The sequence below is a fragment of the Xenopus laevis genome, chromosome 8L (genome assembly GCF_017654675.1).
Source record: "Xenopus laevis strain J_2021 chromosome 8L, Xenopus_laevis_v10.1, whole genome shotgun sequence".
In the NCBI taxonomy this organism is placed as follows: Eukaryota; Metazoa; Chordata; class Amphibia; order Anura; family Pipidae; genus Xenopus; species Xenopus laevis.
In genome coordinates, this window is record NC_054385.1 from 14,008,851 (window position 1) to 14,075,227 (window position 66,377).

At 44.4% G+C, this 66,377-nt stretch overlaps 2 long non-coding RNA genes and 1 other non-coding gene across 3 annotated transcripts in view; all 3 read right to left on the reverse strand.

Annotated features, from left to right (window-relative positions):
- The window catches only part of LOC121396880, a 17,172-nt gene extending 14,011 nt beyond the window's left edge, over positions 1-3,161 (reverse strand). Inside the window, exons 1-2 of the long non-coding RNA XR_005963239.1 lie at positions 2,874-3,161; positions 401-499 (exon numbers count right to left, since the gene is read on the reverse strand). This is a non-coding gene — a long non-coding RNA (uncharacterized LOC121396880). The remainder of the gene's footprint in view (positions 1-400; positions 500-2,873) is intronic.
- Positions 3,162-30,627: 27,466 nt separating this feature from the next.
- Positions 30,628-42,711, reverse strand: LOC121396879. The gene is made up of 3 exons (XR_005963238.1): positions 42,552-42,711; positions 42,084-42,182; positions 30,628-31,383 (listed from the first exon to the last, which is right to left on the reverse strand). It is a non-coding gene; the product is annotated as an uncharacterized LOC121396879 (long non-coding RNA).
- A 17,092-nt stretch (positions 42,712-59,803) lies between these two features.
- On the reverse strand, positions 59,804-59,886 carry LOC121397452. Its single transcript, XR_005963677.1, has one exon. It is a non-coding gene; the product is annotated as a small nucleolar RNA SNORD62 (small nucleolar RNA).
- Between the last annotated feature and the right edge of the window lie 6,491 nt (positions 59,887-66,377).

The following is a 66,377-nucleotide window of genomic DNA, read 5'->3' on the forward strand; positions in this document are numbered from 1 at the left end:
AAGTCTAGTAATAAAAAGAAGTGGTAACATTAAAGGTGTAGCTTTACAGAGCATTTGTTTTTTAGATGGGGTGAGCAATCCCCATTTGAAAGCTGGAAAGAGTAAGAAGAAGAAGGTAAATCATTCAAAAACTCTAAAAAGGAAAAAAATGAAGTCCAATTGAAAAGTTGCTTAGAATTAGCCATTCTGTAACATACTAAAAGTTAACTTGAAGATGAAGCGCCCCTTTAAATGTACAGCCAAATGGTTAGCGATTGATTGAGTGATGCTTAACCAAGTGGTACCCACCAATGATTTTACTCGTCTGTTAAAGTCTGCCTCTGTGTATTGGCATTGCTGTATAAAAGGAGAGGAGTGTTACACAGGGCAGGATGATCAATGAATGAGCAGTTTGACTCACTGGCTCTGGAGAGAGCTGTGCCGGGTTATCAGGATCTCATTCTTTTTTCCTTTCCTCCCGTTGGTGCTGGAGTGGTCGCCTTCTGTCATACTCCTTCATCTGTGGAGAAAATGGGACAGAGTTACACCATGCTTAGCTATGGATAAAGGGGAAGCAAACCAGAGTGTGAGCTCATATGGTTATCTCCCATAATTCCACAGTCTCTAAGTCGTATAAAAGTCAGTTTGAGGGTTATTGAAGTTTTGTTGCTTTTGTATCTCTGTCTACTTAAAGAGAATCTGTCATCAGTTGAGAAGGAAACATATTGCAGAAGTGGCAAATGATTAGGTGCTGGGTTACATGAGTAACTAAGTGCTTCAGTGAGTGCTTCACAACAGACCCTGCAGCTTTCACTGTGAGCAGAAAAACCTCTGTATCTATGTGTCTCTCTCACTGACAGGGGGCACAGGGGGTACAAGTGTACTGAACTTTTCAAAAGAGCCGGGACCCCCTTTACAGCGCCGAAGCCGTGCCGCCTCCTTCTGAAGTCACGAACAGCCGAAATGTAGAAGTGCTGAAAAGCCGAAGTCCCAAAGCAGCGAAAAGACCCGAAGTCACGAAAACACCCGAAATTGAAGTCCTGAAGAGGCGAAAAGACCCAAAGTCACTAAAGGAGGCAAAATTGAAAATGTTGTTGTACGGGGCCCCGTGATTTCTAATAGCGGCCCCGGCTGCTAACATTGCAACAGGGAGAAACGCACATTCCTGAATATAAAACATAATATAATTATACAATTATAATGCACCATTGTAGCCACAGCTTTGTCATAGGCAATTAACAGTCCATTGGATCAGGGCTACAGCTTCCAGCCCAAAAGCCAAGATGTGGATCAACAACATACAGGGTCGGACTGGGTCGGCAGCGATAGAAAAGATGTTATTTTAGATACTGGGGCATACAACTCCCAGCATCCTCCCTGCTAGTGCAACATACAGGAATATGTGGCACAACAGGATCAAACTTTTTGTTCTATATGTGACATTTGGTACTAAAGTTACACTTCCTACGCTGAATGCAGAACCCCCTGTACCCCCTCAGTGGTTGCCCCCATCACTGTCTCACTGATCTGTGTATGTCTCTAGCCATTGCTAAACTACCCAGCAGTCCCTGTGATAACTAGTAGCTGAGCTGTAGTTCAGTGACAAACACAGATCTAAATGGGGACAGGGGGAGTCCAGTCAGGGGTCCCAGGAGATCTGATGGGGGCGCTGGTTCTAAAGCTGCTTATGTTTGGACTTTATTAGTGTTGTTTTAGACTGTGCAAGTTTGATCTGTACCTGAGCATGTGATTGGCTGTCAGTTACTGGGATATCATGCCTTATCTCCATGACATCACTCCCAGCTCAGCTCTGATTGGCTGAAAGCTGCAAGGAAGGTGATGTAACGGCTCAGGTACAGATGACCGTTATTTCATTTCTGGATACAGAGGTAAGTGCAGCAGATCCATTTACGGGGAGCAGGGGGGGCATATTTAGATGATACAAAGGGCAATTTCGGGTGTTTTGTCACCCATCATTTATAGCAGCTTGGGTAGTGGGGCCATCGCTGCCAAAATTGTCCCATTGCCTAGCACTCTAATTGCTTGGGGAGCTGCTTGTCATGAAACTGTTCCAAATGACATGTGTGTGACAAGCAGGAAAGGGGGGAGTCATTTAAGGCAACTTGGCATGACTTTCCTGCAATAAATACACTATGATGGTATAAGATCCATTGTGCTCTCTGGCTATTACTTTATTTACATGTGACATGTCTGTAATTGTACACGGGGACTGCAGCCTGTTGAGAGGCACTGAACATATATTCCATTAATACTGACTTGTCTTTTTATTTGGATACAGACACCTACATATTACACTTATACAGGGAATCAGCTAAAAATGGGCTTCTGATGGCAGCCCTGCCCCCCAATCTACTAACACATGTGGGTGTCAAAGTGCCTAAAATCTCCCCATCTGCCTCTCTAATGGGAGTGAGAGCAGAAAAACTTCTAGTTCTAAGGCAATGGGTGTTTGGTTTTACTTGTTTTTGTAGTTTTTTCTGAACCATTAGACAATTTTATTTGCCTCTGCTGTAAATGCCAACGGTCATTTTCCAACTGTCATTTGCCAACGGTCATTTGCCAACAGTCAGTGGCCTCAGCACTAGAGTGGGGGACGGTTCAGAGAGGCTTAAGTAGAAAGACAAGTAGCACAAATCAGAAGAATAAATGTCTGCCCTTAGGATTCCTGCCATTATGGGTGCAGGGGGCACTGATCAGAGCAGAGCTGGTTATGGGAAGCAGGCACACTGGGTACATGCAGGGGAAAATGGATTCAATAGGAATGTGGCCCCTGTATTGATATAACCAAGGAATCATAGAGCATGATGGGATCTGTAGTCCTGTTACAAGCCAGCCCTCATCATGACATTATAAGCAATACAAATGCTACCTACCTCTTATGGTCAACCCTTATAGTGCATCATGGGAGATGAAGGCCCTTTCCACATGCCAGTGATAAAAGTCTACAGCCTGGTTGCCCAACATTTTTGTCAGCTAAATAGCACACGCAACAGCAGTCAGCGTCCCTCACTTCCAGTAAAAGCCTTATAGTGGGTACAGACCTCACAGTGCATTATGGGATCTGTAGTTTATGCATTGGCATTAATTTGCTCCTTCTAACAGTCTCTTATTTCTCCCCAAAAAGTGAAATATCCCGAGAGATTTGAGAGAGATAGCGATTTGAGAGAGAGATATCGATTTGAGAGAGAGACAGAGATTTGAGAGAGACAGTGAAAGAAGAAGAGAGAGAGCAGCAAAGAGAAGAGAAGAAGAGAAGAAGACAAAGAAGAAAGAAGACTTCAGTGACCCCCTGCCAGAGATAACATCTTCCCATTTGGGATCCTCTGGACAAAGGTACTGCTCCTGTATTTCCCCCTCTATAACATGTGCTTGGAACAGTAAGATTAGCTTATCCCTTGGCTGTAGGAGTTGCCATGTTGCTCATTATAGATGTAGCTATAGCTGTTCTTCTTTATTCTCACCTGTAGATTTGTGAGTCGGGGGATTCATCTTTTATCTGTCCCTGTACATGGCAGTCCCCCCAGGTTGGTCCCAACCCACTATTGTCCCTGAAATTGACTGTACAGCCCCACCCCAGCAATGCACTTTATCCCACTACTTAAAACTGGACTGTATGTTTTCCAATTCCAGGGCACCCCTAACATTGGGCTCCGCTGGAGGTGGGGCAAATAATGTATTATGCAATTTAGAGCAGATGGGGAGCCAATCAGAGCATTAGAAAAGTTACAGTTCAACAGGTTCATTAAAAGCACAATAAAATAGGGCTCATTTACTATTGCGCTGGGCATAATATCATGGCAAGTAAATCCTATTAGTAAATGTGCTTGTTCCTATGTGCTGTCTCTATACATATGGCACCTCTCCACATTAACTCTAACCTTCCCAAATCTCTATTTTATATTACAGGGGTGTCAGAGATGGGCCTGCGTGCCATCATGGACCGCCTTTCCATAAAAGGCAATCAGAAGGTAAGTCTGCTCTCTAAAGTGGCTGCTGACAAAGGTACCCGAGGGGTTAAAGGGGATACTAACCCAATGATAAACATTGTGTATCTTCCATGTAAATGTGATTAAATAGAAATATAACAGGGTTTAGCTTAGTGTTTGCCCCGAGTGTTACAATTCCCATATTTAGTGTTAGAACTTACTAGTGAGAGTTGCCATGTTATTTGCTCTGTCTATAGAGATCAATGTAACAGCTCCCCTAGTGGTAATAAATACATATTGCTTTGCTTATTGTGCCTAAGGGAAGAAATTGTTTCTCTCATTATTACTGGGAATTAAACACAAACTGCTGGAAACCTTAATGTCTTCTTGTTTCTTACATTTCTCTAGGGCTTAGAGTGGATCTACATGGAGGAGGAGGGGATCTGTGAGATCATGGAGTTTGAGGGACCACTGGCGGCCCTTTATTTGAAGTGCATGAGGCAGGACATCATATGCCAAATGAAATGGGCACTCTATGATTATGGGATGGCCAAAGAAAGCATGAGAAACACCAGGTGGTGGAAGATGAGGTTGATGTCCGAGTTCCAGCAGGACAAGAGGAAGGCCAAAGCCCAACTGAGATACCTCTATAAAACACTAGAGGCGATGAACCAGGCCATTCTCAGAAGAACATGGAGAGATATCCAGGTACAGTGTCTAATGAATATATTTCTTAAAATATTACTATTTTGTAATGGAAATTATAAGGGGCTGATGTATTAAAATCCATCACAATGCTGCGATTTTGTACAAAACAACCACAAAAAGAACATAACTCCTGCGCAGCTGAAACCTATTGAGATGCCATAGAAACCAATGGGAAGTGTATCTTCATCATTTTGGCAAGGAATTGGGATGGATCAAAAGGCTTGAAAATGCAGAGAAACCTGCGATTTGCAATTTGTCCCATAATCACAGAAAGTCGAGGGAAATGGTGCAAACTCATATAGTAATGTTAATTTGCTTAACTGCCATATTTCTGATTAAAATGCCCAAAAATATAATAGCATTTCTACAGAGATATCACTTGCTAATGTAAAAACCTGTGGCATGAGTTTAACGTTATTTTGTTTGGTTTTGCAGACAGCCCTCGCAACCACCAAGCGGCCACCAACACCACCGGCAGTTTCCTCGGTACCAAGTACCGATGCCCCTCTGTGTAGGTTATCTTCATGACACAGAGGTGAGTGAGCCATTCGCAATTCCACCAGCGCTGCCTCCACTCTAATCCACCATAATTCCACACGTGGTGCTCCCTCCTGATAACTAAAATATGGTCCCATAGACAGGAGCACCCTTAAGCCACTTGGTAGACCCTGCATTCCTTTCCACTCCATCCCTCGGGCTGTAGAAGCTGGGTCTACAGTCTGCCTGCGGTCCAATCAAATGGAATGGAATACAGTGTTCACCTAGCAGCTTAATGGTGCTCATGTGTATGCTGCCATATTCCCCTCTGTTTCAACTTCCTCCACCGTAATTCCAACAGCGGTGCCCCCCACTTACACCTAAAATATGGTTCCATAGACAGGAGCACCCTTAAGATGCTCGGTAGACTCTGCATTTCTTTTCATTCCATCCCACAGTCTGCAAAGCCGGGTCTGCTGGCTGCTTGGGTCCAATAGAATGAAAGGAATGCAGTGTTCACCTAGCAGCTTAATGGCGCTCATGTGTATGCTGCCATATTACATTCTATTTCCATTCCCTCCACCTGAATTCCAACAGCGGTGCCCCTTCTTTTACCCAAAATATGGTTCCATAGACAGGAGCACCTTTAAGCTACTCGGTAGACCCTGCATTCCTTTTCACTCCATCCCTCAAGACTGCAGAGGCCGGGTCTGTAGGCTACTTGTGGTCAAATGGAATGGAGAGGAATGCAGTGTTCACCTGGCAGCTTAATGGCGCTAATGTATATGCTGCCATATTCCCTTCTGTTCCCCTCACCCTGCTTCCCTTGCTTTAATTTGGCGCATTGATCCTGGGAGCAAATTCGATCGCCGTTAAGGGGTCAGGAAGGAATTTTTCCCTCTAGTGAAGCTTGCTAGAGGGTTTTTGCCTTCCTCAGGATCAAATAGCGCAGGTTTTCTAATTATTGTCAATAAAACTGTGACTTACACAGATTTAACACCAAGCTGCTGTGTGTCTTTATTCTGGGTACTGGTCACATTTGGGAGGGGTAACATATAGATGGGGTGGGGGATGTGAGAATGTAATGAATAAGCAGAGAAAAAACAAAGAAAAGTTAAAGAAGAATGAAAGTGAAATTTACCTATGTTCTTGTTTTATAAGAAACCCTGCTTTCCATGGTATATGTCAGTGTGATTCCTAATACCCTGCCCAGCAGTTCAGTACCTGTCAGTGACACATGCCAGTCCTCCTGTGGGTACAGCTGCTCCACCAAGCATTCTTACACTGGGCTAACGGGTTGGAGATTCTGTTTCTAATGGTCATTCCTCGGAATCTCCCACCATTCCCCATCATGGAATGTAGCCTGTATACTCTGTGTACTGTGTACCCACTGGCACATACAGACATAACAACAAAGCTGGAGGGAAAGATAAAAATATATATAACATATAATTTAGTTTAATGTGATACTCACGCTCAAATGTATCATAGTAAGAACAAATCCTTCTAAAAGGGAAGTAAAAACACAAGACAAATTAAAAAAAATTAATAGATAATAAAAGGCAGTGTCCAATAATGGTGGCTTGCACTTGTTCTTTGCACGCTGCCTTCCACTTAATTAATGAACCCTAGGTCTTACTGACACATTTAAGTACTATGTAGGCCAGACCATATGCACTTAAAAGGTGCACAACCACATCTGTATACATACATTGGTGAACAGGACCCCTACTGAAAGGTGGCCAAGGGAAAAAGAAACATTGGGGTTCAGTGGAACTTACCTCTAAAGTTCAGCAGCAAGTCTTCTTCACCCCCCTCCAGGGGCTTCTTATCCGGCAGCTCCTTCCTCCTTCTCCAGCAGCAGCAGCAGAGTCAGCATCAGCAGCAGATTCTTCTTCCCCGGGCCCTCTTGTAAGTTGAAATCCACTAGGCCTAGGACGACTGTGCCCCAATGATGGTAGCCCTGTGCAGAATGAGAGAGAGAAAGAAAGAGTGAGAGAGACCCCTCTGCCTCTTGCTGAACAACAACTCCCAGAAGGAAGTAAAGTCCAGGTGGGAGGCACTGGGAAATCAGAATAAAGGACATTACACTGCATTCAGCCCGGCAGTGGCATCTGGTGGGTTAATGCGGTGCAACAGCCACAGGTAGCCATGTGCACACTTACTGCACTGTAATGCTCACTCACTCACACTCTATCTCTCACACGTGCAGACAAACAAGCAGAATTAAGGTCTCACTCACAATGCAGCAGCAGCAGCAGCAGCACAATTTTGGTGGGCAGGTAGTTGCTTCCATACATACATACCAACATATTACTTGGGTATAATCTCCCATAATCCCTCTGCTCTGATCAGACCTTGTGGGATGTAGTAGATCCTTCTCCGCTGGTGCAGTAGGTAGAAAATTAGTAAAGAAGAGTAAGTCAGGGCACTGAGGTTGGCAGAATATCATATCACTGGGTTGTCCAAGCGCTGAATCTGAGTCTGGTGGAGAGGTGGGAAAAGATAAGTGGTACTGACTCCCCTCTGTGCTCCTCCATGTGTCACACCAGGCTTTGGTGGTAACTGTTCAAAGCTTTCTCTCCAACCACTTCCAGCTTGTGGAAATTTAATCAGATTCTCCTTCTCGAGTTAAACTCTGAGCTGCAAGGAATGAAATACAGTCCCACTTTCACTTTACCGTCCTTCTCAATCCTCCAGTTATTGACATCATTGTATGGGGAGCAGGTGACCTGTTGCTGGTGGGAGCTCCCACGCCCCCTTCATATCTGCACAAAGAGAAGATCTATGTAAGCCTGCAGTCCAGTCACATTTAAAGGGAAAGTATTACATTACAGTGGTTTAGCAAATCTGGGTCATTTATAATGCCCTGCAAGTAAGAACAGGAGGATACAATGAGTTTAGGAGAAGTCACTGACGGGTTCTGTGACCATTTAAAGAGACATGGCTGCAGGCTGAGTTATACAGGGAACTCTGAGTATCACTCATGTATTAAAAGGGATAGTGTACCCCCCATTGTAAATTATAAGGATAATAGAAGTCACTGAGGGGAGTCATTTGACCATATAAAGGCACAAGGCTGCAGGCTGAGTTATACAGGGAACTTGGAGTATCATTCATGTATTATAATTTACCCCCACTATAAATGATAAGGATATTAGAATTCACTGAGGGGGGCTACATGACCATAACAAGGCTACAAGCTGAGTTATACAGGGAACTCTTAATATAACTCATGTATTATAAGGGTTAATGTACCCCCTACTGTAAATGATAAGGATATTAGAAGTCACTCAGAGGTTGCTCTGTGACCATATAAAGGCACAAGGCTGCAGGCTGAGTTATACAGGGAACTCTGAGTATCACTCATGTATTATAAGGGTTAATGTACCCCCTACTGAAATGATAAGGATATTAGAAGTCAGTGAGGGGGTTTATGTAACCATATAAAGGCACAAGGCTGCAGGCTGAGTTATACAAGGAACTCTGAGTATCACTCATGTATTATAAGGGTTAATGTACCCCCTACTATAAATTATAAGGATATTAGAAGAAACTGAAAAGGTTCTGTGACCATATAAAGGCACAAGTCTGCAGGTTGAGATATACAGAGAACTCTGAGTGTCACTCATGTATTAAAAGGGTTAATGTATCCCCTATTTAAATAATAAGGATATTAAAAGTCACTGAGGGGTTCTGTGACCATATAAAGGCACAAGGCTGCAGGCTGAGTTAAACAGAGAACTCTAAGTATCACTCATATTTTAAAAGTGATAATGTATCCCCACTGTAAATGAGAAGGATATTAGACGATACTGATGGGGGTTCTGTAACCATAATGTACCCCCTACTGTAAATGATAAGGATATTAGAAGAGACTGAGGGTGGTAAAGTGACCATATAAAGACACAAGGCTGCAGGCTGAGTTATACAGGTAACTCGTAATATCATTCATGTATTATAATGTACCCCCCACTGCGAATGATAAGGATATTAGAAGTCACTGAGGGGGGTTCTGTGACCATATAAAGACACAAGGCTGCAGGCTGAGTTATACAGGGAATTCTTAGTAGCACTCATGTATTATAATGGACAATGTACCCCCTACTCTAAATGATAAGGATATTAAAAGTCAACGAGGGGTTCTGTGACCATATCAAGGCACAAGACTGCAGGCTGAGTTATACGGGGAACTCTGAGAATCACTTATGTATTAAAATATATGCTGTACCCCCCACTGTAAATGATAAGGATATTAGAAGTCACTGAGGGGGGTTATGTGACCATATAAAGACACAAGGCTGCAGGCTGAGTTATACAGGGAACTCTGAGTATCACCTTTGTATTACAAGGAATAATGTACCCCCTACTCACAAAAGGGGCCTTATGCGACCATATAAAGGCACAAGGTTGCAGGCTGAGTTATACAGGGAACTCTGAGAAGCAATCATGTATTATAAGGGATAATGTACCCCCTACTGTAAATGATAAGGATATTAGAAGTCACTGTGGGGTTCTGTGACCATATAAAGACACAAGGCTGCAGGCTGAGTTATACAGGGAACTCTGAATATCACTCATGTATTATAAGGGATAATGTACCCCCCACTGTAAAAGATAAGGATATTAGAAGTCACTGAGTGGGGTTATGTGACCATATAAAGACACAAGGCTGCAGGCTGAGTTCTACAGGGAACTCTGAGTATCACTCATGTATTATAAGGGATAATGTACCCCCTACTGTAAATGATAAGGATATTAGAAGTCACTCAGAGGTTGTTCTGTGACCATATAAAGGCACAAGGCTGCAGGCTGAGTTATACAGGGAACTCTGAGTATCACGCATGTATTATAAGGGATAATGTACCCCCTACTGTAAATGATAAGGATATTAGAAGTCACTGAGGGGCTCAGGTATTATAAGGGATAATGTACCCCCTACTGTAAATGACAAATGTGTTGGGGAATAGAGAGGTGAGTGATGGTATATTATCTGTCCCTGGCAGTACCCGGCACCCTTGTTACCTTGAGAAACTCTAGGAGAACCCCTGCCAAGACCAAAGTCTGGCCGCAGAATTTCTATGTCTCTCTCAATTTTCTGTTAGAACAAAGTGAAAGACGTCCTGTCTCCTTGAGGACACTAGAAAAACTTTAGTCCTCCAGTACATTCGGGGGGTATAGCAGAAGGGGGAGGAGTCCTGCCTCCTAGTGTTGGATGGAGTACCCCAAGGTCCATGTGTAGCACGAACTGAGCAGCGCAAGGTGCATGCAAGAATGGTGCTCAGCGGCACTGCAAATTTTACAGGTTTTTGTAAGGCATGGAAATCGGGAGAGGTGGTCTGGCCGGGGCCCACCGGGTTTTTTCCTGGTGTCCCGCCGGGCCAGTCCGACCCTGTACAGCTGCTGTAGGTTTGGGTGCAGACATTGTTTTTTTATGCAAATGTTTGTGGGCTGAACCTTTTGGACAGGATTACTGACCAACTCCTATTTGCAGGTAATTCCGTGGGTACCCAACCCAATGCACGTATTTCCTTATTTGCAAAACCCTCCTATTGCCTTTCCTCTTGTGTAATGTCAGTTCCTCCCATCATTCTCTTGTATTCCTGTTACTTAAAGGTTAGGAAGGGAAATATTCTTTTTGACCTGCAACACTTGTACATCCACTCCAACATTTGTTCCTCCTCTGCAAATAAAGCAGCTTTGTGGTTTCCAAGTGTCTGGTGAGTTTGGCTCCCTGGTAAAGATGTGCAGATTCTGAACCTGTGCATTGACGTGTTCTAAAAAACATGATAGCACACTATGGTTGCTATGGAGTGAGGAACATAGTAACAGAGACAAATGTATTGCTTCAGTCAAAGCAGATCAGGGCCAACCCCCAGGAGAAGCTCAACAGCATCAATGTGGATGTGACTTTGTCATAGTCAGTCAGTGTGTGAGAGTAGAACTGTGTCTGCAACTCACCACAACGTTGTGTATGACAGCAGTGCACTCTATCCACATCATATGCAAAGACTTACAAGCCCAGCCATCTTTACTACAATTTGCCGGGGGTAATCAAAGTGCCAGCTCTTGGTCAGTTTTGGTGGAGCATCTACAGAGAAGCACATCTTGCACTCCCAGCCCGTCTGTAACATCTCTAAGTTTTATGAGAAAAGACCCAATTAGCTTCTGGACACTTTAGATACTGAATTCCCTACATAGCCTGAATAAAAAGGTGGTTTTGTGTTACTCACTGTTAAATCCCTTTCTCTTCAGTCTCTTGGGGGATACAGGAACTACTGGTTATAGCTTCTACTACTAGGAGGCAGAACACTAGAACAAAAGTCTCTTCCCACATCAGCTATAACCCCAAGCACAGGCTAACTGATTCAGTTTAATACAAAAGAAGATGTATATAGAGCTGGCCATAGACGTTACAATTACTATCAATTACTATCACACGTGTAGAGCTGAATCGTCAGATATACAAGTAGAAACAATAGAATTTTACCTGTATCTGATGATTCAGCACTAACAATGGCTGATGTTTAGGTGCATTCAAAGGCGCACAAACAAAATTTTCCGTCCAGCACAATCAACAAGCCGACCAATATCCAAGTCTTCTGCCGATCTCGGTTGGCTCATTTCCCACCATACACACACCTAATATTATACGAAAATTCGTTCAGTGCGATATTATCTGTGCGTCTATGGCCACCTTAACAGTACTAAAACTCAACTATGTAAAAGGATGGCTGAAGGCATAATGAAGGCTGTTGCTTCCAAGGAAGAGAAGTCCTGTGTTTCCCAAGAGACTGAAGAGAAAAGGATTAAACGGTAACACAAAATCACCTTTTCTCTTACAGCTACTTGGGGGACACAGGAACAACGTGGACATACCAAAGCTGTCCCCCATGATGTAATTAGCTGGCAAGAAGCGGAGCCAGAAGCCATTTTAATTTAAGCCACCGCTGCCTGCAGGACCATCCTGCCAAAGTGTGCATCTAATGCCGCAATAACATTGAATTTGTAGAATTTGGCGAATGAATGGATGGAGGACCAAGTTGCTGCCTTGCAGATCTGGTCTGACGAGACTCCTGGTTCCTGAATACCAAGAGGTACTGACTGCTCATGTGGAGTCGCCCATACTCAGTGGAGCTGGCATACCCCACGTTACATATGCTCTGCAGATAGATTCCTTCAGCTACCTAGCGATGGTAGTATTGGAGGAAGGTTGTCCAGGGCAAGGGGCCCAACGGAATGACGAACAGTGTCTCAGACTTGCGGATGCCTTATGTTCTGGCTATGTAATACTTTAGTGCACGAACCACGTCCAGGGAATGGAGAGCAACTTCCTTTTGATTACGAGGCTTGCGGCAGAAGGACGGGATGGTTGTCTCTTGGTTGATGTGGTACTTGGAGACTACCTTAGGGAGAAAGGAGAAGGCTGAACGGAATACTGCCTTGTCAAGGTGGAAGATGAGAAATGGGGATCTGCAGGAAAGGGTGCTCAGTTCAGACACTCGTCTTGCCGAGGATTTGGCAACAAGAAAAATGGTTTTCCACTTCAGCCAGGTAAGTGACACTGAGGAGAGAGGTTGAAATGGAGGTTCCTGAAATATCCATAATACAAGATTGAGATCCCACAGAGGGCATGAGGATTGAAAGGGCAGAACTACATGGGTGGCCCCCTGGATGAAGGTTTTGATGTCCTAGTGGAAGGCCAGGCATTCTTGGAAGAGTACAGAAAGGGGCGAAACCTGTACCTTGATGAACCCAAGTGCTAGTCCCTTGTCTAGGCCAGACAGGAGGAGCTCATGTATGGATGGAACCGAAAGATCTCAGAAGGGAACATGATTGTGTTGGCACCAGTTCAAGTATAGCTTCCACACCCCGTGGTAGGCCCGGGATGAGATCGCTTTTCGGGCAGTCATAAGTGTTTTAATGACTGGATGGGAGAATCCTTTTTCCTGTAGGATCAAAGCTTTAACAGCCAGGACGTCAGAAGGGGTAGTCTGGGGTGTAGAACTGGGCCCTAGCATAGTAGGTCTGGAGTTAGGGGGAAAGTCCAGGGCTCTTCCTGTGTCATGGCAAGCAGATCTGAGAACCATGTTCAACGTGGCCAGTAAAGGGCAATGAGGATGGTCCTTACCTGTTCCCTCCTTATCTTCCTGATGACTCTGGGAAGCCCGGGGAGAGAGGGGTGAATATGTAAGCAAGTTGGAAGGACCAGTGTGTTGTCATTCGTGGCCTCGGCTTGTGCATCCCTTGCGTGAGCAAAGTACAGAGGAACCTTGTGATTTAGCCAGGAGGCAATGAGATCGACCTCTGGTAGTCCTCACCTTTCCACGAGCCTGCAGAAGATCTTGTCATTTAGAGACCATTTCCCGGGGTCTATTGTCTGCTGAATGAGATAGTCAGCTTCCCAACTGTTGATTCGGGGAATGTAAACTGCTGATATGACAGGAACATTGGCCTCTGCCCAGCGGAATATTGTGTTGGATTCCCTGAGTGCCTGGGGACTCTTTGTGCCCCGTTGGTGATTTATGTATGCCGCGGCTATGGTATTGTCCAATTGGACCCTGACCGGATGTCCCCTCAGGCTGGTCTGCCAGTGGAATAGAGCTTGATGAATGGCGCAAAGATCTAGTATGTTTATGGGGAGGGAGGACTCTGCATTTGACCAGAGGCCTTGTGCTGTCCGTCCCTCAAAGACTGCTCCTCAGCCAGATAGACTGGCGTCCGTGGTCAGTACTTGCTAGATTGGGTCGGCAAGAGGCCTGCCCTTGGTGAGATGTCTGTCCACCATCCACCACGCCAGCTTGGACCTGGTTTGGGAGGACAATGAGATTGTTTGTAGAAGGCTCTGACTCTTGTGCCAATGGAGAGAATGTACCACTGGAGTTGCCGCAAATGGAATTGAGCATAGGGCACCACCTCTATTGTTGCCAATATGGAGCCCAGAACTTGCATGCAGAAGCGGATGGTGGGGAACGGGTCTTGATCAGACCCGGTGAACCTTGACTTTTGGGACATATTCTCTGGAGCTGGGTGTTGAATGTCATTCCCAGGAATGCCACGGTTTGGCACAGAATGAGAGACGATTTCTTAAGGTTGATCTTCCAACCAAACTCTTGTAGTAGTGTCATTGCCAGTTGCAGGTGGGTTGACGCCAGATGGTAAGTGGTAGGGATTTCCCGGTAGGAGGTGATGGAAATCCCTCTGGATCTGATCACTGCGGAAGATACTGCTATGAGTTTGGTAAATACCATGGTGGCTGAGGTAAGCCTGAAGGGTAGAGAGGTGAATTGGTAATGTCGGCTTTGGAAGGCAAATCTCAAGAACCTGAGATGGGGAGGGAAAATAGGGACGTGGAGACAGGCGTCCTTGACGTCCAGTGCCGTGAGATACTCATCTGGGGTCATGGCGGCAATGACTTAATGGAGGGACTCCATCTTGAATTTGGCTGGGCAAATGAATTTATTCAGGTGCTTGAGGTCTAGGACGGGTCGGAGAGACCCACCCTTTTTGGGTGACCATAAATAAATGTAAAAAATAACCAGAGAATCTCTCCAAATTGGGAATGGGATTAATGACGGCTGATTCCATGTCTTGGGTCACGGTTAGGAAGGACCTTGCATGAAGTGGAACCTTGGGTAGCCTGGACATGAAGAAGCAGTGAGGTGGGGGTTGAGAAAATTCTATGTGGTATCTCAGAAATACCACTTTGTGGACCCAGGAGTGTTTACGAGCCATACCCCTTGGAAGAACCTCAGCCGCCCCCCACCGGAGCAGACTTAGGGGGCTTGGCAACCCGTCAAACAGAGTATCCATAGCCTTGCAGCTATGGATAGTGCTGTAGCTCTGCTGGTGACTTGTGCTGCATCCAGGGCTGCCTCACAGATATACTGTACAGTAGGCACTGGCCTCTTGATTTCAGCTAATCAGCTGTAACATCTGCTGGTGTGACCATGCCTGCACGGCTCTATCGACCCATTGCGTCCTTAAAGGAGGACGCATCTGAGACTGGGAGGTTGGTATTCTTTGATACTGTAAGTGAGAGACTGGTGCATCTACTGACAAGGCTGTGGCGCATTTGTCAATGGATTCCTGTTGGAAGGGGTATAGGCACTGGAAGCGTCTAGTAGTAGGCTGGAAACGCTGTTCTGGGGAATTCCACTCAGTTTGTATAATAGTGTCCAACTGGGTATGTGAAGGGAATACTGGGGACACTTTTTTTGTCTTTTGAACAGAGGCTGTGGCTGTTCTCTGTTTGCCCTGGGTCAGATAGATTCAAGGTCTCCAGTAGCAGAAGAGATGAGGGTATCCACTGCCTCAGAGGAGGAGTATTCCTGTTCTTCCGATAGCTCTCCCTCACTTAAGGATTGGTCAGGGGCAATGGAGCCTCATAGGGAAGGATGGTCACTCTGCTCCTCGGATGAGGTAGGTGCATGACGCTTTTGGGATTTGGGAATGTCTAGTTTGGCTAGCAGTTTGTTTAGGGAATCTGCCAGTCTTGGAATACCATCAGGGGCCACCTGGGAACCTGCTGCAGAGGTTGTTGGTATGGGGCTAGGGGTTTCCCTAGCTGTATTTGGAGGACCAGCCGTGAGTGCAGTCTCCCCAGTAGCAGAAGTACTAGGGATGGGTGCGGAAGGAGCCTCAGTGAGATTATATTTATTCTTAATGCCCCGCTGGTAATTCTTTTTTCAACATTTGGCGCAGGCCAGGAATTTTACCCAGGTGGAGGTACCCCTGGAAAACAACCCATCACCAACCCCTTCAACCATAATGCCCTGAGGATCTGCGTGGGGATGAATAGAGCATGATAAGGAGACAGTTGTGTCTGCATCCTACTTGCCTGGAATCTTGTGGCGAAGAGGACTGGAAGGGGCAGGCGATTGGCTGAGGTTTCTATACAAGAGTAACTCCTGTGCGCTGACCAATAAGAGAAAAGGGTGTGAACCACGTTAGGGACGGAGGGGGTCCAGCATGCGGGTGTATCGGCAGGCAGGTATGTGGCAGGGTGTAGCAGCAGGAGATGAATGCCGCCCCACACCTACCATGACGGGTAGCGGTTGGTTGGTTGCATTGTACTTAGAAGGTGATCCCTGCTGGAGCATCCTCCTTCCAGCTAGCCGTCTGCTACTTGTATATAGAGCAGGAAACACTAGGTGGCCTGCGATGAATGCGGCTTACAGCCCTGGAAGGGAATCAAACATAGGGGGAGGTCTGGATTGCTCCACCTAAGTAGTGTCAGGAGCCATAGTAACCGCACAAAATACCTGACATTATAGTATGCAGAAAAGTGAATGAAGAGCAACTTTATTTAAGAAAGACAAACTTAAGGGAGTCTACATAAGAAAGGGAAAAAAGAAACACACCAGAGTGAAAAAAATAAATGAAAATAAAATGAATGAATGGAAGAATGAAAGAAAAGGAAAAAACAAAAGCAAATACAAATAACCAGTAATAAAGGCAGAGGTCTTTAAAAAGCAAAGCTTTCAGGTCCTGACTATGATGTAGAGGTTGGTAACCCCAAAGCTTACAGGTAGTGATGATTGTGGGAATTGTATGTATCAGAGACAGGTGTATATAGCGAGTGACTGTCACACAGAGAGAGAGACAGGTGTATATAGTGAGTGACTGTCACACAGAGAGAGAGAGACAGGTGTATATAGTGAGTGACTGTCACACAGAGAGAGAGACAGGTGTATATAGTGAGTGACTGTCACACAGAGAGAGACAGGTGTATATAGTGTGTGACTGTCACACAGGGAGAGTGACAGGTGTATATAGTGAGTGACTGTCACACAGGGAGAGAGACAGGTGTATATAGTGAGTGACTGTCACACAGAGAGAGACAGGTGTATATAGTGAGTGACTGTCACACAGAGAGAGACAGGTGTATATAGTGTGTGACTGTCACACAGGGAGAGAGACAGGTGTATATAGTGAGTGACTGTCACACAGAGAGAGAGAGACAGGTGTATATAGTGAGTGACTGTCACACAGGGAGTGCTGGAAAACACTATTAAATATGAATGAGACGCTGGAGACAAGGTGGGGCCTCACAGCCAGACTTAATAAAGATCAGCAAAACCAAAGGTTGACACAAGTAGTGGAGTATATGGCACTTGTTGTGTCCATTAGTGAGTCCATTAAGATGTACATTAGGACACTGGATCCTGCCTTATGTCTGTCACCCAATTAAACAGGGACACGTCTGATACATCACATACAGGACATAATGAAGCACAAAAGCCTGGGGAGCAACCCCACTAATCCTGTCCCCTTGCACCTCCATGTGAGCAAAGATACATAAAGGTGCCTGTAAATAATGGGGCAAAATGGTACTAATAATAGGGGCCCATAAGGGAGAGTCCTGCATCAGGTCAGGCACCCATGGAATAGCCGCAAACTGGTCAGGTTTTTGGCAGAAAGACCCCAAGTCCCTGATTATGTGGGTGGTCCATGGGTTCCCTGCCTGGTTACTCAGGCTGATCGTAGGCTCCATTTCCCCCAACTCCCAAAGTTAAAACTAAGCTTTTTCCTGTCCTGGTTGATCCACCTCCCTAATGACGTCATGTTCAGCCACATGTGATGTCACTTCCAGTTTTGAGCCGAACTTTAAGGCAGAGCAGTATAAGCGCAATTATTAAGTGGAGACATCTCCACTTAATAATGGCATTTTTGTATGATGGAACCAACGAGCCGTTACAAATTAATGACACATTTTCAATGGTTATAAAGCTATTACTGAATGTAACAGTTACTACTGAAAGCATCTGGATGTTCATATTATGTGCACTGCTGCTCCTGACTCATGAAATAATGTAGCAGGTGCCAAGTGATTAACGTGGAAGAGAACAAACGTCTGCTACACCAACAAACAGGCCCGTGTGGCATTAGCCACACAATAAACAAACACTGATTTCAACTGCAACTTACAAAAACCATCAAACCAATATCAGTGCGTAATGAACGCGTATTGAAAGGTTTTTCATCAACTGGGAGTAATTTCGATCGGCCTTTGGAAAGCAAACGTCTGATTGCTACAGGTTACATCATGTGATATGCCTGGCCCCAAGCAAATATAAAATGACAAATTAAAGGGTAAGTAAGCCTTGCAATAAACTGTCAGCACGCACCAAGGATCCATTGCACATTTACGCAGAAAACCACCCGTGCATTACACAAGCAACATTTGCTGTCAAAGCAGAAAAAAATAAATACATTAAAAACTGTGATGAGGGACAGAGCAGCAGCACATGCGTTTTGCAGGCAGTCCCAGAGTCCTATCTCTAATCTATATCCATCTGATTACGATCAGGCCCACAGTCGTTACTCTAACACCTCCCACAGCTCCAAACAAAGTGCGGCCTAGTGATACAGGCAAAGCCGGGGACTCGCTTATTCCTTGCCAGACACATGGCCAACTGTAACTTCTGAACTCACATGCAAAGGCACCAGAAGCTGTAAGTGGGGTGAGTGTTTCTGGACCCTGGGGGCACCCTATATCTACTAAACTGCTGACTGCAGCCACCCTTCCCTTCCAAACACCCGGGAACCCACAGACTGAGCACCCTGCCCTATGCTAACTGGCCCTCCCAGGGAAGACTATGGGTTCTAACAGCCTGATAGTCTCACCCCTCAATAAACTCAGCACCCACAAACCAGTTCACCGGGCAGAAGGCTCTATGTTAAGCCATAGGGGGATCCTTATACCTGATCCAGGAGGCATCACTTGTCTGCACTGAGCTGACAGTTTCCCTTCAGCTCGCATTAATAGCAACACTTCAAAACCAATCCTATGGGAAAAGTGTGAACACCACAAAGCACTGCAAGCCCAGATTCACCTCCCACCAGATGAAAACTCCTGTCAATCCCTCAAATCGGACCCTCCTGGCACCTCTCCTGACCCAGAGCCTTGGAAATCAACAATGGGAGACCTGCTGAAGGCCATCAAAGAAAACAGCCTCCTGTTACATGAGCTCCAGAACCTGAGAGACAATATCACTGCAATGGGAGCCCAGATCTCATTTCTTGAGGACACAATCAATCCACTACATAACACAATCCCCACAGTGAAACAGCAGATTCAATCACTGGTGGAGAAAACGAAGGACCTGGAGAACAGACTAAGGAGGAGCAACATAAGAATAATCGGACTTCCTGAGAAAGCAGAAGGTCAGCACCTAGAAACCTTCATCGCTATATGGCTTCAAGAGGTACTGGGACCATTTCTATTTGTGATTGAAAAATCCCGCCGAGTCCCACCCAAGCCATCCCCTCCAGGAAGGTCCCCAAGACCCTTCTTCCTCAAAATACTCAACTTCAGAGACCGAATGCAGCGCTGAGGGCAGCAAGGCCCATGTACAATGGAGTTACAGTCTTCTCTATCCAGACTTCTCCCCTGTAATCCAGTAAAAGACAGCAACCTTCAACGCAGTCAAAAGGCGACTTAGAGAGGCCAACATTTCTTACAGTTTTTTCTACCCAGCAGAGCTGCGAATCCAGGATGGCGACACCACACAGTTCTTCAAATCCCCAGAGGATGCAGACAAATGGCTCAACAAAAGGAGATGACGCCACCTCCTCCAAGAGAACGACGATCACCAACCAAAAGTCCTCGCTAGGAGAAGAGAACACGGTATGATCCAGTTGATCTACTCCTGACCTCTGCCCCATGTACTTTCTTAGTCCTACTGCTTCTCGACCATGACCTACACCAGACTATTGTCCAGCAGCCGATCACCATGTGGTTAGGGAATCTACCTCCACCACAAAACTATGCTATATAGCTCCCAACAGATCTTTGATAAAGGGGATAAAAACAGGTAAACATTGGCCTTTTTGGCTAAACACCAGCAACCGACCACAGCCATTCCCCACATCCAATCTGAGGGGTGCGGAATGATTTACGAACCCCGCTTAATAGCAGAAACATTTGCCAATTAATATCTAGCTCCTCAACCACATGCACAATACCCCAGCTGAACCAATTCCTCGACTCTATACCGATACCCACGCTATCCCCGGCAGAAAGAGACTGGCTTGACCAATCTATTCAGGATAAGAGGCACCGCTCGCATACCCTGGCCTTCTGGAATGGACGCCCGGTGCACGGTGTTGGAAGTATCGGCAGCCTCCCAGTCAGACAATGCAAAAAGATTCACCGGCACTCAAAGGCTGGCGCAAGCAGGGACGAACCCTTGCGTGTTTATTTGCAGATTAGTGCAACGTTTCGGGGATGTACCCCAAGTCATCAAATGAACATAAATTAACCCCCAGTAGTACCATCAATTAGTAGTGGAAAACACTTAATAGTAGAAACAATTACATTCGTAGTAGATTGACTCAATTACACAAAGTCCTTTACATTTTTCACAAAGTCCTTTAAATATATCAGACAAATAATCGGAGACTTTTCGGTATATTGAGCAGTCCAGAGATACACAGGCAACCATTTATCTAATGCAGTTAAGGAAATATTTTTCAGTATCAGTCATGTGAAGCAAGTTCAACGTCCAAATAAAGTAGCAAAGCTTACTTTGTCAATTAATTAATTGTAGCAAAATAGACGGTAAATCTGCAACATAAAGTGTAACATTTATCTTTTCTCTTACCCTACACGGAGGGGAGGGAGAATGGAAATATTGTCTGTCCCTGTAGAAAATTCATGTAGTCTGGTGATCTGAAAAGAGAGGATAAAAGCGTTAGTTAAATATGTTCACAAATAGCATGACATATTAAAATCCTCATTTAACCCTCTCTGGTGCCTGGATTGTAGCAACCAAATCCAGTAGCATTCACGTTGCAATTATGATTTTTATATCATAATCCAGCTTGGGTGTGACTTTTTCAAGTATTCGCCATCTTAATTGTGATACTCAATGTACTTGATTAAAAAAAATTTTTTGCTAACAATGTCGCCTTTTTAGTTTTTTCATTTTTTCCCAGTACCGTCACAGCGCCCTTTTGGTCTATTTGTATATGAGAAGCTGCTGGATGGTAGTTACGTATAGTAGATTTGTGCTCATTTAGTCTCACTTTCATGGCTAAACGTTGCACTAATCTGCAAATAAACACACATGGTTTCGTCCCTGCTTGCACCAGCCTTTGAATGCCAGTAAATCTTTTTGCATTGACTTAACTACAACAGCTGAGGTGGTTGAAATGGCTATTCAGACTCTCCCATCTAATAAAAGCCTGGGCTAGATGGGCTCCCCCTGGACAGGTACAAGTCACAAGCCCTAATAATAGACCCCCACCTTCTAGAAACCTTCCAGCAGCCTGGGACTCCCAAACACTGCCTCCATCCTTTGCTGAAGACTTCATAGTGGTCACCCTAAAGGCAGGCTGAGAGCCAACTCTCTGTAGCTCATACTGCTTTAAATTCCTTATAAATACAGACGCTAAAATATTAGCTAAAATCCTGGTTACAGGGCTCACGGGGCCATAGAAGACCAAATAGACCCAGACAAATCCAGCTTCATGCCTTACAGGGCCATGAACTACAACTTTGTCGTCCCTTCACTAATCTCCAACTCCCACACAAGAGCCAAGGCTCCAGAGTAGTGGCCTCACTGGACTCCGAGACTTGGTAGAGTGGGACTACCTCTGGGAAGTACTACATAGATTTGACCTGGGCAACAAATTTATCTAGTGGGTCAAACTACTGTACAAGTCCCCAGTTGCCAAGGTCAGGGTTAATAACTTTATCTCCCCTCCTTTCAACTTTGTATGGGGACCAGGCAGGGACATTACAGGGAAAGTGTCCCTCTTTGCAGCTGATATCTTAATATACCTAGCCGACCCCTTAGAATCTCTCTCCACTCTATTAACCATGGTCCAGGACGTATAGGGCAAATACTCTGGACTCAGTATCAATTGGGAGAAATCACAGCTATTTAGCATTGACACTCCCCCATCTCTTCCACCACAGACACATTTAAAATGGGTTGCATCATTTAAGTACCTGGGTTCACCCAGACCTCTAGCTCTTCCTACAACTCAGTCTAGACCCTACAACTGAATCTTTGTCTCAAACACTTAAAAACTGGGCCGAACTACCACTTATACTATGGGGAAGTGTGAACATGGTCAAAATTGCCCAACGTTATCTATGTATTTCACAACTCTCCGTTCACTATCCCTCTATCCTTCTTTAAAAATCTAAAAACAATCATAACTCCCTTCATCAAGGCTAACAGTACCCCTCACATTTCCTGGGAAAGACTAACAGTGGCCATGGGAAAAGGGGGCTTGGCAACTCCTACATTTCTACTTTAACTACCAAGCCTCCCTACATACACTGGTGCTTCTCTCCCAACCCCATATAACCCCAATACTGCACTCCAAGCTTCCATTCTCCATTCCATAGAGGGCCTAGGTGCCTATCCCTAAAGGCACCATTCAGATATGTCCAACCTGCCAGACACCCTACAGACTCCGCACAAAGCCTAGACTACAGCCCTGAAAGTCCCGAAGCACCCATGGTCGCTTCTATCAACCCACCTTCCACTTTGGGCTAATTCTCTGCTTCTCCATCTATACAAACTACAAGACTTCTTCACCTATTGGCCAAGACTGGGTCTTAAAAAAAAAACTCTCTGACCTAATGCCTGGAGAGTCCCAGTTCCTGACACACCAAGATTTGCAAGGGAAAGCTCCCGGCCAGCAGATACAGCTTTATAGATACCTCCAACTCAGGCACGCCTTTCAACCACAATTCCACACCCTCTCTGATGACCACAATACCCCTAGAGCAGTGATCCCCAACCAGTAGCTCGTGAGCGACATGTTGCTCTCCAACCCCTTGGATGTTGATCCCAGTGGCCTCAAAGGTGATATTTTTGAATTCCAGGCTTGGAGGCAAGTTTGGTTGTATAAAAACCAGGAGTACTGCCAAACAGAGCCTCAATGTAGGTTGACAATCCACATGGAGCTTCCAAATGGCCAATCACAGCACTTATTTGGCACCCAAGAACATTTTTCATGCTACTCCTTTTACTTCTGAATATTGCTCACGGCTTCAAAAGGTTGGGGATCCCTGCTCTAGAAGATACCCTCTACTCCCCTCCCCAGCCAAACTTTTATCTAAACTATATAGAGATATCCTGGGAACAATCAAACCAACCTTTGACCGAGCTTACCACCTTTGGGTACAGGCCATCCTAGGACTCGGCTATGCACAATGGGAGGAAACTACAGATAACACCTACAATTTCTTAATCCCTGTAAAAGACTTTTACAATACAAGCTTCTTCACCAAACCTACACAACACATCTAAAGAAATTTGGTAGGAGGCAGGATGACTTTTGCCCACGATGCAAATCTCCTGGTGACAACTTTATTCATTTGGCCTGGTCCAGTCAACCCCTATACAAAAATTCTGGTCTAAAATAGTAGAGACCTTGGTGAATGAACTGGGTATGCCATGGTCAGTGGACCAGTAGTTTGTTTGCTAGGGGTAATACACGGGATACTACTACCAATGCAGCAAGATTCGGCTACGTAGGCTCATGTTCTTTGCTGAGAAAGCAGTGATTATGCACTGGATTAGGGGAACCCTCCGCTCCCTAACCTGGAGACGGTTGGTAGACAAAGCCCTTCCCCTCATAAAACTAACCTATGAAACGAGGGGAGCTCATGATAAGTTTGACAAGATTTGGGGAGACTGGTGTGATCAGGCTAGCTAACTTATCCACTTAAACCTGATGCAACCTGATGCAACCTGCTCTACGCCACTAACTATAATCACATACATACCAACAACGTTGAGCACTTGTATTCTCCTGTTTGTGTTGCCTGCACTTAACCTGCCACTAATCAACTGACACCCATCAGACACTGTATTGTATTTGTTTGTGTGTCATCAAAATAAATCAAATTTGCCTATAAAAAGGTGATGAGATAAAAACGAAACAGCCGTGAGTTTGGGGAGAGCCAACACAAAAGTGAAGCACAAAGCCAGCGGTCTTTCCCAGGCCGTCTCACCTTCATAGGGCCCAGTGATGGGACAGATACCCCAATGGATCTATGAAGATCTGACACCAGCCCCTTCAGAAAAGAAATCTGCTCAATCTGGAAAGGCAGAAAGGAATATTAAGAGCTGTTGGGTTCACTGCTGTGTCTCGCAAGAAGAACATCAGACTCGCTGCATAATAAAGAATTGGCATCACACAATATTATGGCACTGAGTTTCTATATGAAGGAAGAGCTGCGAGTGAGTTCCTAGATCTCTCGCTAATCATTAATTGCAATTATGGAAACAAGCAGTAAGCTTGGTACCTTGATGATGTGCCTCTTCCATTTAAATACAAATGCAGGGTACACATACAGTTTAGAGCTAATAAAATGAAGAAGGAAATCACAGACTGAATGACTTTACACTATAAAAAGCAAGAAATCTCTGTGTATTGGCATTGCTGTATAAAAGGAGAGGAGTGTTACACAGGGCAGGATGATCAATGAATGAGCAGTTTGACTGACTGGCTCTGGAGAGAGCTGTGCCGGGTTATCAGGATCTCATTCTTTTTTCCTTTCCTCCCGTTGGTGCTGGAGTGGTCGCCTTCTGTCATACTCCTTCATCTGTGGAGAAAATGGGACAGAGTTACACCATGCTTAGCTATGGATAAAGGGGAAGCAAACCAGAGTGTGAGCTCATACGCTTATCTCCCATAATTCCACAGTTTCTAAGTCGTATAAAAGTCAGTTTGAGGGTTATTGAGGTTTTGCTGCTTTTGTATCTCTTTCTACTTAAAGAGAATTTGTCATCACTTGAGAAGGAAACATATTGCAGAAGTGGCAAATGATTAGGTGCTGGGTTACATGAGTAACTAAGTGCTTCAGTGAGTGCTTCACAACAGACCCTGCAGCTTTCACTGTGAGCAGAAAAACCTCTGTATCTATGTGTCTCTCAAACGCTCACTGACAGCTGCTAACACTGGGGGATGTTATAGCAGGGGCTGGGCCCTAAAACAGTAATCCTGGGGCCCTGGACCCCCAGCCTGACACTGACAACATATATAAGGGCACAGCCTACCGCTAGTCACGTAAAGTCAAATGTGATAATAACTAAGCTGGTATGCAAAAAATATGATGGAAAAATGTTATTTCAGATCCCACTAGTAGCTGAGCTGTAGTTCAGTGACAGACACAGATCTAAATGGGGACAGGGGGAGTCCAGTCAGGGGTCCCAGGAGATCTGATGGGGGCGCTGCTTCTAAAGCTGCTTATGTTTGGACTTTATTAGTGTTGTTTTAGACTGTGCAAGTTTGATCTGTACCTGAGCATGTGATTGGCTGTCAGTTACTGGGATATCATGCCTTATCTCCGTGACATCACTCCCAGCTCAGCTCTGATTGGCTGAAAGCTGCAAGGAAGGTGATGTAACGGCTCAGGTACAGATGACCGTTATTTCATTTCTGGATACAGAGGTAAGTGCAGCAGATCCATTTATGGGGAGCAGGGGGGGCATATTTAGATGATACAAAGGGCAATTTCGGGTGTTTTGTCACCCATCATTTATAGCAGCTTGGGTAGTGGGGCCATCGCTGCCAAAATTGTCCCATTGCCTAGCACTCTAATTGCTTGGGGAGCTGCTTGCCATGAAACTGTTCCAAATGACATGTGTGTGACAAGCAGGAAAGGGGGGAGTCATTTAAGGCAACTTGGCATGACTTTCCTGCAATAAATACACTATGATGGTATAAGATCCATTGTGCTCTCTGGCTATTACTTTATTTACATGTGACATGTCTGTAATTGTACACGGGGACTGCAGCCTGTTGAGAGGCACTGAACATATATTCCATTAATACTGACTTGTCTTTTTATTTGGATACAGACACCTACATATTACACTTATACAGGGAATCAGCTGAAAATGGGCTTCTGATGGCAGCCCTGCCCCCCAATCTACTAACACATGTGGGTGTCAAAGTGCCTAAAATCTCCCCATATTCCTCTCTAATGGGAGTGAGAGCAGAAAAACTTATAGTTCTAAGGCAATGGGAGGCTTAAGTAGCAAGACAAGTAGCACAAATCAGAAGAATAAATGTCTGCCCTTAGGATTCCTGGCATTATGGGTGCAGGGGGCACTGATCAGAGCAGAGCTGGTTATGGGAAGCAGGCACACTGGGTACATGCAGGGGGAAATGGATTCAATAGGAATATGGAGATGACCCCTGTATTACTATATCCAAGGAATCCTAGAGCATGATGGGATCTGTAGTCCTGTTACAAGCCAGCCCTCATCATGACATTATAAGCAATACAAATGCTACCTACCTCTTATGGTCAACCCTTATAGTGCATCATGGGAGATGAAGGCCCTTTCCACATGCCAGTGATAAAAGTCTACAGCCTGGTTGCCCAACATTTTTGTCAGCTAAATAGCACTCGCAACAGCAGTCAGGCTCCCTCACTTCCAGTAATAGCCTTATAGTGGGTAAAGACCTCACAGTGCATTATGGGTTCTGTAGTTTATGCATTGGCATTAATTTGCTCCTTCTAACAGTCTCTTATTTCTCCCCAAAAAGTGAAATATCCCGAGAGATTTGAGAGAGATAGCGATTTGAGAGAGACGGTGATTTGAGAGAGAGATATCGATTTGAGAGAGAGACAGAGATTTGAGAGAGACAGTGAAAGAAGAAGAGAGAGAGCAGCAAAGAGAAGAGAAGAAGAGAAAGAAGAAAGAAGACTTCAGTGACCCCCTGCCAGAGATTTATAACATCTTCCCATTTGGGATCCTCTGGACAAAGGTACTGCTCCTGTATTTCCCCCTCTATAACATGTGCTTGGAACAGTAAGATTAGCTTATCCCTTGGCTGTAGGAGTTGCCATGCTGCTCATTATAGATGTAGCTATAGCTGTTCTTCTTTATTCTCACCTGTAGATTTGTGAGTCGGGGGATTCATCTTTTATCTGTCCCTGTACATGGCAGTCCCCCCAGGTTGGTCCCAACCCACTATTGTCCCTGAAATTGACTGTACAGCCCAACCCCAGCAATGCACTTTATCCCACTACTTAAAACTGGACTGTATGTTTTACAATTCCAGGGCACCCCTAACATGGGGCTCCGCTGGAGGTGGGGCAAATGATGTATTATGCAATTTAGAGCAGATGGGGAGCCAATCAGAGAATTAGAAAAGTTACAGTTCAACAGGTTCATTAAAAGCACAATAAAATAGGGCTCATTTACTATTGCGCTGGGCATAATATTATGGCAAATAAATCCTATTAGTAAATGTGATTGTTCCTATGTGCTGTCTCTATACATATGGCACCTCTCCACATTAACTCTAACCTTCCCAAATCTCTATTTTATATTACAGGGGCGTCGGAGATGGGCCTGCGTGCCATCATGGACCGCCTTTCAATAAAAGGCAATCAGAAGGTAAGTCTGCTCTCTAAAGTGGCTGCTGATAAAGGTACCCGAGGGGTTAAAGGGGATACTAACCCAATGATAAACATTGTGCATCTTCCATGTAAATGTGATTAAATAGAAATATAACAGGGTTTAGCTTAGTGTTTGCCCCGAGTGTTACAATTCCCATATTTAGTGTTAGAACTTACTAGTGAGAGTTGCCATGTTATTTGCTCTGTCTATAGAGATCAATGTAACAGCTCCCCTAGTGGTAATAAATACATATTGCTTTGCTTATTGTGCCTAAGGGAAGAAATTGTTACTCTCATTATTACTGGGGATTAAACACAAACTGCTGGAAACCTTAATGTCTTCTTGTTTCTTACATTTCTCTAGGGCTTAGAGTGGATCTACATGGAGGAGGAGGGGATCTGTGAGATCATGGAGTTTGAGGGACCACTGGCGGCCCTTTATTTGAAGTGCATGAGGCAGGACATCATATGCCAAATGAAATGGGCGCTCTATGATTATTGGATGGCCAAAGAAAGCATGAGAAACACCAGGTGGTGGAAGATGAGGTTGATGTCCGAGTTCCAGCAGGACAAAAGGAAGGCCAAAGCCCAACTGAGATACCTCTATAAAACACTAGAGGCGATGAACCAGGCCATTCTCAGAAAAACATGGAGAGATATCCAGGTACAGTTTCTAATGAATATATTTCTTAAAATACTACTATTTTGTAATGGAAAGTATAAGGGGCTGATGTATTGAAATCCATTACACTGCTGCTATTTTGTAAAAAAACAACCAAAAAAAGAACATATAACTCCTGTGCAGCTGAAACCTATTGAGATGCCATAGAAACCAATGGGAAGTGTATCTTCATCATTTTGGCAAGGAATTGAGATGGATCAAAAGGCTTGAAAATGCAGAGAAACCTGCGATTTGCAACTTGTCCCATAATCACAGAAAGTCGAGAGAAATGGTGCAAACTCATATAGTAATGTTAATTTGCTTAACCGCCATATTTCTGATTAAAATGCCCCAAAATATAATAGAATTTCTACAGAGATATCACTTGCTAATGTAAAAACCTGTGGCATGAGTTTAACGTTATTTTGTTTGGTTTGCAGACAGCCCTCGCAACCACCAAGCGGCCACCTACACCACCGGCAGTTTCCTCGGTACCAAGTACCGATGCCCCTCTGTGTAGGTTATCTTCATGACACAGAGGTGAGTGAGCCATTCGCAATTCCACCAGCGCTGCCTCCACTCTAATCCACCATAATTCCACACGTGGTGCTCCCTCCTGATAACTAAAATATGGTCCCATAGACAGGAGCACCCTTAAGCCACTTGGTAGACCCTGCATTCCTTTCCACTCCATCCCTCGGGCTGTAGAAGCTGGGTCTACAGTCTGCCTGCGGTCCAATCAAATGGAATGGAATACAGTGTTCACCTAGCAGCTTAATGGTGCTCATGTGTATGCTGCCATATTCCCCTCTGTTTCAACTTCCTCCACCGTAATTCCAACAGCGGTGCCCCCACTTACACCTAAAATATGGTTCCATAGACAGGAGCACCCTTAAGATGCTCGGTAGACTCTGCATTTCTTTTCATTCCATCCCACAGTCTGCAAAGCCGGGTCTGCTGGCTGCTTGGGTCCAATAGAATGAAAGGAATGCAATGTTCACCTAGCAGCTTAATGGCGCTCATGTGTATGCTGCCATATTACATTCTATTTCCATTCCCTCCACCTGAATTCCAACAGCGGTGCCCCTTCTTTTACCCAAAATATGGTTCCATAGACAGGAGCACCTTTAAGCTACTCGGTAGACCCTGCATTCCTTTTCACTCCATCCCTCAAGACTGCAGAGGCCGGGTCTGTAGGCTACTTGTGCTCAAATGGAATGGAGAGGAATGCAGCATTCACCTGGCAGCTTAATGGCGCTAATGTATATGCTGCCATATTCCCTTCTGTTCCCCTCACCCTGCTTCCCTTGCTTTAATTTGGCGCATTGATCCTGGGAGCAAATCCGATCGCCGTTAAGGGGTCAGGAAGGAATTTTTCCCTCTAGTGAAGCTTGCTAGAGGGTTTTTGCCTTCCTCAGGATCAAATATCGCAGGTTTTCTAATTATTGTCAATAAAACTGTGACTTACACAGATTTAACACCAAGCTGCTGTGTGTGTGTCTTTATTCTGGGTACTGGTCACATTTGGGAGGGGTAACATATAGATGGGGTGGGGGATGTGAGAATGGAATGAATAAGCAGAGAAAAAACAAAGAAAAGTTAAAGAAGAATGAAAGTGAAATTTACCTATGTTCTTGTTTTATAAGAAACCCTGCTTTCCATGGTATATGTCAGTGTGATTCCTTACACCCCACCCAGCAGTTCAGTACCTGTCAGTGACACATGCCAGTCCTCCTGTGGGTACAGCTGCTCCACCAAGCATTCTTACACTGGGCTAACGGGTTGCAGGTTCAGTTTCTAATGGTCATTCCTCGGAATCTCCCATCATTCCCCATCATGGAATGTAGCCTGTATACTCGTACCCACTGGCACATACAGACATAACAACAAAGCTGGAGGGAAAGATAAAAATATATATAATATATAATTTAGTTTAACGTGATACTGACGCTCAAATGTATCATAGTAAGAACAAATCCTTCTAAAAGGGAAGTAAAAACACAAGACAAATTAAAAAAACATTAGATAATAAAAGGCAGTGTCCAATAATGGTGGCTTGCACTTGTTCTTTGCACGCCGCCTTCCACTTAATTAATGAACCCTAGGTCTTACTGACACATGTAAGTACTATGTAGGCCAGACCATATGCACTCAAAAGGTGCACAACCACATCTCTATACATACATTGGTGAACAGGACCCCTACTGAAAGGTGGCCAAGGGAAAAAGAAACATTGGGGTTCAGTGGAACTTACCTCTAAAATTCAGCAGCAAGTCTTCTTCACCCCCCTCCAGTGGCTTCTTATCCGGTGGCTCCTTCCTCCTCCAGCAGCAGCAGCAGAGTCAGCATCAGCAGCAGACCCTTCTTACCCGGGCCCTCTTGTAAGTTGAAATCCACTAGGCCTAGGACAACTGGGCCCCCATGATGGTGGCCCTGTGCAGAATGAGAGAGAGAAAGAGATAGTGAGAGAGACCCCTCTGCCTCTTGCTGAACAACAACTCCCAGAAGGAAGTAAAGTCCAGGTGGGAGGCACTGGGAAATCAGAATAAAGGACATTACACTGCATTCAGCCCAACAGTGGCATCTGGTGGGTTAACTCGGTGCAACAGCCACAGGTAGCCATGTGCACACTTACTGCACTGTAATGCTCACTCACTCACACTCTCTCTCTCACACGTGCAGACAAACAAGCAGAATTAAGGTCTCACCCACATGGCAGCAGCAGCATAATTTTGGTGGGCAGGTAGTTGCTTCCATACATACATGCCAACATATTACTTGGGTATAATCTCCCATAATCCCTCTGATCAGACCTTGTGGGATGTAGTAGATCCTTCTCCGCTGGTGCAGTAGGTAGAAAATTAGTAAAGAAGAGTAAGTCAGGGCACTGAGGTTGGCAGAATATCATATCACTGGGTTGTCCAAGAGCTGAATCTGAGTCTGGTGGAGAGGTGGGAAAAGATAAGTGGTACTGACTCCCCTCTGTGCTCCTCCATGTTCCACACCAGGCTTTGGTGGTAACTGTTGAAAGCTTTCTCTCCAAACACTTCCAGCTTGTGGAAATTTAATCAGATTCTCCTTCTGGAGTTAAACTCTGAGCTGCAAGGAATGAAATACAGTCCCACTTTCACTTTACCGTCCTTCTCAATCCTCCAGTTATTGACATCATTGTATGGGGAGCAGGTGACCTGTTGCTGGTGGGAGCTCCCACGCCCCCTTCATATCTGCACAAAGAGAAGATCTATGTAAGCCTGCAGTCCAGTCACATTTAAAAAGGGAAAGTATTACCAACATTACAGTGGTTTAGCAAATCTGGGTCATTTATAATGCTCTGCAAGTTAGAACAGGAGGATACAATGAGTTTAGGAGAAGTCACTGAGGGGTTCTGTGACCATATAAAGACACAAGGCTGCAGGCTGAGTTATACAGGGAACTCTGAGTATCACTCATGTATTATAAGGGATTGTGTACCCCCCATTATAAATTATAAGGATATTAGAAGTCACTGAGGGTAGAAATTTGACCATATAAAGGCACAAGGCTGCAGGCTGAGTTATACAGGAAACTCTGAGTATCATTCATGTATTATAATTTACCCCCACTGTAAATGATAAGGATTTTAGAATTCACTGAGGGGGGCTATTTGACCATAACAAGGAACAAGGCTATAAGCTGAGTTGTACAGGGAACTCTTAATATAACTCATGTATTATAAGGGTTAATGTACCCCCTACTGTAAGTGATAAGGATATTAGAAGAAACTGAGGGGGTTTATGTAACCATATAAAGGCACAAGTCTGCAGGCTGAGTAATACAGGGAACTCTGAGTATTATTCATGTATTATAAGGGTTAATGTACACCCTACTGTAAATTATAAGGATATTAGAAGAAACTGAGGGGTTCTGTGACCATATAAAGGCACAAGTCTGCAGGTTGAGATTTACAGAGAACTCTAAGTATCACTCATATTTTAAAAGGGATAATGTATCCCCACTGTAAATAAGAAGGATATTAAAAGATACTGATGGGGGTTATGTAACCATAATGTGCCCTCTACTGTAAATGATAAGGATATTAGAAGAGACTGAGGGTGGTTATGTGACCATATAAAGGCACAAGGCTGCAGGCTGAGTTATACAGGGAACTCAGAATATAATTCATGTATTATAATGTACCCCCCACTGTGAATGATAAGGATATTAGAAGTCACTGAGGGGGGTTCTGTGACCATATAAAGGCACAAGGCTGCAGGCTGAGTTATACAGGGAACTCTGAGTATCACTCATGTATTATAAGTCATTAAATTGTTCATTAATGACTTAGGGGAGGATATTGTAAGTAATGTATCAGTGTTTGTAGGTGACACAAAACTATCCAGCCCAATTAATTCCATCCAGGATGTGGCTTCCTTGCAACAGGATCTTGACAAACTGGCAATCTGGGCAGCTAAGTGGCAAATGAGATTCAATGTTGATAAATGTAAAGTCATGCACCTGGGATGTAAGAATATCCACTTATACCCTTAATGGGACTGCACTAGGCAAATCCATTATGGAAAAGGACCTTGGAGTCCTTGTAGATGATAAACTTAGCTGTAGCAAGCAATGGCAGTCAGCAGCATCAAGGGCAAATAACGTCTTGAGCTGTATTAAAAGGGACATAGAGTCAAGGGAGGAGGGGGTCATTCTTCCACTGTATAGAGCACTGGTAAGGCCCCATCTAGAATGTGCCGTACAGTTTTGGTCTCCATCACTCAAACAGGACATTATTGTATTAGAGAGGGTACAGAGAACTAAGCTGGTAAAAGGTAAAAATCTTAGCTATGAGGAAAGACTGGCCAAATTGGGGATGTTCACTAAGGAGAAGAGGCACTTAGGGGGTGATATGATAACTATGTATAAATATATAAGGGGATCATATAATAATCTCTCTAATGATTTATTTACCAGTAGGTCTTTCCAACTGACACGAGGTCACCCATTCTGATTAGAAGAAAAGAGGTTCCGGCTAAATATTCAGAAGGGTTTTTTTTTACAGTGAGAGCTGTGAAGATGTGGAATTGTCTCCCTGAATCAGTTGTACAGGCTGATACATTAGATAGCTTTAAGAAGGGGTTGGATGGTGTTTAGCAAGTGAGGGAATACAGGGTTATGGGAGATAGCTCATAGTACCAGTTGATCCAGGGACTGGTCCCATTGCATCTTTTAGTCAGGAAGGAATTTTTCCCCCTCTGAGGCAAATTGGAGAGGCTTCAAATGGGGTTTTTTTTGCCTTCCTCTGGATCAACTGGCAGATAGGTAGTTAATAAAAAGAAAGAAAAAAAAAGGACATGTGTCTTCTTTCAACCTTACTTATTATGTTACTATATTACTATGGGATTGTGTATCCCCCATTGTAAATTATAAGGATATTAGAAGTCACTGAGGTTAGTAATTTGACCATATAAAGACACAAGGCTGCAGGCTGAGTTATACAGGGAACTCGGAGTATCATTCATGTATTATAAGGGATAATGTACCCCCTACTGTAAATGATAAGGATATTAGAAGAAACTGAGAGATTCTGCGACCATATAAAGGCACAAGGCTGCAGGCTGAGTTATACAGGGAATTCTGAGTATCACTCATGTATTAATAGGGTTAATGTACCCCCCAGTGTGAATGATAAGGATATTAGAAGTCACTGAGGGGGGTTCTGTGACCATATAAAGACACAAGACTGCAGGCTGAGTTATACGGGGAACTGTAAGTATCACTCATGTATTATAAGGGATAATATAACCCCACTGTAAATGATATGGATATTAGAATTCACTGAGGGGGTTATGTGACCATATAAAAGCACAAGGCTGCAGGCTGAGTTATACAGGGAACTCTGAGTATCACTCATGTATTATAAGGGATAATGTACCCCCCACTGTAAAAGATAAGGATATTAGAAGTCACAGTGGGGGGTTATGTGACCATATAAAGACACAAGGCTGCAGGCTGAGTTATACAGGGAACTCTGAGTATAACTCATGTATTATAAGGGATAATGTACCCCTACTGTAAATGATATGGATATTAGAAGTCACTGAGGGGTTCTGTGACCATAAAGGGAGTTTATACTTACCGTAAAAGCCCTTTCTAGTAGGCCCCAACTGCCAGTGCAGACATATGGGTTTTGTATTCATTCACCTCTGGAGGCAGGACAGAGAATTGATTTTTGGTACCTCCAACTTATAAAACTTGATAAATGTATTTGGGGATACCCAAGTAGCTGCCTGGCAGATCTGTTCTGCTGTTGCCATATTTTGCAGAGCCCACGATGTGCTTTGTGCTCTTGTAGAATGGGCCTTAACTGCAAATGGTCTGCGTGTGCCACTAGTATCATAAACTTTTGTTTATAGTGTCAACTAGCCAACGTGCTATAGTCCTTCTTGACACAGCTTTTCCTTTGTGTGTTGCGGAATAGGAAACAATTAGAGAGGTAGATCCTAAGTGCCCGGGCCACATCCAGCTTTTGTCGTTTTTTCTCTTCTCATTGGATGGGTCTGGGCAGAAGGAAGGTAAAATGATATCCTGGTGCATGTGGCGTTCTGTCACCACCTTAGGAAGGAACCCTGGCATGGTTCTGAGAATTGCTTTATCATGGTGTAATGTAAGCCACGGTTCCTTACAGGAAAGAGCTGAAATCTCGGATACTCTTTTTGTGGATGTGGTTGCAATCAAAAAGGTCACTTTCAGGGACAACCACTTAAGATCACGTGTTGATAATGGTTCAAAGGGTGGTTGCTGTAATCCTGTCAGGACTAGTGGCAAGCTCCATGTTGCTAGCAGCTCCTTAAGAGGTGGACTAGCTCTGGTCACCCCCTTGATGAACTGCTGAACCGTGAGGTTCTCTGTCCATTTGATATGCGTGAGGGCTGTTAGTGCAGACACTTGTGTCTTTAATGTGTGTAGTCCACATCCTTTTTGGAATCCTTCCATCGTGAATTCTACCAAGTCCTGTGTTCACACCAGGACAGGAAAATTCTCCAGACCCTATGGTCTGCTCTCGTGGTGGATTGCTTTTGGGCCTGTAAAATGATGTTTATTGTGCTCTGTGAGAATCCTTGTCTTGTCCAATACTCTGTCTCAAGAGCCATGCAGTCAATCGAAGCATAGCTATGTTTGGATGTTTGATTGGGCCTTGCGTTAGTAAGTGGTATGAGTGGTAATCACCAAGCTCTGTCTATTGATAACCTGATGAGGTCTGTGTACCATACTCTGTTTGGCCAGTCTGGGGCTATGAGGATTGTGGTTGCACTAGACTGTTTCAATATTCTGATCACCCTGGGTAGAATGGCTAATGGTGGGAATGCGTACACCATCCTGAACTCCCATGGTACCACCAGTGTGTCCACTAGTACTGCCCTTCGGTTGGTAGTTTTGCATTGTGTCTGGATGCCAACATGTCCACCTCCGGTTTTCCTCACCTGTGGGTTAGTTGTAGAAAGATCCCTTGGTCTAGCGACCATTCTGCTTGGTCTATTGATGTTCTGCTGAGTTAGTCTGCTTCCCAGTTTCCCCCAGTTTCCCACCCCTGGTATGAATCCTGCTGAAATGTTTGTGACCTTATTTTTCTGCCCAAGTTAGTATCCGTGCTACATGTTTAATGGCTGATTTGCTGCACTTACCCCCCTTATTTGTTAACGTACGAGACTGCCGTTGCATTGTCGGACTGTACTCGAACTGCTCGAGCTTGCAATGTGGTTGACCATTTTTCCAGATCCAGGCCTATCGCTCGTAGCTCCAACACATTGATGGGAAGTCTGCTCTCCTCTTTGGACCAAGTTCCTCGGAGTGTAGGCCCCTTGTACACTGCTCCCCATCCCGTGTGACTGGTGTCTGTTATCACTACTTCCCAGGTAGTGCCTGCCCAACTCCTTCCTTGTAGAAGGTTCCCTCTCTCATCCACCAGTGTAGACTGTCTTTGGTTGTCTGTGCGATAGGAATTATCTGCTGTAGGTTCTTGTGGTTCCTGTTCCAGAATTATAGGAAGTTGTGTTATAGAGGCCTGGTGTAGATCTCTTTTTTGAGTATGTCGCGGTTTAATAAGATCACCAATATTTTTACCTCTGAGATGGCAAATAGTGGAAAACGTGTTACTGGATTTGGCTTCTTCAAACCCGTTATCCGAAGGGACTTAATGAAGATTTCAATATGTCTTGCTTTTTTGTAGATATTTTATGGATAAAATGTTTTTATTGTAATAATCTTTTTTCTTTTACAGATGAATACTACAAAGTTCAGCGTAATTATTTATCAGGGTCAGCTATTCCTTGCTCCTGTTATCCCTATATAGCTTCTCACACTTTGGATATTTTATGTGAGTTGGTTGTATATTGCTTATTTATGAAAAAGTGTTTTCTATGGCATTTTCACTCGAATGGATTGGACAAGTAATTATGACACGTTAATTGAATGATTTACTTGTGTATTTATTGGCACTTCCTTGTTGATTCCGTGTGCTTTCTCCCCAAAACGTTGCATTGCACTCCGCTTAAAAATAAATATTTGAAGATTTCTTGCATGTGCCATTGGATCTTTCTTGCTGTATGTTGCTGTGAGGTGGCCGAGCCTCTTCCTTTGTGCACCAGGCATCTCTTTGATTACATAGGGTGTGCGAGGTCCTGCACTGTTCCCACCCTACTTCGTGTGCCCTGCTTTGTGGGGCTGAGTCAGACAGAGTTAGGCTTGTTGGTGCTAGTCTTCCTGTTGTTGCGTGCCTGCTGCTGCCAGTTAGGTCTGCCCAGGGCCGCCATCAGGGGGGGACAGAGGGGACAAGTGTCCCGGGCCCGGGCATGAAGGGGGGCCCGGCAGTGCTGCAGTTTTGAAAGAGCTGGGTAACTCCTTACGAACAAAATTTTTGGGGCCAATTTTTTTTTTAAATCGTATGGGGGGCCCTGGCGCCAGTGTTGTTTTAAAAAGTTATTTTTTGGGGCCCCCATTTTTTTTTAACTTGTAAGGGGACTCTGGCACCAATGTTTTTTTTAAAAAAAATTTTTTGGGGCCCCAATTTTTTTTGACTCATAAGGGGGGCCCTGGCACCAATGTTGTTTTTTTTAACTTATAAGGGGGCCCTGACCATCAATACCTTTTTATAACTTGTGTGTGGGGGGGGGGTTACTTTTTTAGCGCTGATGTCTGTGTGGTCTTTTAACTGTGATGTGGGCGGGATCTGGGGTGGGGCTTAGGCGACATCGTGGGTGCGGCCCAGAAAATTTTGTTGTACGGGGCCCCGTAATTTCTAATGGGGTGGGGCTTAGGCGACATCGTGGGTGCGGCCCAGAAAATTTTGTTGTACGGGGCCCCGTAATTTCTAATGGCTGCCCCGGGTCTGCCTCATCTCGCAGTATTGTCTGTTGGAGTTTTTTTTGTGTATGGACGAAAGGAGCGAAAAGGTCTTAATTGTGAGGACCATGTTCTTCTTGCTGAGTTCCTGTTCGTAGAATCGAATTTAGGTTTTGTTCCCATTGGTGGGAAGGTAAAATCCCTCCCGTCACCTCCGATATTATTTGTTTCAAGTCTGGTCCAAATAGGGACTCTCCTGTGAAATGATAACAGTCTCAGCTTGGATGCTGTATCTCCAGTCCAGTGTCTGAGCCACAAGGCCCTGCGTGCCACCACCACGTTTGCTGCGGTTTTTGCTGCTAGTTTGGTGACCTCCATTGCAGCCTCTGCCAGGAATGTTAAGGCTGTGGATAGCTTCTCTACTTCTTGTTGTAGTTGTTGTCGCGATGTTGGTGGTTGTCGGGCCAACTCCTGCGCCCAATGCCTGGCTGTGTGGGCTAGGCCTGCTGAGGCTGCAGCTGGTCTGAGTATTGCCGCTGCCTGTGTGTAGGTCTAAGGTCTAAGGCAGGGGTCACCAACCTTTTCTACCCGTGAGCCACGTTCAAATATAAAGAAAGTTGGGGAGCAACACAAAACGTTCCTGGGTGTGCCAAATAAGGGCTGTGATTGGCTATTTGGTAGCCCCTATGTGGACTGGCAGCCTACAGGAGGTTCTGTTTGGCAATACAAATAGTTCTTTTTCAGGTAAAGTTTGCCTTCAAGCCAGGAATTGAAAAATAAGCACCTGCTTTGAGGCCACTGGAAGCAACAGCCAAAGGGGTTGGTATGCAACATGTTGCTCCCGAGCCACTGGTTGGGGATCACTGGTCTAAGGGGTCCTGAAATGCTGCCTCCTCAGCAGGTAAAGCCATCTGACGTGATAGTCTGGCTACAGTTGAATCCACCTTTGGGGCCTTGTCCCACTTCTTTTGGTGTTCCTCTGGTACCGGATAGGTTTTGAAGAATCTCTGTGTAAGCGGAATTCTGTGTTCTGGCTGGGACCACTCTGTGTCGATAGCTTAGTAATGGAATTAAAGATTGGAAATGGTAGTTTAGATTTTTTCTGAACTCCTAATAGTCTGTCTGCCCTTGACAGTGTAGCTGTCTCGTCCTTAATTTCTAGTGTCTGCATCATCTCCCTCAGAAGTTTTTAAGACACCTCAGGGGTTGTCGATAACGGCTCTCCCTCCTCCTGACTGGGAGTACTCTCGGTCTGAATTCTCTGAATCCTGACCCGGTGTATCTTTCCCCTCCGTATCAGAAGCCAGTCCTTCTTCAGAATCTGAGGAAGGTGTTAGTGCAGTGGTAGCCCTGTGCTTCCTGTTTTGTGGTTCTGCTCTGCACACTTTTTTTGGGAGGTTTGGCTGTACAGTTTTCATAATCCATTGGATAAATTCCCCGATCTGGGCCGGTACTGGGTCTGATGTAGCTCAAACTCCCAGGGTGTTGATATGGGGCTCTCATCTGTAGGCTGCTGGGGGTATTTTGTAATGAGGCTAAGTCCTGTGAAGGGGTCTGATTAATCTGTGGTGACAATACAGGAGGTTCTGGAATGTCTGATACCTTTGGATTAGTCTTGCAATCTGAGCAATAATTCCACTCTGAATTTCTTAGGGAATGCTTGCACACCCTACATTTAGGAAGCTTATCAGGTTTCTTTTGATTTCCTTTAGTGAATCAGTTTCCTCCATTTCCATGTGTATTCATGGGTCCATGTAGTGTGAAAGGCTTATTTTATGCTGTATAACAGTCTCCTTGGCCTGTCTGGGCGCTGCGGTGTTGCCTGCGGTTTCCTGAGTATCTCTACCGCTTGACAGCACTGCTGAACATGGAGGTAAAGGTTATTCCTCCTTCGTTGTAATGCGATTTGTTAGGGATGTCCGTGACGTCAGCACGCCACGCCAATTAGTTCTTTGGTGCAAAGAGAATTTTTTCGAGCACGTGGAGTAGTTCCAGGTCTAGCTCGTTGCCTAGCAACCCAATTTCGCCTGGCCATGTGGCCATTTTCTGCCTCGTGATTTTATGAAGGTTCTCCCCTCCCTCTGCGCCACTTCTTGTGCTTCATCTCTGTACCTGTTGTGTCCCTGTGACCTACGTTCTCTTACTTTAGTGGACAGCTCTGCGTGCCCTGATCGGCCCAGGGTGTCTCAACCACCGCACCATTATGTAGACGGTGCAGTAGGAGAGCTCTGAGTGCCCTATAACTTCTGCACTCTCTAAAGACTCCATTGTGAGTTAAGTGCTAATTGGACAGGGCAGCTTTGCGTTCCCTTTGTCTGAAACCATTTGAGTGCCAGTTTACACGGTTGTCTTAGACGGGCAGCTCTGCGTGCCACTGGCTCTATTCCTTGTAAGAGGGGAGGGAGAGTATGGGTAAGGATAAAAACAGAAATAAATAATATAAAAATAAAAGGAAAAATATTAAAGCTACTGTCCTTAACCCCGAGGCAGGACAAAGAACGGATGTGAGGAGGTGGAGACGAACTATATATACAGTGGGAGGGACCAGGAGGTCATATTCTCTGTCCTGCCTCCAGAGGTGAATGAAGACAAAACCCATACGTCTGCACTGACAGTAGGGCCGACTAGAGAAATAAAGACACAAGGCTGCAGGCTGAGTTATACAGGGAACTCTGAGTAACACTCATGTATTATAAGGGATAATGTACTGCAAATGATAAGGATATTAGAAGAAACTGAGGTTCTGTGATCATATAAAAACACAAGGCTGCAGGCTAATATGTTTTGATAGAGGCAAGGGGAAAGTGTTGGAAGCGTTACTGCCTTACCCTGCAGAAATAGGGGTTGGTAGCACCAGGTTGGTGCCTAATATATATGGACAGAGACAATGTGAAAGTATTGGAAGGGTTACTGCCTGCTCTGCTCTCATTTACCTACAGAAATAAGGAGCAGTATCTCTAGATCAGTGGAGTTCAGACTTCAAGCCCCTCTTTGAGACCCAACATTTGACCTGCCCCCTTTGCTCATAACAAGGTTACAGTCGTATGTAACTATTAGCTTTTACCCAAATCTCCCTTTAACTGATATGCAAGCTGGGATTTTAGGAGAATATAATGAATAATGGTTGAATTTTACCTTTCTGTTTCATAAACGGAATAGACATCTCATTACTGGAACATTACCATCAATGACCCCCCTGCTGTGAGACACAGTGGAATATACCATCCCATTCTTCAACCAATCATCTTCTTCTTTTATGCTGCCTGGGATTCTTATCTCCCAACAACATCCATCCAGGGATTGTGTGATTTGTAGTTCAACAGTAGCTGGAACATCTCATGCTGGAAATCTGTCTGCAGTGATTCTCAGTCTAAAAAGAAAGTAACAGAGATCAGGTGGGAGTTAAGGCCTAGATCCCTTTCATTCTCCAATATGGCGGAACAGGAGAGAGCAAATCTGCTAAATGGACTGAAATGAACTTCTGCAGAACTCCAGTTGCACCCGCACTTAATAACATCTGATTTTCACATTCACTTTTTATTGTCCCTTTGTCTAATGGAAATAGTAAGAGGGAAATGTATTCTGATTTCTCCCCTTGTCTTATGTGTTACGTCTCTTACCTGCAGGGAAAAGGGGGAATGGCCTGACATTATATGGGACATAGTCAGTGAATGTAAAGCAGATATTCCATTTGTACTTTTGTTAGACCAAAGAGATGCCATAAATTATAGCAGCATAGGTATTCCCTGTACTAAGCACAATTCAGCAGGAACAGCCCCCCATTATGGCCCTATCACAAGAGTCTTAATACATTAAGAGAAGACCGTGGAGATGATACTTAACCTTTTCGGTCTGCCCAATTCTCCTCTTCCATTTTAACAACCCGAGTATTGAGTATTTTGATGGAAATAGAGAAGCCACCATGTTTATTCTGCTCCCGGGTGTTCCTTATACAGGCACCCATCACTGATCTTAAAGGGGTTGTTCACCTTTACATTAACTTTAATCTGATGCAGAGAGTGATCTTCTGAGACAATTTGCAATTGGCTTTTATAATGTGTGGTTATTGAATTATTTAGTTTTTTATTCAGCAGCTCTCCGGTTTGTAATTTCAGCAATCTGGTTGTTAAGGTCCAAATTACCCTAGCAACCATGCATTGATTTGAATAAGAGACTGGAATATGAATAGGAGAGAAACTGAATACAAAGTCTAGTAATAAAAAGAAGTGGTAACATTAAAGGTGTAGCTTTACAGAGCATTTGTTTTTTAGATGGGGTGAGCAATCCCCATTTGAAAGCTGGAAAGAGTAAGAAGAAGAAGGTAAATCATTCAAAAACTCTAAAAAGGAAAAAAATGAAGTCCAATTGAAAAGTTGCTTAGAATTAGCCATTCTGTAACATACTAAAAGTTAACTTGAAGATGAAGCGCCCCTTTAAATGTACAGCCAAATGGTTAGCGATTGATTGAGTGATGCTTAACCAAGTGGTACCCACCAATGATTTTACTCGTCTGTTAAAGTCTGCCTCTGTGTATTGGCATTGCTGTATAAAAGGAGAGGAGTGTTACACAGGGCAGGATGATCAATGAATGAGCAGTTTGACTCACTGGCTCTGGAGAGAGCTGTGCCGGGTTATCAGGATCTCATTCTTTTTTCCTTTCCTCCCGTTGGTGCTGGAGTGGTCGCCTTCTGTCATACTCCTTCATCTGTGGAGAAAATGGGACAGAGTTACACCATGCTTAGCTATGGATAAAGGGGAAGCAAACCAGAGTGTGAGCTCATATGGTTATCTCCCATAATTCCACAGTCTCTAAGTCGTATAAAAGTCAGTTTGAGGGTTATTGAAGTTTTGTTGCTTTTGTATCTCTGTCTACTTAAAGAGAATCTGTCATCAGTTGAGAAGGAAACATATTGCAGAAGTGGCAAATGATTAGGTGCTGGGTTACATGAGTAACTAAGTGCTTCAGTGAGTGCTTCACAACAGACCCTGCAGCTTTCACTGTGAGCAGAAAAACCTCTGTATCTATGTGTCTCTCTCACTGACAGGGGGCACAGGGGGTACAAGTGTACTGAACTTTTCAAAAGAGCCGGGACCCCCTTTACAGCGCCGAAGCCGTGCCGCCTCCTTCTGAAGTCACGAACAGCCGAAATGTAGAAGTGCTGAAAAGCCGAAGTCCCAAAGCAGCGAAAAGACCCGAAGTCACGAAAACACCCGAAATTGAAGTCCTGAAGAGGCGAAAAGACCCAAAGTCACTAAAGGAGGCAAAATTGAAAATGTTGTTGTACGGGGCCCCGTGATTTCTAATAGCGGCCCCGGCTGCTAACATTGCAACAGGGAGAAACGCACATTCCTGAATATAAAACATAATATAATTATACAATTATAATGCACCATTGTAGCCACAGCTTTGTCATAGGCAATTAACAGTCCATTGGATCAGGGCTACAGCTTCCAGCCCAAAAGCCAAGATGTGGATCAACAACATACAGGGTCGGACTGGGTCGGCAGCGATAGAAAAGATGTTATTTTAGATACTGGGGCATACAACTCCCAGCATCCTCCCTGCTAGTGCAACATACAGGAATATGTGGCACAACAGGATCAAACTTTTTGTTCTATATGTGACATTTGGTACTAAAGTTACACTTCCTACGCTGAATGCAGAACCCCCTGTACCCCCTCAGTGGTTGCCCCCATCACTGTCTCACTGATCTGTGTATGTCTCTAGCCATTGCTAAACTACCCAGCAGTCCCTGTGATAACTAGTAGCTGAGCTGTAGTTCAGTGACAAACACAGATCTAAATGGGGACAGGGGGAGTCCAGTCAGGGGTCCCAGGAGATCTGATGGGGGCGCTGGTTCTAAAGCTGCTTATGTTTGGACTTTATTAGTGTTGTTTTAGACTGTGCAAGTTTGATCTGTACCTGAGCATGTGATTGGCTGTCAGTTACTGGGATATCATGCCTTATCTCCATGACATCACTCCCAGCTCAGCTCTGATTGGCTGAAAGCTGCAAGGAAGGTGATGTAACGGCTCAGGTACAGATGACCGTTATTTCATTTCTGGATACAGAGGTAAGTGCAGCAGATCCATTTACGGGGAGCAGGGGGGGCATATTTAGATGATACAAAGGGCAATTTCGGGTGTTTTGTCACCCATCATTTATAGCAGCTTGGGTAGTGGGGCCATCGCTGCCAAAATTGTCCCATTGCCTAGCACTCTAATTGCTTGGGGAGCTGCTTGTCATGAAACTGTTCCAAATGACATGTGTGTGACAAGCAGGAAAGGGGGGAGTCATTTAAGGCAACTTGGCATGACTTTCCTGCAATAAATACACTATGATGGTATAAGATCCATTGTGCTCTCTGGCTATTACTTTATTTACATGTGACATGTCTGTAATTGTACACGGGGACTGCAGCCTGTTGAGAGGCACTGAACATATATTCCATTAATACTGACTTGCCTTTTTATTTGGATACAGACACCTACATATTACACTTATACAGGGAATCAGCTAAAAATGGGCTTCTGATGGCAGCCCTGCCCCCCAATCTACTAACACATGTGGGTGTCAAAGTGCCTAAAATCTCCCCATCTGCCTCTCTAATGGGAGTGAGAGCAGAAAAACTTATAGTTCTAAGGCAATGGGTGTTTGGTTTTACTTGTTTTTGTAGTTTTTTCTGAACCATTAGACAATTTTATTTGCCTCTGCTGTAAATGCCAACGGTCATTTTCCAACTGTCATTTGCCAACGGTCATTTGCCAACAGTCAGTGGCCTCAGCACTAGAGTGGGGGACGGTTCAGAGAGGCTTAAGTAGAAAGACAAGTAGCACAAATCAGAAGAATAAATGTCTGCCCTTAGGATTCCTGCCATTATGGGTGCAGGGGGCACTGATCAGAGCAGAGCTGGTTATGGGAAGCAGGCACACTGGGTACATGCAGGGGGAAATGGATTCAATAGGAATGTGGCCCCTGTATTGATATAACCAAGGAATCATAGAGCATGATGGGATCTGTAGTCCTGTTACAAGCCAGCCCTCATCATGACATTATAAGCAATACAAATGCTACCTACCTCTTATGGTCAACCCTTATAGTGCATCATGGGAGATGAAGGCCCTTTCCACATGCCAGTGATAAAAGTCTACAGCCTGGTTGCCCAACATTTTTGTCAGCTAAATAGCACACGCAACAGCAGTCAGGCTCCCTCACTTCCAGTAATAGCCTTATAGTGGGTACAGACCTCACAGTGCATTATGGGATCTGTAGTTTATGCATTGGCATTAATTTGCTCCTTCTAACAGTCTCTTATTTCTCCCCAAAAAGTGAAATATCCCGAGAGATTTGAGAGAGATAGCGATTTGAGAGAGACGGCGATTTGAGAGAGAGATATCGATTTGAGAGAGAGACAGAGATTTGAGAGAGACAGTGAAAGAAGAAGAGAGAGAGCAGCAAAGAGAAGAGAAGAAGAGAAGAAGACAAAGAAGAAAGAAGACTTCAGTGACCCCCTGCCAGAGATAACATCTTCCCATTTGGGATCCTCTGGACAAAGGTACTGCTCCTGTATTTCCCCCTCTATAACATGTGCTTGGAACAGTAAGATTAGCTTATCCCTTGGCTGTAGGAGTTGCCATGTTGCTCATTATAGATGTAGCTATAGCTGTTCTTCTTTATTCTCACCTGTAGATTTGTGAGTCGGGGGATTCATCTTTTATCTGTCCCTGTACATGGCAGTCCCCCCAGGTTGGTCCCAACCCACTATTGTCCCTGAAATTGACTGTACAGCCCCACCCCAGCAATGCACTTTATCCCACTACTTAAAACTGGACTGTATGTTTTCCAATTCCAGGGCACCCCTAACATTGGGCTCCGCTGGAGGTGGGGCAAATAATGTATTATGCAATTTAGAGCAGATGGGGAGCCAATCAGAGCATTAGAAAAGTTACAGTTCAACAGGTTCATTAAAAGCACAATAAAATAGGGCTCATTTACTATTGCGCTGGGCATAATATCATGGCAAGTAAATCCTATTAGTAAATGTGCTTGTTCCTATGTGCTGTCTCTATACATATGGCACCTCTCCACATTAACTCTAACCTTCCCAAATCTCTATTTTATATTACAGGGGCGTCAGAGATGGGCCTGCGTGCCATCATGGACCGCCTTTCATAAAAGGCAATCAGAAGGTAAGTCTGCTCTCTAAAGTGGCTGCTGACAAAGGTACCCGAGGGGTTAAAGGGGATACTAACCCAATGATAAACATTGTGTATCTTCCATGTAAATGTGATTAAATAGAAATATAACAGGGTTTAGCTTAGTGTTTGCCCCGAGTGTTACAATTCCCATATTTAGTGTTAGAACTTACTAGTGAGAGTTGCCATGTTATTTGCTCTGTCTATAGAGATCAATGTAACAGCTCCCCTAGTGGTAATAAATACATATTGCTTTGCTTATTGTGCCTAAGGGAAGAAATTGTTTCTCTCATTATTACTGGGAATTAAACACAAACTGCTGGAAACCTTAATGTCTTCTTGTTTCTTACATTTCTCTAGGGCTTAGAGTGGATCTACATGGAGGAGGAGGGGATCTGTGAGATCATGGAGTTTGAGGGACCACTGGCGGCCCTTTATTTGAAGTGCATGAGGCAGGACATCATATGCCAAATGAAATGGGCACTCTATGATTATGGGATGGCCAAAGAAAGCATGAGAAACACCAGGTGGTGGAAGATGAGGTTGATGTCCGAGTTCCAGCAGGACAAGAGGAAGGCCAAAGCCCAACTGAGATACCTCTATAAAACACTAGAGGCGATGAACCAGGCCATTCTCAGAAGAACATGGAGAGATATCCAGGTACAGTGTCTAATGAATATATTTCTTAAAATATTACTATTTTGTAATGGAAATTATAAGGGGCTGATGTATTAAATCCATCACAATGCTGCGATTTTGTACAAAACAACCACAAAAAGAACATAACTCCTGCGCAACTGAAACCTATTGAGATGCCATAGAAACCAATGGGAAGTGTATCTTCATCATTTTGGCAAGGAATTGGGATGGATCAAAAGGCTTGAAAATGCAGAGAAACCTGCGATTTGCAATTTGTCCCATAATCACAGAAAGTCGAGGGAAATGGTACAAACGCATTTAGTAATGTTAATTTGCTTAACTGCCATATTTCTGATTAAAATGCCCAAAATGTAATGGAATTTCTACAAAGATATCACTTGCTAATGTAAAAACCTGTGGCATGAGTTTAACGTTATTTTGTTTTGTTTGCAGACAGCCCTCGCAACCACCAAGCAGCCACCAGCACCACCGGCAGTTCCCTCGGTACCAAGTACCGATGCCCCTCCATGAAGGTCATCTTCATGACACAGAGGTGAGTGAGCCATTCGCAATTCCACCAGCGCTGACTCCACTCTAATCCACCATAATTCCACACGTGGTGCTCCCCCCTTATAACTAAAATATGGTTCCATAGACAGGAGCACCCTTAAGCCACTTGGTAGACCCTGCATTCCTTTCCACTCCATCCCTCAGACTTCAGAAGCCGGGTCTATAGTCTGCTTGCGGTCCAATGGAATGGAATGGAATGCAGTGTTCACCTAGCAGCTTAATGGTGCTCATGTGTATGCTGCCATTTTCCCCTCTGTTTCCATTTCCTCCACCGTAATTCCAACAGCGGTGCCCCCACTTATACCTAAAATATGGTTTCATAGACAAGAGCACCCTTAAGCTGCTTGGTAAACCCTGCATTTCTTTTCACTCCATTCCACAGTCTGCAAAGCCGGGTCTGTAGGCTGCCTGGGGTCCAATAGAATGAAAGGAATGCAGTGTTCACCTAGCAGCTTAATGGCGCTCATGTGTATGCTGCCATATTACATTCTGTTTCCCTCACCCTGCTTCCCTTGCTTTAATTTGGTGCATTGATCCTGGGAGCAAATCTGATCGCCGTTAAGGGGTCAGGAAGGAATTTTTCCCTCTAGTGAAGCTTGCTAGAGGTTTTTTGCCTTCCTCAGGATAAAATAGCGCAGGTTTTCTAATTATTGTCAATAAAACTGTGACTTACACAGATTTAACACCAAGCTGCTGTGTGTGTGTCTTTATTCTGGGTACCGGGTACTGGTCACTTTTGGGAGGGGTAACATATAGACAGAGCGGGGGATGTGAAAATGGAATGAATAAGCGGAGAAGAAACACAGAAAAGTTAAAGAAGAATGAAAGTGAAATTTAATCATGTTCTTGTTTTATAAGAAACCCTGCTTTCCATGGTATATGTCAGTGTGATTCCTTACACCCCACCCAGCACTTCAGTACCTGTGAGTGACACATGCCAGTCCTCCTGTGGGTACAGTTGCTCCACCAAGAATTCTCACACTGGGCTAACGGGTTGGAGATTCTGTTTCTAATGGTCATTCCTGGGAATCTGCCTCCATTCCCCATCATGGAATGTAGCCTGTATACTCATGTACCCACTGGCACATACAGACATAACAAAGCTGGAGGGAAAGATAAAAATATATATAATTTAGTTTAACGTGATATTGACGCTCAAATGTATCATAGTAAGAACAAATCCTTCTAAAAGGGAAGTAAAAACACAAGACAAATTAAAAAAAATTAATAGACAGTGTCCAATAATGGTGGCTTGCACTTGTTTTTTGCACGCTGCCTTCCACTATAAATGAACCCTAGGTCTTACTGACACATGTATGTACTATGTAGGCCAGACCATATGTACACTAAAGGTAAAAGAGACACAACCACATCTGTATACATACACTGGTGAACAGGACCCCTACTAAAAGGTGAAGACATTAATGGCTAAGGGAAAAAGAAACATTGGGGTTCAGTGGAACTTACCTGTAAAGTTCAGAAGTAGATTCTTCTTCCCCGGGCCCCCTGTGTAAGTTGAAATCCACCGAGCCCAGGAAGATTGTGACCCCATGATGGTGGCCCTGTGCAGAATGAGAGAAAGAGCAAGAGAGACCCCTCTGCCTCTGGCTAGTCTACAACTCCCAGAAGGAAGAGAATTCCAGGTGGGAGGCACTGGGAAATTTAGAACAAATGACATTACACTGCATTCAGCCCAATTAGAGTCAGACTCAAAACCCAGTGGGTCCTAGCTCTTTTGGGCCCCCCAGACCAGATACACTCCCTCTCATTACCTCCCTCCCTGACGTAGCAGGACATTGTGTATAAGGGCAAGGCCAGACATGGCATTTTTACGTTGCGTTTTTAAAAAAGCTCCGTCTGGCATAAATACGCCACTGAAACCAACAGCGTTTTTCAGCATGTAGGTTTCTTTTCCCACCATGCACTTCTCATTGTTCTTGTTCCCCATAATTCCGTTGGCTGGAAATAGAAAATAGATAAGCTATTTAGAAATAGAAAAACTATTTACATGCAAAATGGAGCAGGAATGATTGTCAATACACAATTTAATTACGTGACTGGCCGTAAAGACATATATGCGTTGTTTATCTCGCAAGAATGTGGACGCAATATTTAAAATACGCTGCATATTTACATGAAGTGTGGTTTCAAACCTGCAGATCCCATAGAGTCTATTGATTTGGTAGTTTCCTGACGTATTGGAGTTTCTGCTAAAAAACGCCAATACTGGCATCCCGTGGAGGATATCAGCTTGCAAGGCCCTTGTAAGAATTGCCATAGTCCGTTTTTCCATTAATTTCAGTGGTAGTGCAGTTTATGCGTATTTATGCTCGACTGAGCTTTTTTAAAAACGCAACGTAAAAACGCCACGTCTAGCCTTGTCCTAAGATAACGATCTCTTTCATACACAGCCTCGTGTAAGCAGGGTGGGCTCATAAAAGATTCAAAGTAAGAAGTATGGGGGGGCTGGTGCCTTGCAGAGAAGCTGCAATGTTATCAGGTGAGACACAGAACCAGCACTTGCTGATGTATTAAACACCGTTATTGGGGTCTGGGGTACTTGCTCTCACCCCTGTTTGAGGGGAAACTCCAAGGCCTTCCTTTATATTTATCTTTTTTTCCCTATTAATTACATTGGGATCAAAAATCATTTTTACCAGCCAGGCCTGTAAAATACCGTCCAGGTGGCAACCCTAGGTACAAGAGACCGTCTCAGACTGGAGTCACATGGGGCTGATGATTATACACAGGCCTCCGCTCACTCCTGTCTCTCCACTCTCTGGCCTGGGCACAGACACACACACAGGATTTGCCACAACATACATAACAATGGACAGCACTGAAGCTGTACAACTGAATTATAAAGGCCCCACATGTTCATACAATTTCTTCCTGTATTGGGCAGAGAATTGCTTGCCTGAGTCATGCCCATAGCAACTGTCCGTAAGAAAGAGACCACCGGCACACAATATGGTCACACCACAAGTCACTGACTGTAGGAATGGAGGGGCAGCAGTGGGTGAAATAAATAAGCACAGAGAGACCAGGGGGAATACAGGAAGAAATAGGGGGAGCGTAAGGAATAAAGAGAGGAAAACATGGAAAAGGCAATGTTACTGGGTCTGATTCCAATATTCTCTGTATATAACTACTGAGCTGATACTGTATAGATTATATAGATAATGTACCCCCTACTGTAAATGATAAGGATATTAGACATTACTGAAGTGTTCTGTGGCCATACAAAGACCATATAAAGACACAAGGCTGCAGCCTGAGTTATACAGGGAACTGAGTATCATGTGTGTATTATAGGAGAGAATGTACCCCAACTGTAAATGATAAGGTTATTGAAGTCAACGAGGAGTTCTGTGACCATATAAAGGCACAAGACTGAGGTTGAGTTATACAGGGAACTCTGAGTATCACTTATGTATTACAAGGGATAATGTACCCCCTACTGTAAATGATAAGGATATTAGAAGTCACGGAGGGGTTCTGTTACCATATTGACACAAGGCTGCAGGCTGAGTTATAAATGGAACTCTGAGTATCACTCATGCATTATAAGGAATAATGCACCCCCCACACTTTAATGATAAGGATATTAGAAGTCACTAAGGGGTTCTGTGATCATATAAAGGCACAAGGCTGCAGGCTGAGTTATACAGGGAACTCTGAGTATCACTCATGTATTATAAGGGATAATGTACCCCCTACTGTAAATGATAAGGATATTAGAAGTCACTGAGGGGTTATGTGACCATGTAAAGGCACAAGGCTGCAGGCTGAGTTATACAGGGAACTCTGAGTATCACTTATGTATTATAAAGGATAATGTACCCCCTAAGGTTCCCTGGCCTTGTGTAGTGTAATGTATTTGCTGCAGCATATACAGCCATTGTACTTTAACTGCACGCTGTATGCAAATTAGCCAACATTAGAGTAACTTTGAACTGCTGAACGTATTTTCACTAGTGCAACTTCGCCAGCATTCGGTACCCTGTGCGCAACTTCGGATCTTTGTGAATTAGCGTTGTCAAGGCGAAGTTACGCCTGCCAAAGTATTGCGTTGTGTGCGAAGGCAGCGCTGCTGAATTTGCCCCTTTGAGTATCAATCATGTATTATAAGGGATAATGTACCCCCTACTGTAAATAATAAGGATATTAGAAGTCACTGAGGGGTTGTTCTGTGACCATTTAAAGGCACAAGGCTGCAGGCTGAGTTATACAGGGAACTCTGAGTATCACTCATGTATTATAAAGGATAATGTACCCCCTACTGTAAATGATAAGGATATTAGAAGTCACTGAGGGGTTATGTGACCATATAAAGGCACAAGGCTGCAGGCTGAGTTATACAGGGACAATGTACCCCCTACACTACAGAAACATGCCAGTATGCCCGGCAGGCTTCGTGGGTTGGTGAGAGATCTAATTCATTTCCAGGTAGAACACTGCTGGTTAGAATGTCCCAGATGTAATATAATTATCAGTTTATCCCAGTACAGAGAGGTGTAGGATAACATGAAGCTGTAGCAGAGCAGCTATAAGAGAACGGGGCAGCATTAGGTACAGAGTATATGGGTGTGTGTGTGTATATATACATATATATATATATGTATGTGGGTGTTTATAGAATACGCTTTCTCTGTCCCAACCCCAGTGCCCTGTATGTTTGTGTGTGTGTGTATACACACACACACAGGCACTGGTGGTGGGACACACAAAGCGTATTCTATACAGTAACACACAACACAATGTATCACATACCTGCTCGCTGCCATGCTCTTCCAGATGGATTAGTTCTGTCTGAAAAGAGCAGCAACTCGGTTATCGCCGCCTGGTTATCACATGGACACGTCCCCTTTTCTTAAACTCCGCCCTCAGTGTCCCAGACTTCATAATGTGCAGAGCGGGGAAGAGATTGTGTTGGGGGTTCTGCTCTGTGCGACACTGTAATGAGACTTGGGAAACATTTTCTATATTATATACGAGTTTATGAACTGATATCCCGTTCCAGCAGCCTGAGCCCTGGAAAGCCAAACAAATTAATGGGCCCCAGAGCAAATTATTTTTCAGGCCCCCAAAATGTATAGAGGTTGACATTTTTTAACAATATGGATTGAAATTGTATATGAATTAGGGCTTCCTGGGCCCCCTATACCTCCTGGGCCCTCCTGCAGCCGCTGGGCAGAGCAGAGCTGTCATGTGACTAGTGACAGGGCAGGACATGGACTACAGGCAGCTAGAGTTGTGGCCCTTTTACCATCTCTAGAGTTGCCAACCGGCCGGTATTTTACCGGCCTGGCCGGTAAAAACCTGCAAGGGCCGGGCCGGGATTACAAATTTACTGGCAATGTAGCTGCCGGTAATTTGTAATACCCTTAACAAAAGCCCTTGCCCTCCAAGTAAAAACTTACATTTCCTTTGGCTTCTGTGATGTGGCCCCACCCCTTTTGTGGTGCTACCCTGTGGCTCCGCCCCTTTTGCATGGCTAAACGCCGGCTCCACCCTCCCATTTGTGTCACGCCCACCCCTTTATTATCCTCCCCCAGCACTGGCCAGTATTTTTTTTTTTAAAGGTTGCAACCCTAACCATCTCCCAAACCATCTAACTAAAGCTGGCTACAGTTTTTTAAAAGTTTTTCGTACGAATTGTCCATCAACTAAAAAGACCAATTTGCCAGGAAAACAAAGGGGAGCTGCCTGCTTGGCCATGCAAACATAGATAGATTGCACTAGGACCGACAAAGATCTTTTTAACCTGGCCGATCTACTTCCTGAAATATGTCGGACTAAAAATCGTAAGATGTTCGATCGTTCGAATCCCACAAACCGTGCGATAATTTCTAAGGATTGGTCGGACTTCGCTAAAATCGGTAATTCGGCAAGCAAAATCTTTGTGTCTATGGGGACCTTTAGCCTTGCTTCCTGAGCAATTTGGGCAATAATAGGCCACCACGTCACTGGCCCGCCCCTTTGCATCATCAGCCCTGCCTCTGACATCACTGGTATCGCCCCCTGCCCGGATTCCAAAGGAAGAAAAGGTGGCAACCCTAGTGGTGCAGCACATATAAGTGACAGTTGTGCTTGTTGTGTAGACTTTGTGTTAGTGCCACTTATCTGTAATCCCTGCTGTTGTCTCCATGAATTCCACGACACACAATGTGTAATCACTTAGTGGATATCCACATTCGTCCTGGCTCTCCTTTTGTGTAGAACTGGGCCACTAGCTAAGCCGGGGTCGCTGACCCTAACGGACACTGTAACCTGGGGCTCTAACCTACTCTGCACAGAGAAGGGACCTGACTAATGAACCTTCTGCTTCTTATGGAACAATTCCCTGAGTCCCTAACTGGGCCCTAGATCTGCACCAGCTACAGTGAGGCCTATTGGAACTGGAACCTGAGGGGCCTCAATTGCAGAGAAAGTGAAATCCTTCCCTGACTGACACTCACAGACACACTAATTGGAACTGGCAGTTGCTGCAGCCTCTCCTGCACTTTCCCAACTTTACATCCCTGGGGATCTCTGTCTCCCTCCTCCTCCTGCTGCTGCTGCTGCTGCCAGATCTGTGCCTGCTCTCTCCTGGCCTTGTTGCATTCACGTCCTCTTTCCCAGCATCATGCTCTCTCCTGGCCTTGTTGCCTTCACTTCCTATTTCCCAGCATCATGCTCTCTCCTGACCTTGTTGCCTTCACTTACTATTTCCCAGCATCCCTCACACAGTCACATGGCATCAGCCTTGCTGTTTCCGGGTTGCCTAACACTGCCATCTGCTGGCTGGAGGTAACCTTTGCATCGTCCTTATTTATCTGCCTATTACAGCTGCAATAACAAGAAATGTGTAGCCTTACAGACCATTTGTTGGAATAAAGAAGTAAGGCAGGTAATTTAAAACGATATAAAATAAACAATGAAGACCAATTGAAAAGTTGCTTAGAATTGACTATTCTATAACATATTCTATAACATATTGAAAGTTAACTTAAAGGTGAGCCACCCAAGTTGTAGGGGCACATACTATTCCTTAGGCTGCTCTGCTCCCTTCAACTGTGGGACTGTGAGAGACTCAGACTTGGGCTGTCCCAACAGGCCTGGACTGGGATATAAATAGGCTCTGCAGTCCAACTACACAGAGGCCCAAACATCCTCCAGCAGCCCACAGAATAGTGACTGTCTATGGCACCTAACAGCAGCCCTCTGGCATTTGCAAGGACCCACAGATTTTCCTGCATCCCAACATCACCCCAGACCTCTTTGTATTGCACCCAGCCTCCAATAATGCTTGTGGGGCCCACAAGAGCCAGGACCCACTGGGTTTTTTCTCGGAGTCCAGCTGGCCCAGTCCAACCCTGTCACAACCTCCCAACATTTTGGAAACAGAAGAGGTACAAAAAGATATTTTGGACATGCCCATTTTGTGACCACATCCCCTAATTACCATGTCCATTATACAAAATTTGGCACGTTAGAAAAGTTTGAACACATTTCTGTATTTTTTATGTCTTACAATTTTGCTAATGAAGGTGAATTGCTCTTTAAACTGCAAGTCTTCGTTCTTATCTTAGCTAAAAACTGTTACAAAAGTATCTTGTATATCAACTCTGGGCTCTCTGCCAAGAGCCAATTACGTTAGAAACTGTGTATCTTTTTCTGTCTGTTCAATTCAAAAGATGAAAGAGAAACTCGGGACATATCAGTACAAATCCGGGACTAGGGGTTGAGCTGTCAAAAGCGGGGCTGTCCCACTCAAAATGGGACTCTTGGGAGGTATGCGTCTAGTAAGTGACAAGTTCCAATCTGATAGGTTGCAATGTCCCTTTAAGAAGATAAAAATATATACAAATACATAACTAGCAGCACCAAGCAAGTAACAGCTCTGATTAAGCCTAACATATATACACTTGTACATTGCATATATACACAGCCAGACTAAGATCGTTACGTTGGAAAAGGAGGTGGCCAATCACATGCCAGTATTTCACAGCGCTCTCCTCTTAGACCGGCTGCAGGGGGAAAATGCAAGGGATGGGGGTTCAGGCAGAGTTAGAGTCTCATTGGGTAATAAATCCCCATGCTACTGGTGACACTCACATAAATACGGCTTCATTCGCACACAATCACATGACAGTAATCCAAAATATTTACAGTATAAATTAAAGGACCTAATTGGGGGACGGGTGGGGTACAAAATGATATTGCACTTCTGTTCAGGAAACAAATATCAAATACGTAAATTCTAGTGTTCTGGGGGGACATAAGAGAAGGGGTAAACATTGCCAGCAGTTGGGGTGAGTCTGAGAAGGATACAGTTGGACTGTGGCAAAGGGACCTTAAACTAAAGTCATGCCCCCCCCCCAAAAAATGACTCTGGGTAGAATTGTTGACTGAATTCTGGTTGAAATGATGTAACAGCAGGTAAAAATGATGTCACACTGATGGTGACAACTGAGGACAGTGATAAGGGACGGGTAAGGGTTGTTGGAAAAGAGTACAGTAAATAATCTTAATGGGTGAGCACTGGCACTAGACACACTGGATCATCTGCCCCATAAAAAAACACAATTGGACCGGACCATAAAGCAACGTTGCCTACAGAGGTCAATCTGCCTTACAGAATATGCCGTGCTCATGCGGGTCACTAAAAAGCTTGTTACAAGTTAATTTTTTTGGCCACTGTGGCTTCACACCAGTCTGACTTATGCACAATTGCTGTTGGGGGGCAATGGGGTTGATTGAGTCTCTCAGTGGCACCATCATGGAAAAGTAACCCAACAAGAGAAGATATATTATACTCTACAGTTGCGTTCATGTCTTTAAAATGCCAACATGGACTGGCTATGCGTCTGTTCAACAATAAAAGCCTCAAACCAGTCCTCTCAAGTGGCCGACCAACAGAAATGGGGCAGATCAATATAAAAACAGGATTTTGGGGGGGGTGCGTAAAACATATAAACACTAAGAGCAACCAGCCTAATAAGGGTAGCTAGAGGGAATCACCAATAAGAAAGCATAACCAATATGCCGTGTGGCTTTATGTGAATTTAAAGAGAGAAAGAGAAGCATGGGGCAGAAGAGACAGTTCATGGCCACAGAGTGTAAGGGGTGGTATTCTGGGGTAAAAGGGGAAATAAAGGGAAAAAAGATGAAACTGCTGCTTCGGATGATACACAGAAGTCCATTTAAGTCATGCCAACAGGTTGTCTTTCCCCCCCTCAAAGGAATTGGGCTAAAGTCTGGTTTATCTGTGTGACTTCAGAGGCAGCAGAGGAAGAATCCTAAGGGCACAGCAAGATGAGAAGAAATGTGATGGGTGGAGGTGGGAAGAGCTTATCTTTATACACAATGGAGCTCCTCTCAAGTCTTGCTCTCTTCCACTTTCACCACTCTAGGCTTGATGGTCCCAGTCCTGGCCGGTTCATTGCACTCGCTGAGGGCTGTTTGGAAAGTTTGGGAGACCTCAGGCCGCCTTTGTTGTCGTCAGGTCTGTGTTTTACCTGTCAAGATGGAAACGATGAATGAAAATACAATATGCACAACTGCTGTAGTGGGTCCGTGCTGAGCATGCAATCCTTTAGCCAAAAGATGGAGCATCGGACAGATGAGAGGAGTCTCCTTTATCTGGAAGAGGTCACCTTGCCATCTAGGAGCCACAGTGTAATGACATTAGGGATGACTGATCCCAAAGTCAATCTTCCAAGTCAGGCCTTTATTTTGGGAGGTGTTCAAATTATAGTTATTGCCTTTGCTGATTCGTTTATAGCACAAGGCCAACTGGGTATTGTCTACAGGCCATGGCAAGGGACATGTTACAGGCAAATAAAGGCAAGATAGCAGACCTTGAACACAGTTTTAATGAATATATTTGGAAGCACAAGTAGCAACAAGACAGAGGCAGCACAAAACAGGCGTGCACGAAGCTCCTTTACAAAGCAGGAGGTACAGCTACTCTATCGACTGCTGGGTGACTTTCCACTGGGGCTAGCTGAACTCGGCCTTAAAATGAAAGGCAACCATTTAAGAAGAGGCAAAGTGCAAAACCTTAACTAAGTGGCCCAGGTGCAGAGAGAGTAATGGAATAAATGGAGACCACTTGCTTTACCACTGGACAAACCACAGACACGTGGCGCCATTATTAACAGTGTGAGCCATCAATCAACACCTCAATTCTGCCCGTATGTCTTCCAAATGTTACAACACCATCTACACCCTCGTTCTGCTTCTAAAGATAAAGCAATCAGGACGGTACCACCAGGCACTACTTGCCACTAAATAAAAAATCAGATGGCACACACTTCAGCAATTGTGCTAAATCTTTGGTGATTTATTGAGATCTCCACACAACATTTTGGTGGTACAACATCCTTTATCAAGGTGCTCTCATACGTGTAGGGTTGCCACCTTTTCTGGAAAAAAATACCGGCCTTCCTATATATTTATCTTTATTCCCTATTAATAACATTGGGATCACTGACCTTCCTATATATTTATCTTTTTTCCCTATTAATAACATTGGGATCAACCATCATTTTTACCGGCCAGGTGGTAACCCTACATACGTGTAATTCAATCCACAGGTATATAAAGGTGCAGGGGTGGAGCAAGGTTTCCAGATTGAACTATTGTATGTTGGATACTACTTGCCACATACTGATCCTTATCTCATAGCTTTCTGCAGCAGTTAAAAGGTAAGTACCACTGCTTTGTCCTGGGAGACAAGTCTATAGTGAATACAAAAAAATATAAGAATTAACTCTTGGCCTGTCTTTGTTGCCAGTCTAGTTACCTGCAATAACCTAAAGAACACAAGCAAGCAGGCTGCCATCATAGCCAGGCACATGCTGAAAGGCAGCACTCAGGCAGCAGCCAATGAAATGGCCAAGTCACTGCATGGAATGAGAGAGGCAGGACTGGATTATTATAAGAAAAGATGGGGAAAGGAAGCATTATTTATCCTAACCTACACAGCATGTTGCCTCTAGGTTGATTGCTCAGCAGGTTCCATGTCATAGAGCTAAAACTAGCACTTACAGGTTTATACACAAACATTGACAAGGTTTGACCTTACACACAGCAACCAATAAGCTGCCTCCCTTCTATATTCAAATGGCAGCAGAGTAGTAACTAGTTAACTTTGCCTTTATAACTCTGACTTGACCATCGGACAAGAGGCTTGGGACAGACTCTCTTGCAATCATTGCAAGAAGCAGGGGAGAGCGAAGGAAGGAGGTACAGAACGGAAGGAAGGGGGTACAGTATGGAAGGAAGGGGATACAGAACGGAAGGAAGGGGGTACAGTATGGAAGGAAGGGGATACAGAACGGAAGGAAGGGGGTACAGTATGGAAGGAAGGGGGTACAGTATGGAAGGAGGTGACATAAGCACATAAATTCACACTTCTGAGGCCACATTCAGCAACATGAGACTCTTACTGATAGGAGTGCTGTGCTCACATGGCCGTCTGCATGTTCTGTTTGCCATCTGTAAAATGGAAGCTTTTCATCTCCATCTTGGAGGACTGGGGAGAAAAAAAAGTTTGAACAACGGTTCTATAATATAATAGAAAATCAATTTCCATGCTCTAGGAGTCACTGAGCTTCCAGGACAGTCTCCCTTTGTGCCAAATTCCAATGACAAAGTTACCTCTGTGCTTGTCAGCACGGGAGTCTGCATTCTCTGAGGAGCCCCTACAGGCAGGTTTTGTGCTTGAAGAAGCTGAATGGACTGTGGCAAGATCATGGATTGCTGTCCTGAACTGTATCGGGGCATCTGAAGTTGGGAGCCTGGCATTGGCCTGGTTAACTGCAGAAGGTGATAAACAACAGGTTAGGCACTTTAAAACCAAATTTCAGGTCTTACACAGCCCAAGAATGATGATCTTGCCTGATTACATATGTGAGTCCATCATCTGGGAGGCCTGATTAAGGTGGCTTTCATACACCACCTGCTGGTTTCCATTCAGGGGCTGATAAAAGGGACGTGGCCTGGGTTGTGACCATTTCCAGTGTTTGCATGCCAGGGAAAGGGTTATATGGAGGCTGGAGGCCTGTATCACTGGTCAGTACCATGGCACTGGGCTGAGAAAGACTCGGCCGCATGTACACCTGGAACCTGCAAATAAAAGCAGATTCTTCAGTCAGGACTACATGTGATCTGAAACTGTACAAAGGCAAATCCTTAACCCTTTCACTGCTTTGCTATGTCAAATGAAGAAATGTCTAACTGCCATAGTCCCAATGTTAAACCTGCAGTGCTTAATTAGGAAAGATGGAGGTCTCCAAACGTCTCTGCGTTATGGTGAAAGATTTACTGCATTTACCTAAACAGATGCATTGAGCTGTAAATTTCTTGCGACTGGAACATGGGGAGGCCTCCTCGCAAACCCAGCTGAGCTTGAGCCTGCAGGTGTGAAAGGAAATCTGCTGCGCGGCTGCAGCCTGTTGGGAAAAGCAAGGTAACATCAAACCCAAAAATGTAACATAACATATTAAACTGAATGTTTAATACATTCTGCTGGCCTATAATTGTTTTTCTTTGGTTGAGCCCTATAGAGGCATCTAATGTGCCTCTCAGTAATGAGATCTACTCAAAGATCCCTTCTGAGGGGTCATCCGGATCTAGTGGAACATTACAGAGACTTGGACACAGAGAGAGTACTAGTATATTTTGGACAGACTTTTGTAATTGTGTTGACTGAAGACAACAGTGAGACATGCCTGCTGATAGCCTTGCTGTTGACGTTTGGTCTGCTGCACCAGACAAGGTACAGGGGTGGGATGTGGAAAAATAAAGGTGACATTGTATAGTAAGTGCAAAATAACAGAACAGAAGATGAAAGACATAGCCAATGCTTAAAGGTGGGTCATTGCTCATAGGTACAATGTGTCCTGTTCTATTTGGAAGCCCAACTGTCAGTCTCTCAATAACAGACTCTCCTCAGTCCCTTTCTAAATACATAGAGAAAGGTCAGCAGGATCTCTATTGGAACATCCTGGAGACTAAGAATAACATTTCTTTATCTAGGACACGTTGCAAAGGATTGTAAAACAGAAGTTGGATCACTGGACACGTCATATCAATATTGATGTCTATACAGCAAATTTAAACCCCCTGCCGTCAGGGCAACAACACAGATGTGGGAGTAAACGTTACAACATTGATTACATTCACTACAAACTTCACAGAATTCACAGTCAAGGTTCCCCCAAGGAACTTTTACTCTCTAGAAATATTCTGTAAACTCAAACGGCACGTTTTGAAATGAAATGTGTACCTGGCATGGAGGCAGATGGTGCAACTGAAGCAATGGGCATGGGTGGCATTGACACATCTCCAAATGAGCTGTAGTTGACCCCGGTGGAGGCTCCCACGTTAGACGGTGGCTGAATTCCTGAGCCAGGGCCTGCTGGTGAATTCTGCTCTGGCAAACTGGGTGAGTTTTCCCAGGCTCTACAGGCAGTCTCCATCTACATGAACAAGAAGAGAGATGTGGTTTTGGTTGGTTCTAATGCAGGTTATGTTACCAATCATTAAAGGAGAACTTAACCCCCCTACAAGATCCCCCCCATCTCTCCCATCCCGCACATTGAGTTAAAAAAAATGCCCCTGTTTGGAAACTTGAGTTTAGAACGTAGAGTGCCCAGGCGCCATCTTCTGTCCATTTGGATACTCTTCAGTCTCTTCGATGACACAGACCCAGCAGTTGAATCGGCTTCCTGACTAGCTCCAATTGCGCATTCTCCTGCAGGGTCAGTGTCGGCGGTGAGACACTCAGAGTATCCGAATGGACAGAAGATGGCACCTGGGAACTCCGCTGCACTGATCTGCTTTTTTATTTATTTTTTTCAAATAGGGGCAGCATTCTACACAATAGATTGTGTGGGGATGGAGAGGTGGGCCGAAGGGCAATTAAGGGGGCTGTTGTACCTAAGGGGGCTTAAGCTGGCCATAGATTTTGAGATTCTTTAAAGATCAGATCCTGATCGTGAGACCACGATCTTCTCAGAACGATCGTACGATCGTATGAATTTACCATCAACTAAAAAGACCAATTTGCCAGGAAAACCAAGGGGAGCTGCCTGCTTGGCCCTGCAAACATAGAGAGATTGCACTGGGGCCGACAAAGATTTTTTAACCTGGCCGATCAATTTCCTGACAGATGTCGGCCGAAAAATCGTAAGATGTACAATCGTTCGAATCCCACTTACCGCACGATAATTTCGAAGGATCGGTTGGACTTCCCTAAAATCGGTCGTTCGGCAAGAAGAATCGGTGCGTCTATGGGGAGCTTTAGTTCTCCTTTAAGGCTAATGTTAGTTATACATTTATAACTGGAAAGAAGCTGGGCAGAGAGCAACCGACAGGGCGGCCAGGACTGCAGGGTCTGCTTCCCAGCCGCGTTCTTTCCTTACCTGTCACCAGCAGGGGTCACAAGCCGGCATGCGGGAGGGAGGGCCCAGAAAGCAGCTGCTGTACACTGGGAGTTGTTATTGTATGGAGTAGTTACTCAGTTATGTACCATTTTTTCAGAACGATTGAAACACTTAAGAGTGCACATGTTATCACCCCTGGCGTTAACTGATAGTAGCTCTCTACTGCCTTGTTCCTAAAATACCTATTCAGGAAATCAGGTATTTATAGCCTTGTTTATCATATGAGTATAATAACTCCAAGTGCAGGAGTGGGGTTTTGTTGATCCTCATCCACATTTCACCAATTTCAATTCAATGCTGCAGTTATATCACAGTAATTAAATTGGTGCCAACTTCTAGCAGTCCCTGACAGCTGATAGCATGCATTTTGCACCGGTATATATTTATATAGCGTGGGGGTCCCCAACTTTTTTTTTTTACCCATGAGCCATATTCAAATGTATAAATAGTTAGGGAGCAACACAAACATGAATAAAAAGTTCCTGGGGTGCCAAATAAGGGTTGTGATTGGCTATTTAGTACTCCCTATGTGGACTGGCAGCCTACAGGCAGTAAACATGGTTTTTATTGAATTAGTTAATATGGAAAACCAGAGCTGGGAAACCATGTACCTTTTATTGCATTACCCATCTGGAGTGATCTAGTGGAAGAAGTGGTCAATTTGTCAATAACTCTAATCATTAACTTATTACCCAGGGCTGGAAATCCTGTTCTGTGAAACTTGAACATTGGCAGTACAGAACTGGTAGGGAAACATTTTGTAGCTCATGTTTGCCTACAGCATAGGGCAGTGATCCACAACCAGTGACTTTTTTCATGCTTGTGTTACTCCCCCAACTTTTTTATATTTAAATGTGGCTCATGGGTAAAAGATAGTTTGGGGATCCTGGGCGTAGGGGCATACCAAGCCAAAGCCCTGCTAAAAACTTTTCAAGGCTACTGCATTGTTCATGATAGAGGAGCAGTTGCTTGGGGTAAGATGTAAGAGATTAGAATCACAATTTAGCGAATTAGCACCAAAAGTGACTAGATTTCTTTGCCTAATAACACCAAGCACTTAGTGCTTAGTAATAGTTAAGAATCTCCTAATATTTTGGATAACAGAGAACCCAGTAGCTACAGAACACTAGCTTGAGCATCCTTATTGCTTATTATGCAATGCAGAGACACCAGTTTCTCCATGTCATTTGTGTGATAATGATCCAGTCACTGGATCCTCTTCACCAGTGATCCCCAACCAGTGGCTCGTGACCAACATGTTTCCCACCAACCTCTTGAATGTTGCTCCCAGTGGCCTCAGAGCAGTTACTTCTTATTTTAATCTGGACTTGGTAGCTTTAAAAACAGGTGTACTGCCAAACAGAGTCTCCTGTAGGTCGGCAGTCCACATAGGAGCTACCAAACAGCCAATCACAGCGCTTATTTGGCATCCACAGGGCTTCATGCTTTTGTTGCTCCCCAACTTACATTTGAATGTGGCTCAAAAAAGGTTGAGGGCCCCTGCTCTTTACTCTAAATGGTAATATGTACTAAGATCTCCAAATGCCCAGGGTATACATCATCTCCCCAAAGACATGGGGTTAGTTGACATTTCTAACCTCCCATCATTCTCAAACTAAAAATGAAGAACACAACTAAAACATGGACCTCTTTCAGGGGCCCAGTGGCATACTTAGATATTACTGGGCCTAAAAATGTCTGACGGTTGATTTGTTTTGCCGGTATTTATTGAAATAGTATATATAGCCCTTATGGGGCCCCTATTCCTCCTGCCCCCCCCCTGCAACTGCAGGGACTGCTTCCTCTATAGTTACACCCTACAGGGGCCCAACATGACTTTGCTGTAGAGACTATTAAATACTATTTAGGTCCTGTGCTGTATGTGACAAGCCTGAGGGGTATTCCAGGGGGCACCCACATACCACCCATTATTGGTGCAGCTCCTCCAAACTCATTCAGCACTGCATTCAGAGAACGGAGCAACTCTCAGGGCTCCATTATAAAAGCCAAATTAATTGTGTCTCAAGGCTCGGCCTTTTACTACACTTCTAATCTTTGCACCTTGCCCAAGACTTAGTAACTTTTAATATGTTTATACAATGGCCGATTCGCAGCAACCTTTTATTTGATCTCCATTATTTTTTTATAGTTTTTTAATAATTTGCCTCCTTCTTCTGACTCTTTCCAGCTTTCAAATAGGGGTCACTTACTCCATCCTCTAATATCCTTATCATTTACCGTAGGGGGTACATTATCCCTTATAATACATGATTGATACTCAAAGGGGTAAATTCACTAACCGCGAAAATTCGGCAGCACTGCCTTCGCACACAACACAATACTTCACCAGGCGTAACTTCGCCTGGACAACACTAATTCTCAAAGATCTGAAGTTTCGCACAGGGTACCGAACGCTGGTGAAGTTGCGCTAGCGACCAGTTCGAAGTTGCGCTAGCATTGGCTAATTTGCATACAGCGTGCAGTTAAAGTACAATGGTCGTATATGCTGCAGCAAATACATTACACTACACAAGCCCGGGAACCTTAATAAAACAATATAGAGTTATTATAATGCCCTACACATATCCCCACAGTTTAGTTTAGGTGCCATGTGGTATCAAATGTAGAGGGGAATGAGGGTACCCCAAAAAAAAAGGGTATCACACCAGGGTTTTTGTGTTGGTGGAGTCCAGGCCAATGATAAAATCCTATGGCAGACCCTTTGGGTGAAGATCTCAGCAGGCCCAGCATTAAACTCTTGATTTTATGCCGAGGAATGCTGGGAGTGGTAGTTTAGCAACAAGAGACAGGGCTGTAAGGGGAAGAAAAAGGGACTCACATTTGGGGGGGGGGGTTTCAGGTATTTTCCCACAAGTAAAAAACGTGAGAGCTTGGCTTCTTGCTTTATCATATGGACAAACTACTGCACTCCGTAGGACCCAGGGATGCCTGACTTACACTGACATATGTCCTTACTGGAAACACACTGCAAAATCCATGAATAGCCTCACATACAGATCCACAGAAATGTACACAAATAACACACACATTATCTGTCTATATAGTATGTGTATATTTATATATTGTATGTATACAGAGAGTATTTATTGTTAACATATAGTCCCTTTGTGGCAATACCAGTTGTATAGTAAGTATTTTGGGGTAAATAAATAAGAACTTTACAGTCATTTTGGCCCATTCGTCCTGTCAGATTCTTTATTCAGGTTCTCAATTGACCCCTCAGTTGCCAAATACCACCCCATATTCTCTGCTGGATTGGGGGGGTCAGGGCTGTGTTTGAGCCATAGCAGGACATTCACTCTCACTGATTTTCAGGTGCATAATGATCCAAACACAGCAAACTAACACTGGGGTGATGGCCCTGCAATTGTTCTGTCTAGCGTCGGACTGAGGGATCATGGGCTGCTGCCTTAGGGGCCCCCACACACAACTTCCCTGGGCCAACGCCATGATGCCGGCCTCCTTCCATATCAACCAGCCCTGACCTAGAGTCCCACGAGGGTCCATTTTCTTGAAACCTGACCTGTATCTGCAACCCGTCCTCGCAACCCGCAATTTGACCCGCATGTTCCCGCTACCCAACCGGCAATAGGCCAACTAACTTTCTGACCTGGGGACACGAAGTGATGTCACATTTGCCCAGAAGTGAAGTCACTCTGGTGCTGAATTTTCCCAAAAACTACAAGCGTGGGTGGGAGGGATCAAGCCCACACTTTGTTGGGTACCCAGCCGGAATACCCGTGGGCTGCCTGCATGGCCAAGGGATCAGCGACTTTTTGCCCGAAACCCGACTACTTTGCGGGTATTCCACAGGAACTCAACCCAATGCAGAACTCTACCCTTACCCATTGGGATATTCTTGGGATATTTTCTCTAATTTTGTTTTTACTCACAGTCCTTCAGACTCACAAGCCACATAAACTGGAGACGATTGAGAGTCATTAGTATCCACAGCACCCTCAGTGAGCACACAGGCACCAAACATCACCCAACCACCCAGAACCACCTGGGGCAAACGGAACTGAAATAATTGCTCCCAATCAGTGTGCAAAACTGCTATTGATCAGTAACTCTGCTTTGTTGCGTTTAGAGGGGGAGGGAACACTTGCGTCTAAAGGTGTCAATACAGACGTGTTTTAGCTTAATCATCAGATATACAAGTAGAAACAATAGAATTCAACCTGTATCGGACGATTCAGCCGTAAACAGTGGCCAATGTTTTGGTGACTTCAACGTTGCCTGAACAAAATGTTACCATACATGCACGAATGTCTTCAGAAACTTATCATCTGTGTGTCTATGGCCAACTTAAGAAAGCTGATCCAGCAGTTAGCCAGCAGCTGTATAAAGGTGGCCATACACGATAAGATCTGCTGAGGGCAGCTCCCCTTGCCTTTTGAAAGGCGGGCGGATTTTCGAGCAAAATGCAAAATGACGCATTTCGGCACCAAAATCTGCGGAGTCTGCCTGATTAGCCTATGGTGCAAGGTGACTGCACGAGTCTGCTACATGGTGTTGGTGCCACATTGGCTTGTGTGTGGCCCTTCATATCAGCCTGGGCTCGCCAGCAGAACAGCAGCATAACCTTTAAATCTCTCCCTTTCTGGTCTGAGGCCTCATACACACAATAAGAATTGTAAACCCCCATCTAAGCTCTTTCACAATTCACACTATTTTTGTTTCCTAGTTTAAAAGAGGTTAGTTTTTGCACTGCTTGTATAATGAAATTAAAACAACGCCTCCACCTGCTGGTCACCAGAAGTAGCAAGACTAATGAAAGCAAACGTCTGGTAGTACAATTTGCTTCAGATTTGCAAACGCCCCTTTTCATGGAGCAAATAATGGAGGGCACCACACTACTCTATATATCTGAAGTAGAACACAGTAACATAGTAAGTTACATAGTAAGTTAGGTTGAAAAAAAGACATGTACAACGTTCAACCTTTAAAGACTATAGATAACCTGCCTAAACTGCTAGTTGATCCAGAGGAAGACAAAGAACTCAATTGGAAGTCTCTCCAATTTGCCTCAGAGG